This window comes from Argiope bruennichi, chromosome 9 (genome assembly GCF_947563725.1).
Source record: "Argiope bruennichi chromosome 9, qqArgBrue1.1, whole genome shotgun sequence".
NCBI classification, from domain to species: Eukaryota; Metazoa; Arthropoda; class Arachnida; order Araneae; family Araneidae; genus Argiope; species Argiope bruennichi.
Genome location: NC_079159.1, coordinates 54,477,812 through 54,549,900, shown reverse-complemented (window position 1 = coordinate 54,549,900; position 72,089 = coordinate 54,477,812). Strand labels below are relative to the sequence as shown.

Sequence of the window (72,089 nt, the reverse complement as noted above, 5' to 3'; positions counted from 1 at the left end):
TATTCAAACATTGATGGCAAATCTAGAAAGTTCGATGAAATCCGAAGAAGATGAAGAAAGAAGAGAAGGCAATGAGAATGAAGTTTGTCATTCTTCCCAAACTCTTCAATTAGAAAATCTCCATAAAGCTCTTTCTTCAGCAGAAAATAGAGTCAGAGAAATTTTGCCAGACTGCAAAAGTACTGCATCATCTGATTGCTTATCTCCAAATAAATGGGATAGAACTTTTTCGATCTCCAAGGATCAGAAAAACAATTCTCCAAATCCTAAAAACAAGAAAAAGACAAAATTAGAAACTTGTATTGAAGAATTCAGATCAAAAGAAGTTTCAGAAGCATTCAGGAAAATGGAATTTAAAAGTAAGAAAACCTCTAAAACCTTAAAATCTTACCAGCCCAATGAATATTTCTCGGCAAAACGTGAACAAACTTCTTCCTCAACTATCGAAGAATTTAGAGAGCTTTATTCACTTTCCAAATATTCAGAAACTCCATTCTTAAGTATAAAAGATTTCTTTCCTGATATAAATAAACTAAGTTTTGATCGCATTGAAGATATAAAACAAAATTTCTTATCAAATACTGCAAAAACCTTTTGGCCAACTGCCGAAAATGAGGAAATAACTGAACCACATATGAAAACTGAAGAAAAGATTTCTTTTCCATCAAATGACCAAAAGAACACCAATTTATCAGATTCCATTAAAGAAGAAAATATAGCAATTTTGAGCAGTGATTCTTCAACTAAAAACAAGAATCCCAATTATTCGAAAGAAACGACAAATATTCAAAAAAGTGGGTCTACAGCATCTAAAAATCAGAAGAATGATTTTCCAATATCGGTCTCCATAAAAGACGAAGTTAAATCTGATCTAATCAGTAAGGTTGAAGCTTTTGAATCTATACTGGCTGAAAACAAGGATTACACTTATTTGGCTGATACAGACGAAGATATCCCTTCATCTGCCTTAACTTATGTGGAAATTTCTTATCCATCCCGTGTTTCAAGATACACCGAAAATAAAATAGAGATATCAAGTGATTTTTCAATAAGTTCAACGACGCCCCAACAGGATCAGAACACAATTTCTAATCTCTCTAATAAATCTTCAACGATTTTGGATGAAACAATACAGCCACAAAATGCTTTATCTTCCTCAACATCGGAACAAAATGCAAACGATGAAAATTTAGATAATTTTATTATTTCAAAAGCAAGTGAAAGTGTAGATGCAAGTGAAAATAATGGTGACATGGTTAACACAAGCGATATCAATTCATCAAGTACAGAACCTCAATCTGAACAAATCATCTCAAATAGCAATGTTCAATGCATCGATAATGGCGTTTCTTCCTCAACAGAAACGGCACCTTTTGAAAATACTAACAAGTCAGAAAAATGTGACTATTTTCCACGAACACCGATGCAAAAAGAAAACTCGAATCTGGACCCAATATTACAGACAGTGGACGAGAAAACATTTCTTATCAATAACATTCTAACGTTGGGAATTAAAAACAAAAGAACTTATTTAACTTTATTGTTCGAGGATACCCAGTTATGAAGGCGGAAGCTTGTGTTTGAGAAATGATATTGCAAATTACTTTTTATATAAGCATCTATACTTTTTATCCTGGACAAAAATTGTTACAGATGGCTAGTTAGTCAATGAATTTAGGATGAATTTTGTTTTAAGTAGAATTGTTTTTAATCACTAGAATATGTATATGTGTATTTATGCTATTAAACAATTTTAGATTTTATGCATTTTCCTAATATTTTATGTACTTTTTTTACATTCAGATGATGATAATACAGCATTGGCTATAATTGAAAAACTTATTTATTCGATAACTTAAAAGAATTAAAATCAATAATTCCATTATGACTGAATTAAGTAATCAATTTGATTAGTTCGATAGTATCTTCATTTACGAAATCAAAACATAATTACATTAAAGCTGCTAAGATTAAAACTTATATTTAATATTTGCAGAAGCACAATTTTAATAGCAAAAACGTGGAAGAAAATCTTGAATAAAATATGTTTAAAGCCTTATTTACGCTTTCAGTTTTAATATTTAATTATTAATAGAATAAACTGTAAGATTAAGGACTTATTAAAGTAAAAGCTTTAGAATATGTCATAAAATTTCATTAAGCTGTTGTAATATGAATTTATTTAACATCCTACACATCCTATTTGAGTCATTTATTGTTATTTCAGTCCTATAATAACAGAAAAAACGAGATATTAAAATTTACAGATATAATATTCTAGCTTTAAATTACTTAAGATGTTAACTTGAATGCAGATTTAAAAATTCAAGAATTCTATGCACGTGTCAGACACGTCATTATAGTACAAGAGATTGAATAACTTTAAATATATGTATATAAACTTTTTACGAGAGTAAACTTTGCTAAAATCTGAAAATTTTTAATTTTGGAAGAATCTAAATTACCATTTTACACACGAAAATATCTGATTTGTGAATTGATTATCAAAAAAATCAACGAATTTTCATTCTATTTAAAACAAAATATGAAAAACTTCCCTATCATATAGGGATCGTAGCGTTCAAGGTTCAACTTTTAAATCGAGGAGTTCAAAGATCAGAACCTGATTCTAAAGATGTACTGTGTTTATGAACCCAGTCCGAACTTAATCTTATATTTAGGCTCAAACATCTTTCCGCTGGCATGGTTCGTAAGTTTGGAGGAAGAGCAATTCAAATGAGTACTCTCGTTATGACACTGTATTTCAAATAAGATAATTCTCATATTCTTTCAAATCAAATCAAATTAAATTCCATTGTAACTAATCTAAAAGTGTAAAAGTAATTGACGTCATGATATGAAATAATGCTATCTCGAAATGAATTCATACCGAAGTGTAGCCCTAGAAATTCTATCTAAAATTATTAATTTTTGCTGCATAATCAGATCTAGAATGTACATTCACAGAAACAAACTAAAAATTGTCAGAAAATGCTTATTTACTTTTAATTTTATAAAAATTTTAATATATTAAAATACGTTTAAAAAAGTGGAGTGGCAAGGATTACTTTTCAAATTCTGAATTCCAATTTTTGTTTTTCACGGTAAATAGAAACTATATTAATTACCCATATTCAAAATTTCAATTCAAAGAAATCTTAAATGATAATGAGTGGAAACACGAGACCAGTCTTCGACAAATGTGTCTGAAACAGAATATGATTTAGTATACCGGCATTAAGAAGTTGTTGTTTTCTTTCAAGACACAAACTGAAGCTAAATTTTTGATCAACAGGTCTTTAGTGACTTGAAGTGAAAGACACCTAATTATGAATGCTGTGATAAAATAAACATGATATAAATATAAAGCTAGGCTTAATATACTTTTAAATATATATTAAATGTATAAAATATATTATTCATGGTATTAAGTTATTCTCAATTAACTGGACAGTTAAAAAAAAGCTCATCAGTAGGAGATTTATTTATTATTATTATTATTTGGCGCGAACTTTCTAGAAAGCTTCTTTGTTCTCACTTCAGTCCTCTTGACATCTAAGCATTCTCATTATTCTTCTATGATTGCCGCGGAGTTTCCTAGCATTATGATTTAAGCTACTCAGCTGAAGCCAATAAAATTCGTTATGTAAATCTCCTTTTCCTCTTTTTTTCTAATCAATTTTTCAAGCCGCGGTGGCCTGGTGGTAAATTCTCGGCTTGTGAGCCGTAGGGTTTCAGGTTCGAGACCCGGTTCCACCGAAGAACCGTCGTGTAAGGGGGTCTGTTGCACGTTAAATCCGTCATGCCAAACGTCCTCCCGCTGGTATGGTGTGGATAGGGGGGTGCCAGCTCAGGTGTCGTCCTCGTCATCTGACCACGGTTCAAAATTACGAGGTTCGCCCCAAAATAGCCCTAATGTTGTTTTACAACGGGACGTTAATATAACTAAACTAACAAACAAACTAATCAATTTTTCACTTCTGAATCGTCAATTTATTGTTTGTTTGTTTGTTTCTTATGGCACTTGCCACTGACAAGCCCGCTGTTACGAAGACAGCGATTTAAGCCTGAGGGGGAACGTCTCTCTTATTTTTTATAGCAGCGCCAACTAGGGCCAAGAGTACGACTTTGCTACTCACGCATCACTCATTCGCTTGCACAACCCCTTTTTACAGGAGGGCACATTCACACATCTCACAGATAGAACAACAGAAGAACAACCATGCCCAAACCGGGACTCGAACCCGGGACGCCCAGATCACGGGGAAGACGCGCTACCCCTATGCCAGGACGCCGGCTCGTCAATTTATAATATTGCTGAAAACGAATCGTTTTCATCACTTCCTTCCGCTTCTTAACAAAAACACGCGCATCATAGGGATTAAATGTATGTCGAATCCACTTTGCCGGAAGTTTTGATGTTGGTCTATCGTTAGTCCAATTCTTAATTTCCCGCATACTTCTAAAGATTTTGAAGAATGCGGGAAAATAAATGCGTCTGTGGAGGAAACGGTATACTGCTTACCATTATTTAAAAGAATGCATAGAAATCTCGGAATTAAGAAAGAATCTGAAAGTTGAAAATGATGACTTACGTACAATAGTGATGGCACCAGTTAATCTTAAAACACTATAGGACATGATATTAAAAATTGTCAGATTTTTATCAACTATTTAAAAGTTTTTAGAGTGCTTGGATTTCTTTTGCTGAGGAACGAAAATTTGGAGGAATATTGGGAATTCCGACGAGATTTTCTTAAAGTGTTGGCTTGATCATTATTTAACAGAAAGACAGGTGTACAGGGAAGACAGGTGGAAAATCAATGATTGACCCCTTTGTGGTTGGGGGGCAACTGCCTCGAAGAGGGTGTCAGTTCGATATATCGTACAGTGTAATGGACGGGTTAAGTTAAAAACAGGAGTAGGCCACAATAAATATTTCAATATTGTTTCGGTAGCTAGGTGGGCAGCTGTACTTAAAAAAAAGAAGTCCGATTCTTAATTTCTAGTTCAGTAATTTCATATATTTTCTCTTTTGCTAAAATATAGTCACCATTTATGTCCAATGATTCTACACATAGTTTTAAAATGTGAAAAAGCAGATAATATTGATACACTCAAATAGAGCCAGAATTAGAATACACGTAAAATTGTTGGCGAAGTTAAGAATTAATTTTTCAAAATTACGTCTTGATATTAAAATAAAAGAAATAATTCGAAGCAATCAAGATTTTCATATAATTTCGCTACTAACATGCTAACTATTTTTCCACTTCGGTGAACATGAGACAATATATATGATTCACATATTTAGAATATTATAACAAATCACAAATCAAAATTCATGCACAATACTTGGCAACAGTACATCAAGTATTTATATATATAAACCTTCCACAAGAGCGTAAGTATTTTACAATCATCTTTACTAACGATTTAAAATACTTTGCTTGCTATAAATATACGTCTAAATTATGCCTGAAACGGGTGATATTCCAAAAGATCCTAACCGAGAAATTTCAGAATTCGGCGGAAAGGTGTTTTGCTACAGTTTGCAGAAATTCGGTATAATTTTCAAAGAGGTCGCGCATTCGTCACGTTTCACTGAAGACATCGGAAATGCTGTCGTGATCCTGCAGCTTCACATTCGGGATTTTCTCCGAGACCATCTTTTCCGAGGTGTCGAAAAAATGATGGGTGTGATTGATACTAATCAAAGGTTCCAAGCCATGCAGCATCTTCTGGACCTGCGTTCGGATCAAGCTCTGGAGAATTACTCCATCAACACACTATTCCTCGGTTATCTTGCATTGATTTCAGAATTGATCATTTTCATGGATTCTGCTGGTATTCCTACACAAATGGATTATTTTAAACGGATATGGACTGAAATATATGATGCGCGGTTAAAGCAAAAGTTTTCTGAGGGCTGGGAGGATTTGAAAAAGGAGGCAAAAAGGATATGCGACGAATGTCCCAGGAAAGAAGAGATTTTTAAAGAGTTAATTGGTATTGAGCATCCATATGCCGAAATAGATCCAAGGCTTGAAACTTCCTACACAGAACTGGATCCCATCTTTATGTTCTGTACTCTAGGAACTGGATTCGAATTTCCTAGGAAACCTGGTCTCTCTCGTGAAGCGATGAAGACATTTTTGCAAGAGCGTTCATTGGATAACCATTATATCTATGCTTAATTGGACTTTCCGATTTTGTTCATGTAACAAACTTAATTCAGAGGGGCCGATTCTAAACTATAAATAATTAATATCTCGATCTTCCCTTCATTGATGCTATAAAATGTTTTGTTATATACTTGAGACTATTTCTTAAATATTCATTAATTTTCAAGCTTCATTGTGTCTGTTTAATTTCTTTTTAGAGTTTTTGAAAATCTGTTTGTCTTGTCTCTTAGAATAAAAGTTTAATTCTCAATTGTAAATCAATTGGCCAGTGTTTTATTTAACTTGGTAATTAAGTCCTTGATTTCGAGTGAAGCTAATTTAACAATTCTTCGGATAGCAAATATTGCGATTTATATAAAAAATTAGTCATTTTAGGCTGGGTAGATTTGAAACTATTATACATTTTTAACATTCTTCAATTTTTATAGTTTTAAAACTTTAATTCGGGTATCGCTAATAATTTCTATACCATAAGGGATTATGAAGATTTTATGTTCTCATGTGCATAACAATTCATTTAAACAATTTCGTACAGCAAAAAGTTATTCTATTGGCTCATTCCGAGTGCATAAAATTTCCTTAAGAGGTATTTTCTTCTTTAATAGGGCACTTTTTCCCTTTTCCTATGAATAAAAATATTCCTTCTAAAATCTGTAATTAAACTACTTGCTATTTAAATTACAGCAATTTGTTACTATGACAGCTGAAACTTTTCCTCCAATTTTATAAATGGTGATGCTGAATCTGTATTGCTTTTTGTTTTGATCTCAAAACAAAAACATATTATCCAAAATAAACAACGGAAGAAACTTATTGGCTTTTAACATATTCTAATAAAATTGCATGAATTTTCCTACATCGACTTCTCTTGATAACCGCAGTAAGGCAAATTTTCAAATGACCCATCTTAATTAAACTAAAACATCAAAAGGTTTTTTTTTAAATCTAATATGAATAATTTGGCTTGAAATTATGAGCGCATTTGTATAATCTTTAGTAATAGTCTAAAGTATTTAAGATGATTAAATAAACAATCTTTCATATACGAGTTATACCAGTTTTATAGAAAGCGATTGTCGTATTTTATCGTAATTGCAGAATGCATCTGTCGCAAATCATAGTTAAATTATCTGTACCATTTCTGTACAATTCAAAAACAAATAACGTTGCCGGTAATTCCTACGAATTATATGAATATTATCTCAGTGTACGGGAGACGATTTTAAGTTCGTTTAAAGTACACCACTTATACTTAATTTCATGAGGAAAAGGTAAGATTCTCTCTGTCTGTCTGTCTGTCTGTCTAATGTGAGAGGAAGATAATCAAATTTCTTTGATTTTAGGTATTGTATATTATAAGTGACCCAGATTTATTTTAATATAAAGGATCTAAATAAAATTCAAGAAATAGTACACTTAGTTTGAAAATATTTAAGTCTTTTTATCAAATAAACTTCCAGAGGTTTTCCACTTCTCAGAATACTCGCCATATATATCACGTTAAGAATTTTGAAAAATTCAATTCGCCACGCATGTTTAAAATAGAAAAATGCGTATGGTGTTTATATATTGGTAAGAGATCACGGCACTTGAATTGTAGGATCGAAGTTGATGTGTTTATATTGTGAGGGAAATATCTTGAAGAGTTCTGTATTCAAGTTGGCAACTTTAACTGAGCATTTTAATAAATTTAATATATTTCTTTTTTTTAAAACGGGTTAAAAAATATAAAATGATCCCCCCCCCCCCTTGTCTAATATAGATTTATAGCCTCATGCAGATTGCCCTGAAAATTTGTGATTGTGAATTCTTAGGGAATCTGCAATAGGGTTATAAATCTCTATAAGGTTATATGAAATTTTATATTTTTCAATTCTTTTAAAACATGATATATTAAAATATATATATATATAAATAATTATCTTCTGCTTTTCAGTCTTTTGCGTGTGAAATTTTTCAGTCGATTTTAAAACTTCCCGATGACAAAATTTATACTAACCCAGACGAAAGACAGACAAGAAACCGAACTAAAAAACGTTTTAAAAATAAAATAATTAAATTTTCAAAATTAAAAATTTTTGATCAGAAATTCATGCAAAAATATAATATAAACGGGTTCTTACGAAGCAATCAAATTTGAAATAACGAATTTAGGACAACATACGCTGCAATCCTGTATTTCAAAATATCACAATTAATAATGGCAAACAACTTCAAACTGCCATATTCATAGGAGCCATTGTGACGTAATGATAAGGCCTTGGCTTTAAGGTTGGTAATATCTTTAACACCACACCACACCACACATCCATTTGGGCTCATGTGGCCCCTTTCCGGTTTGGTATCCAATCCCCATTCCACAAAAGATTCACCATATATGGGTCCCTAATAGACGTTAATTTTGACATATTTAGCCAAATTCCTTCTCATTGATGAGACGTGAAAGCTTCGTTACAAGTTTCCAATCCAGGCATCGTCCTCACCATCTGATCGGGATTCAAGATAATGAAATGCTCTCCCAAACTGCCTTAGAGCTATATCCAAAAGGGATGTTAATATAACAAAATTCAAGCAACCATTGCAATCGTATTCCAAGAATAACATATCATATTCAGACTATTCATTAAATAAATCCGTTTCTTAAAATTTAAAAATTTTAAGTTATTTGCGACCTAGTAACTGGGAATTTATTTGGAAACTGGAAATAACAACCTTTGATGTTATAAATTCCTAAACTCAAGGCTCCAAATTTCGAGAAATACTTATCAAATACAATAATTACTTCATAAAATTTATGATTATTTCGAAAATCATTAAAATCTTTACTAAAACATAAAATTTAGAAAAATTGGATTTTAAAACGGATTCGAAATGGAATTCCAATTTTAAAAAATGTTGTCTTGCTGTAAATACAACAAGATAACACGATGTTCTTAAATTTAAAATGGTAATAAAGATTTATTTTTAATATTTAATAATTTTGTACTAAATAATTGAAAGATAAATAGTAAGTATTTTATCAAGTTAAGTGATTAATTCACAGCCAATATATTGAATCAATCTCTTAACTTGATAAAACATAGTTACCTTAAATCTCTGGATTCATTAGTGAATTCAAGAATATTAAAAGTTATTCACTTAAGATTTTTTGATAGTATAAGATAGATCATATTTAAATACAGTATTAAAAAATCAAAACAATGTTTTACAATTTTTAACTTGAATTAACCAAAATGAATTAAAATTGTAGACGATATGCTAACATCATGTCAACAGAAAATTCAAGTAATCAGAGATAAATTCAAATAATCAACGAATTAGAATTAAAAACAATATAATCTAACCCGTTATATGCGCACCAAACTGCAAGATCAGAGAGTGGACACACTTCTGGAATACATACTTTCGTCTCAAATTATTGCCATGAATTTAAATTCTAACTACCGTCTATTACATGTCCTTTATCGAATTTTACAATCCTCTTCCATTAAGATGCTGATGACCCCCCTCAAGTCACGAGTCGGATGAATCATCTCCTAAAATTATTATCTCGGCTGTAATTAATTTCCGTGTGGACGAGTCTCCAGCGCGACGCGCTATATTCGATCTACACACTAAGTTTCCTTACAAGAGAGATTATAGCCAAGAATATCGAGTGGTTCCGACGTCGTCTTGTGCGATGGCTGTTGATAAATCAACAGCTGGTGGTGAGTTTAGAGAGTGAACTTTCACCTACAGAATCTCATTCTGAGAATATTAAAGTATGGAAATCAACAATGCTCGTGCAAGTGATTTAATAGAGAAGTTTTGTTGCATGGACCTTCGGGAAATGGGTTTTATTTCACTAATATGAATGCTTTAGATGAGTTAAAGAGAAAAAATGAAATTTAGGATCTTCACATTTTTTTCGAATATAAAAAAGTTTAACCCTTCCTTGCATGATTTTTTTCTTATTTTGTGATATGAAACAGGGTGATATATAATTCATGCTCTAGGTTAAAGAAAAAATGTCTAACAAAAATCATAGTATAAATATATAATATAAAGTAATTCAAAAACAGTATGATGTAAATAACCATCATCATGCAAATTTACATGTTAAGCTCAGTACAAAATCTTCAGTGTCTCTCTCTTCGAAATTTCTCCACATATTATCACTTTTATTAGCAAAAAAATCACAGATTAGTTATAAAAAAAATTCAAGAAATCACACGTTTCTCCCAACCACAACAAAAAGCGGAATGACAAATTCAAACCAGCTATAATGATTGTGACATTTGATTTTTTTTCTTTTTTTTTTTTTAAGTTACGTTCCTTATTACGCAATAGACGTGAAAAAAGTTGTCAACAACAACCAATTTACAGTACACCTGTTTTGAGTACAATTTTTTGTTCACTAAATGTTATGATGGAAATTTCCATCGTCATGCAAAGAAGGGTTAAAGATGGAAGTGGTGTCTTAATTGTCACTAAAATATTTTTGTAAGATTTTACAAATGAATTATTGTTTATGAAGATGTAGTGAATATTAGGCGTTTCCTTTACTATGTAGTAGATGTGGCATCTGCAGTCCGTTTTATTAATATTATATTTTTTAGAAGCTCGCATAATAACTGTAAATTGTGAGATGCGATGTGTTTGATCAAAAAATCATTCAAAACGTCCAATCGAAATTTAGAATTATCAAATTTATATTGTAATTTCCTCTTGAATAATGTTAAGCTAAGAAAAAGTTTTTCGTTTTTTTTTAGAACTTTAATAAAAAAGTAGTTAAAATTTTAATCCTTTTTTCTATAGGTTTAGTTATATTAACTTCTCGTTTGAAGCAACACTAGGGCTATTTTGGGACGGACCTCGTAATTTTGAACCACGGTCAGATGACGAGGACGACACCTGAGCTGGCACCCCCCTCTCCACACCGCACCACACCAGCGGGAGGACGTTTGGTCATGACAGATTTAAAGTGCAACAGACCCCCTTACACGACGGTTCTTCGGTGGAATTGGGTCTCGAACCTGAAGCCCTCCGGTTCCGAAGCCGAGACCTTATCACCAGGCCACCGCGACCCCCTTTTTTCTATAATTTTGGTGACTATTACTGCACACACACAAAAAAAAAACATTTTTATGTTTTTTGAAAGCTTTCAGTGGTAGAAATTTTATTTCCATATAATTTTTTCAGTGATTTTCAACACATTTTTGAAAATATTTTTCAATATATTTTATAACAATAACTTTCATCTGCTTTAGTTAATGGATTTACACTCATGTGCATTTCAATGATGTTAAATGTTTTTGTGTCCATGAGGTTGTTCATTCTATAACAAAAACTAGATTTTAAAAATAAAATAAATAAATTATTAATTATTAATAAATACCTCGGGGGTCTAAATGCAAACTTACATTATAAAATTCATTATTATTCAAGCTCCATTCATTATTCGCGAGCGCGCACACACACACACATATACACGCACGAACACACACACACGCGCACACACACACACACAAAAAAAAAAACAGATGTCAAAACATAAATTGGCTGCATACCAAAAGAGGATGACAGATATCGGTATGAACTTACATACGTTGATTGAAAGTATTTGTCTTAATAATTTGAGTAAAGAATGTAATTTACAAAGATAACACTAATATGTATAGAGATAACTAAGTTACCCAGTATTTACTAGTTTATAAGAAATTCGATTTATCACTATTCTAAAAAGAAAAGTAGCAAAGTCAACTCATTTTAATAATATTAACATTATAAGAGAATTTTAATGAAATAATTTCAGAAATTTAAATATTTTCCTTCCTCAACAATTAATCAAATTATCGCAGTTCCAAATTGAAATTCAAATTGTTTAAGTTAGCCCTTCCTCTGAATAAATTTACAAAGTGAAGTTAAGAAAAATATTGAAAATACTAATAATCATTCACAAATCCATTATAAATGAATATATATATATATATATATATATATATATATGTAATGATATTTTAAACTCTTAATTTAATCCAAATTAATTTCCAAGATTTTATCTTAATTTAGCCCATCGTAACTTCATTCTAAATATTCTCTTATTTCGTGATCCAATTCCACTTTCGGTTTAATTAATTAGTCTGTAAAAAATAATGCGCCATCAGAACGTTTCAAATGAAAGTGATATTTCGGTACCCTTGAAAAGGTGTCAAATGTCATCACGTGTATTTAAATTGGCGCCTGGCCAGAAATCCTATGTTATTAAGACTAGTGATCATTTGTTCGTCCCTTTTAGCCCTTTTTCTCTCTTCTTTACTTTTGCTTTGTGCCACGCTGCGTCTTCTTGTTAATAATTATGCTTTTCCGAAATGGATATTAAAACGAAATTAAAAATACCAAGTCTCTTCACTGCTTCGAAACTGCATTCAACTTAAACCAAAAATATCTTTACATATTATTTTATATATATATATATATATATATATATATATATATATATATATATATATATATATATATATATATATATATATATATATATATATATATATATGAAGTTGATAACCAACTTTCAGAATTATAAATCTCAAAACATTCAGAGAGGTTAAAAATCTTTCTTCGCTCTAATTCCTTTTATTAAACAGAATCAAGAAAGTTCAATAATTCCTTCAAATTATTCTACCATTCCATATCATACATTCCAAATATGCTAAGAATAATCAGTATACGAAAAAAAAATCACATCTCATTCTGAGAATATTTATCTACATCCCATAATCCTCTACGCAGACGAATATCACTCATAAGCGGTATAAAAGCAGAACTTTAAATCCCAAAAGTATTCTACGGAGACTTCATAGTAAGCTTGGTCCTTATCGAAACTTTGAAACTTTTAGTCGGAACAAAATCTTTAAGTTTTCCCAAGGTTTTCTTGTTCCATTTTCTGGATGCCTCCCGTCTCAGATTTCACGAAGATAAGCTATGATCCTGACTATACGCTAGAAGGATTTCGAATGCATCTATCATTCATGGTTAAAAACAACTCTTCTGGTTCTGACATTGCGATGTAGCCATTTTGAAATACAATTGAGGCATCGTTTAGCTAATTTGGGGAATTTTTATTTAAGGAGTTCGGCCTTTTAAAATTCCTTTGAGTTTGAAATTTTCTTTACTTTTTTAGTTAGATTTCAAAATAAACAATGAAAAGAATTATTTATATCTGAAACTGAAATAAAATACAATCATCGATAGTATGCTTAGATCAAAAATTAAGCTTTGAATAAAAATAGAGTTTCATAAATATGTTCTAAAAATCATTTCTATGTTCTAAAAATTCAAACTTCTTATTTGATCTTTGAAATGCTTTGTAATAAATGCAATGAAGCACTAAAAAGATTTCAGAGAAAATTTCATGACGATTAATTGAATAGCTTTTTTTATGATCTAAAAATCGTTTGCATAAAGAGGATATTTATTTTGTTGTTGTTATTTCTGTTACATATTTCTGTTGTTGTTCCTAATATTTTATTATTTATTTATAGAATTATACTTATATTTATTATTGAATATACCTATATTTTATTATTTTATATTTATCCTATTTATACCTATATTTTATTATTGAATATAAATATAGGTTTTTTTAATTTCTTTGCTGATTTGTTTTCACATTAAATATACAATCTGATATTATTCTTTTAAAATTTTTAGGAGGAAAAATTAGCTTTCAATGTTTTTAAAAACCTTTTGATAAGTTCTGCAATTTTTCAAAAAGGCAACAAGAGTTACAAATTGTTTGATGCAAATGATATTTTTATTTTTATATAAGAAATAATATTTCATTTTTCTTACCGATATTCAAAACTATACTCTGTTGTACTTCATTTCACACTGAGACAGAAATTAAGAGCTCTCCTACAAAATCGCTATAGAAATAACTTAAAAAAATAAATCGAGGCAAACATTTTTTTATATTGTGTCAATACATTGAATTGATATTTTTTGCTATATTAACAAAAGCTTGTTATTCAAAACTGCATGTTTTATACTTTATTTCTATAAATAGATTTTAAAAAGAAAATTGCTTTAAAAGGGTCTGTTACTATTTATAGTAATCTCCTTCAAAATATATTTTTACACAAAAGGTTCCTAGTGTTAAATATATAACAAGAAAATTTTTAGACATTAAGAATTTAAGAAAAAACTATTGACCATAAATTCCTTTTTCTCAAAAAACCATTAATAAGTTTATGAAAATATTTTTAAAAAATGTCACCATACATGAAATGCACTTTTAGAGCTCAAATAATATTATCGAAATGAATGTATAAGATCTATAATGGAGAAAAAAAAAGAAAACCATTAAATATATATATATATATATATATATATATATATATATATATATATATATATATATATATATATATATATATATATATATATATATATATTGCCTTACAGTGACTAAAATCGAAGCAAATATTTCTACACTATAATTTCACATATCACTCTGCTACTAATTTCCCTACGTTTCTTCTAACAAAAAAAATGTATTTGATGCATCAAATTATGCTACAACTAAATCTTTTCGTGTAATTCATTCTTTTTTTTATGCAAAAATATTTTAACATTTAAAAAATTCTTCACTTATTATACAGGGTGGTTATAATTAAACTTCCCCTATAAACAACATCCTACAACGCAAACGGGTGAACGGATTGCAACGAAATTTGGTATATGGACTATGCACGAAATGCGCTCACAGAATTTCGAAAAAAAAAAAAATTAATTCCAAAATGTCCACTAGATGGCGCCTAGAACTGAGAGATTTCTCAGGTTTTACATTTTATTACTCATAATTCTTGTTCTGGATTGTTAATATTGTTTCTGTATTCCGTTTTGGTCGTTTATTGTGTTAAATTTAATGTTTTTCCTGAAAATGCGGCACCCTCTGGTGGACATTTTAGAACTATTTTTTTCCCCCGAAATTCCATGAGCGCATCTCGCGTATAATTCGTTCTTTCAAATTTCGTTGCAATCCGTTCATCCGTTTGCATCGTAGGATGCTGTTTATAGGAGAAGTTTAATTATAACCACCCTGTATATTTGAAAAAATGCACAAGAATTTGCAAATTATTTATTATTTATAATGACAATGATAGCTGATAGACAATCTAGAAAAGAGAAGTACTGCAAAAGATATTCAAAACGTTTTACCTGAAAATTTTAAAATTCAGATTATAAAATTGCCTGCATTTGACAAAATTAATAAATATATTTCAATATCTTTTAGTCTGGTTCGTTCCCATTAAACACCTATCACTGAAGCATTCATTTAAAAATATGTTCCACAATACTTTTATATTTTTTTCTCTCTGTTTAAAAATAGTCTATCTATATCTATACTTATAATAAAGCTCAATGTGTGTGTGTGTTGGTGCTCTACAGGCCAGCCCGTTTGACCTACAGCTACCAAATTTGGTACATGTATACCTTGGAGGTTGGGAATGTGCACCTGGGGTTCTTGTTTCGAATTTTTAATTAGAATTTCAATTATTAATTAAAAACTAACTTCCCCGCCAAAAAAATCTTCCATTTTCCCCACCGCCAAATGAGTAAGGCTTCAGTTTTTTTTCTCCCAACAGTAATGAGGTTAGAGTTAATATTTTTCGGCGGATTATTTCAAACGATTCTGTTTATTTTCTTAATGTTTGATGCATTTAAAATTAAACATTGTTAATGAATCGATCTTTCAGATTCATTCTGAAGTACTTTTGAATTAAAATAAAACAGAATAAAGGAAATTAAAAATTTCTAATCCGCATAGCGTTACCCCAACTGGCTTAGAAAAAATCACGTATTTGCGTTACGTAACTGGCGTTGAAAATTCACGCATGCGCATTGTGTTGACAATTATTATCAACAGAGGCGGACTGGATTTGTAATTAAAATGTATTTATGTTAGTTATATATTTTTTGTATATGCTTATAGTTTTAAGTACATCGTTTTTTAAGTAATTTTTTTCAAAACCTGCTTTCAACCGTTTATTTTAAACGATTCTTTTTATTTTATTAGTGTTTGATGCATTTAAAATTAAACATTGTTAATGAATCGATCTGTTCATGATGAATCTAAGAAAATTTTGTTGACAAATTCTTGAGATATTACATAAATTAAAAAAGATATTCTTTAGTGCCCATAAAGTTTAAACGCTGAGTGACTCTATTTTCAGTAATCAAATTATAAAAAAAAATGCTTTGTTTCAGTAAAAAATATTATTATATTAATTGAAGATTAATTCTTTCCACTTTAATTTAAAGCATAAATTCTACGGGTGCTAACAGAAAATTAGAGAGATACCTATTACGTTATAACTGAAGGCCTTTATAATATTATGAATGAATTATATGACAATCAAAATTTGCAGTTTTAAAATATTTTGATGAAGAAGCTATTAAAGTAGGAGTTGCATAAAATATTTAATTATTAAAATTTTAACGAACATTAAGATTGGCGAACCGGCTAGTCGCCAAAGGCGGCTAGTAAATAATAAAAATTGCATGGGAATTAAAATGAAATGATTTAAAGAATAAACCATAATAACTTTTTTTAAAAAGAAGAAGAAGCAGTGAAAAATATACGGAAAAATAGTTATTTTCTGATTTTTCTCTATAATTAATTAAGAAGTATTTTTCAGATTTATGATTTCAATAAAACAGATTTTATGTTTAGTGGTTTGATTTTCTTACTTTTATGTCATTTAGACATGTACACTTACTCAATCTCTAACAATTCTGAGCTGGAATTGAAAAAACTCACTAACTTCTCTTTCGAGTAAGTTTTTTCTCACTCCAACTATTGTTAGAGTTGCAAATGTCTTCAATACTCTAAAATCATAGAAACAGCTGAAAGAGATTATCGACATAATATTGCCAAAAAATAAATATAATATAAATATTTGAAAAAAGTAATTACGATTCGGTAGCCTCAAAGAATAAACTACCACTAATTAAAATGTAAACTAGACATTTGTTTTCATTGTAACTATATCATATTTTGATTTAGGCTTCTAACAATACCCTTTATTAGTCTATTAATTCTTATAAAAATTAGTGGATGGCTACAATGTAAATTAAATAAAGGAATATATTCTGTATAACTAAGAACAAAAAGCAACTTTTATAATTACATTTAGAGAAAGGTTATAAGAATTTTATATGAAAGAAAACATACTTAATTTAATTGATTCGTATCAAAAAGATGTAACGATTCCAATTCTTTTCAGAACAATTCGTCTTTCTGCATTTTTAACTGTCATAGTTTCTGCTACATGAAATATTAAATCCCAATATTCTTATCTCTAATATTTTCGTTTTGTTACGTCTCAAGATAATAAAATTAATTAACTTACGTCCCATGAAAAATTAATGCTTTTCTTCGCTTTAATGACATACCAAAGATTCTTCCAATAATAATAATAAACATAATTTTCGAATAACTGGATTTCGGAAGAATTATTGGATGATTCAATGTAAATACAGTACATTTCGTTAAGAAGATAAATTAATCATAACTTTATACGAAGTCGTGAATATGTCTGAATGGATAAACAAAGGAGTACATTAATTGAATATAAAATAAGGCTATTTAAAAAAAAAAAATGTTTGCAAGAATATTCTGGTTAAGAACTCCAGCTCAGAATTATTTTATTTTTAACGATATCTTAACATTATATTCAAGAAACTTCTACAGTAATCAATCATTTCAGGAAGACTGTCAGTGTTAACATTTTAAGAATACTAATCTAATACTTAAATTTCTTAAAGAAAACTGTCAAAAGTTCATATAAAAAACAATTTATTCTATTTTTCTCCGCTGAATATTTTATTTCTTGAAACACATGAAGGGGAAAAGATAAACATCTCATCTCTACTTTTTTATAGTTCACAAAATATTTGCTTTTGAGATAAGGATTTTTGTAATCATATTTTCTGAAATAGAAGATCAGGATATCATGTTTCACGGTTTCATTTACTTTACCCTTAAAAAAAGAGCTTATTGAAGAGATTAATAAAATGCTATTTTTCATAATATACTTTTCTGGAATGGAATTTTATAACAAGTTCTTAATCAAAATACATAAATGGAAAAAAATGAAATAATAATCAATAAAAAGAATCGCCTCCTAACTTTGTGATATTCCAAATATTTTAATTGAAAAATGCAGTCTTGTTAAACTTCATGAATAAATTTGACATTTTGAAAATATTTCTCTTGAAACTTACAAAAAAAAGAAAATATTAATAGAAAATGTGTTTGCATCCACGTTTAGTTTAATAAGTCGTTATAATAATGTCGAGCTAAATTTTCAATAAAGGCTGATTCAATAATTTCAATCTAATTTCCATGTTTTCATTAATTTTATCAAGTAAAGGGGGATATATTCCCAAAAGGAAAATTTACTCAAATTCAGGAATTCATAAAGGAACAGCAAATATATGATTTCCCTAGAATTTATACCAAATTATGGTTGTAAATAACAAAATAATTATAATATTAAATAACAAAATAATAATCCTAATAATAACAAAATAATGATCTAATTAAAATTGCCAAAATAAGGAAACTATTATGATCATTGCATATTTTGTGATTCCATCTAATGTAAATAAATATACAGCCATGTTTCTGTATTTAAAATATAAAGCAAAGAATATACAGGGTGTTCCGAAAAAACGTGGACAAAATGACATGGCAGATCAGTCATACAACAAGGATCAAAAATCGCATAGGAACATGGGGTCGCAAAAGCCTGTAGAGGGCGCGAGAAGCACGAGAGGGCGTTGCGGTGTAGACACGAGCCGAGCAAAAGGAGACTAAATTCACGTGGATGCGTTGTGGCGTGGATGCGTGGGGCGTAACATGGCTAGTTACACGCACCGCGAATTGGCTGACATGCATTTAGTTTACGGCATGGCCAACTGCAATAGACGAGAAGCCTTGCGAATATATCGTCAAAAAATATCCTAATAGAAAGATGCCTAGCCGCTCATTCTTTGCCACTATTCACCGAAGATTGTGTGAAACCGGCTCGTTAGACGTGCACAAGCCAGATTCAGGTCGCCAACGAATATCTCGGACAGTTGATGCTGAAGAAAGAGTTGTCCAAGCACTTCAGCGTAATCCTTCAACAAGTATACGAGTTGTATCCCGAGAGACCCATATTCCCCAAACTATCGTCTGGCGCATTGTACACGACGAAGGACTTTACCCATATCATTTACAACGCGTCCAGGCACTTCAACCGGGAGACTACAGCAGTCGTATTGATTTTGCGCGGTGGTATGTGCAAGAAAAAGCTGCCGACCGACATTTCGCTGCAAGTGTTCTGTTCACGGATGAGGCTCATTCTCATTAGAGGGTGTGATGAATTGCCACAACTTACATAGGTGGGCAGATGAAAACCCGCATGCCACACGTCCGCAAGCCGCACAACGAAGATTTTCCGTGAACTTGTGGGCTGACATTGTATTAGACTGTTTACTTGGTCCGTACATTCTACCAGACAGACTGAACGGTTCCACGTATCTAACATTCTTGCAAGAGGTTCTTCCAAACATGCTGAATAATGTTCTGATGCCTATTCGTCGACGCATTCAATTTCAACACGATGGCGCTCCCGCACATTTCAGTACACACGTCAGAGCACATCTGCAGGCTACTTTTCCTGGCGGCTGGATTTGTCGCGGTGGACCAATTGCATGGCCACCACGATCACCAGACCTGTCTCCTGTGGATTTCTTCTTATGGGGCTTTTTAAAAGGACTTGTGTATGAAACACATGTTGAAACGCCAGAAGACTTGGTAGGAAGAATCGTTGAGGCAGCGGAATGTGTTCGAGATACACCTGGTATCTTTGAGAAGGTGTGCAATTCCATGCAACGTCGATGCCAGGCATGTCTCGATGCATCTGGTAAACACTTTGAGCACCTCCTGTAGGCGCAACGTTTGGTATGCATAAGTCGCATGTCAGTAGGTAATTATCAATAAAATGTTCTGTATTGATTTTGTTTCTCCTCTTTGTGTTATGTATTATTTTAGAAGCCCTTTAGCGGCTCCGCATCGCAGTTGCGACCCCATGTTCCTATGCAATTTTTGATCCTTGTTGTATGACTGATCTGCCATGTCATTTTGTCCACGTTTTTTCGGAACACCCTGTATTTGTCTTTCTATCATAAAAACTGTCCCAATGGGAAAAGAGCAATGACGTGCTTTTGAAGGTGTCATTAATTTTTCAACGGCTTTGCATTTTTCATCATTTTTCCCTTTGCAATAAATAATGGTTTTTTTAATTATAAAAATTCCAAATTTTGTTAGCAAATATTGAAATATGAAACTTTTTTATTGAATTATTGAAACGATCATGCAAAATTTAATTTTGCATTTTTCGAATAAAAGACTGGAATATAATTTCATTCAGAACAATACTAGGTATATCAGCTACTATAAAAGTAACTTCCACTTTCAAATTCAGTTTTATTTGCTACATGGCTTGGTATATTTATCAGTATTTTGATTTTTTTTTCTACGTAATATTTGTTCGTTTTCCGAGCCCATAATTAAGAACATCCCAATATGCACTACAGGTTCGCTGTTCTTATCTCATCCAAGGTAAAACAACACTTTCTCGCTCTTGAGTGAAAATTGCAGATAATTTACCAGCCTTAACCCAGATAAAATGGAACCCAACTTCACCAATCGACATGCTGAATGGATTTCTTTTTATGATTAAATTATATTCTTTTGTTAATGATGTTTTCGACAGACAATAGTTGGAAAAACAATTACTAATAAATAGTCAATCCCCAATATGAAGTGAAATGATTACGGTACATTGTAATCAATTACTACATACACTGAAACCTAATGCCTTATCGATTATTTCAAAATACCTCAAAGTCCCTATGCAATTTATCCAAAAGACGATTGCTTGAAATGAATGATCCAAATGAAAAATCGGTAGCAAGTTGAAGTATCAAATAATGACCCGTTTGTGGCTTCTTATAATATGGAAAGAGATAATTCTTGAATATATCTAGAATATATCTAAAATATATCTGAATATATCTTGAAGTATCTAGAATTAACTTTTGAATTTCAATAAATTCCTAGAGAATATTAAAGCAAGAAATATCTATATCATCATTCAATGACATATATGAAGCTTCCTGATATATATATAAATGTACAACTTATAATTACTTACTCTATATTAACGACTATATTTAATTATTATATTCAATTAAATTTGTTGTATATATGCATGAATTTTATTAAAAGACAATTAATAAATAAAGAATCGCTGCTAATAATATTGTTACTAAATTTCCCGGGGTTCGTTTGGATAGTGGGAGTTATATGGTGTGGAGAACGCTCAATCAGCAGCAGAAAATAAAACAACGACGTTTATTTACACGAAGACACACAGGACAGCACAAAGACGACAACTATATACAGCATAGAAGACGATTATCTTCAGCCGAGACGTGCAGCCTACAACAAGACTCTACTGCAGACAGTTGCGCACAGCTTAGTTCGGCACTAGCTTGACTCCGTCGCTGCTCTGCTAATCCCTGAAAGACCAGTTCTTCACCGTTGATTCCGACTACTATCCTCTGTCGCTTCCGACTACTCTTCTCTGTCGCTTCCGACTACGACTCCCGCACTACTCCGGCAGCTGCAGGCTGCTCCTTTTATAGGTCTCAGGAGGCGGGGCTAGAAGCCTCTCAACCAATCAGGAACGCTCGAGGCGTATCTTGGTTCCTACTGGACGGGTCGGGAAAATTCTCGATGTTTCGGGTATAATCTATTTTGGCGCCAAAATCGCCAAGTTTGTCGCCAAGCTCTGGTACCTCCTATGGAACCAACTATGCTGGGAAGCCGCATCACAGATTCGTAACAATATAATGAAGTTCTTCACCACTCTCATTATTATAAAATACTTCTCATAAAACAGTAATTTCTAGGACATTTTTGGTCTAAAAAAGTCGCCAAAAGTAATTACTTCACTTGCTGAATTCATTCAGATAAATTGGATAATCATAACGCTGCAGCAGCAATCCCTACCGTAGGTGGTACATCCCATCGGCAGGGATTAATCAACCTTGCACAATACCTCCAGAGTGGTAACAAACAAGTGGTGGCTATAACCTCCAGAGTGGTAACAATCAATGACCATACAGGAAGCTTCTCATCCCCAAACCTGAGGTGCCTCCAAAGATAGGGGGCCCTAAAAGAATATTTTCCTTATACTTGTGAAATAAATATAAATGTTTTCTTTGTTGCAGGGATCATTCATTATTTTCATTGCTTGTGAATAAAAAAAAAATCTTATAATCTTCAACTTGCAAATTGGCATTAAGGTGTTTTTTTAAGTAAATAAAGTGTTTGCTGATTGGTAAAAAGGATTATGACACAAATAGACATGAAATAAAGAGCGATGATATTGCCATTCAATAACTTATGCATGGTATATAGGGCATTTTGTAACTGTTTGTGCGAACTTTAAAGTTGGAAAGAACTCATCTAAATAAACGTAAATCGATATATAAAGGATGAAAAAATGTCATATCCTTAGGGCCTGTCTCTTACAGAGGTCGATGGGATAGTCTGATTTCTGAAACCTTCTCAAATCTACCAATGAGATTTTTAAAAACGAAAAAAAGCTTTATCTGTGCTAATAGTCTTATCTATGATCTCAAAGATCTTATAGCTAAAATGTTGTTTCTGTCAATTTACACCAATGATTTGAATTATATAGCTTCATCTGTGCCAATAGTCTTATCTATAATCTCATAGTTAAAATGTTGTTTCTGTCAATGTACACCAATGATTTGACTTATATAGCTTCATCTGTGCCAATAGTCTTATCTATGATCTCAAAGATCTTATAGCTAAAATGTTGTTTCTGTCAATTTACACCAATGATTTGACTTATATAGCTTCATCTGTGCCAATAGTCTTATCTATAATCTGATAGTTAAAATGTTGTTTCTGTCAATGTACACCAATGATTTGACTTATATAGCTTCATCTGTGCCAATAGTCTTATCTATGATCTCAAAGATCTTATAGCTAAAATGTTGTTTCTGTCAATTTACACCAATGATTTGAATTATATAGCTTCATCTGTGCCAATAGTCTTATCTATAATCTCATAGTTAAAATGTTGTTTCTGTCAATGTACACCAATGATTTGACTTATATAGCTTCATCTGTGCCAATAGTCTTATCTATGATCTCAAAGATCTTATAGCTAAAATGTTGTTTCTATCAACGTACACCAATGATTTGAATTATATATCATTTGCGGTAGCACTTGCAGACAGTTTTCACTTTCTTGTATACGAAGTATAGAAAAAATAATACTGAAGTCGTCAAAAAAAAAAAAAAAAAAAAAAAATCGAATTCGGAAGTTTGACAAATTTCCACGTCTCAAACCTTTTTTAGTAAATAAAAAAAAGATTTAGAGGAGATCATGCATGCTGGTTTTAATTTATTACATAAAACATGTTTCTTAAATTGGTCGGTTTTTCATTTCATTCTTTATTTGTTATTCTTTTACTGTCATGCATTACAGATTATTGCACTTGTCAAGATTTGTTTTATCATCATTAAAATTTGCATCTTAAGTTTTCCAAAATTCTGTATAGGAAAAGTGATGGTAAAATTTTTAGAAGACTTTCGGTAGTTGCAATTCTTTAAGATGCATCTCTTCCATTATAAGAATATACTGTCCATTTTAATGGTGGACCAATGCCTAATTTCCAAATAATCAGAGATAAGAATAAAAATGATTATACGACTTTTAAAAGCTCTATATTACTCTATATTTAAACTCTATACGACATGAAAATTATATTTTTTATCATTTGAATTAATAAATGTATTTAAAAAAAATTACGATATTAAAATAGCCCACCACCCCCGTCTTATTAGCCATATTTCATAAAATTTTCTTAACACATTAATATTTTAAACAAAAAAAAAAGAAACTTCATTCGTCTGCAACTAAAACTAACCGAATTATAAAGCCTTGAACACCCCCAATTTAGGCAGTCAACGATCTCCTCCAGTAAGAACAGCTCATTTATATGTTCATCTATTCTCAAGAGACCATTGAAACTGTCAAAAGTCGCCTAAAATATAAATTTTCTAAATTTCATAATCCGATCTTTTTTGTTGATGGTTCAGAAAAGTGAAACTTCTTTGATTAAAATATTGTAATATTTCAATATTCAATTACCCTAAATATGACTAATAAAAGCTGGAAAATGTATAAAAAATGAGTCCTTCTAATTTTTCAACAATAAATGTATTGAAATGAACAACTTAAAATATAAATTTTTTTCCTCATAGAAAGTCTTTATTCAATTAAAAATATTTACCTATTGCTAAAATTTTAAAAATATATGCTGATTTACGAATAAAATACGGTTCTATATTTGTTTACTCTACTTTAATGTAACGTTTCTTTTATTAAACTACACAATCTTTTACAAATTGGATAATTAAATAGCATGTAGGATGATGAAATTTTCAGAAATTTTATTTATTATTATCAGTATTAGTTTTTTTTTAATATTTATAAATACCACAAAAAAAAGATTTAATATATTTTTACAAGTAGTCTTGATGCAAAAAAATATACATGAATTGATTAACTTATATTTATATCATTGATGTATGTTTTTCTTTTCTTTAGAGCTGATTTAAACTCAAAAACTACTTTTTCCTTTCAAACATGTATCATAAAATCGCATCAATCATATTTTGTTACACATTCCATAAGTTATTTCAATGCTTCACCAAATTTAAGCGTCACTTTTCATACAATACAATACCAGGAAAAATCCAAAGGGACACGCTTTTATATTCCCATCGCCTATGGTTGAAAAAACATGTCATGGCAATTTTCTTCTCTTGTTACCAGTTTCCCCCTAGCAGGGCAACGACCTGCCTTTCAAATTCTTTTCTGGACGTGTCCATATTCTACGATGAACTTTGGTCCGATGGCATGATATTTTCTATCACCAAAAAATATGAAATAGTAGTAAAATATCTTTAAGCCTATAATAGAAAAGTTTTATTATACATATATATATATGTATATATTTACTTTAAATTTTAAATGATGTCACCAAATAATTTCGTAATTTTATTTTCTATAGTTACTTTATTTTATTACGATATTACAAATAATTTACTTATTTGTTTTTGTCATCTAAATTAATGGATTTATTGTATATTATTTATATGTTTATTTCTATCATATTAATTTACAAAGTTGTGAATGGAATCATTAATAATTTTGAAATATTGTGTCGCATATATTCCACAGATGTTATAGAAAAGTATTTGAAATTATTTCATTTTTAGGTTGGATTTTTTAAAAAAACTTTCTGTGTTCCTTTTTTTCTAAAACTGTCCTCTATCTTTTGTTTGTTTTTGTTAATTATTAAAAAGAATTAACAATAACTAAACATTTATAGCAGAAAACTTTATAGCACATACAGTGCTGGTTGATTTTACGATCCTTTGGCAAGAAAAAAGTTATCAATATTATATTTTTCAAACCATCCCGATGCTTATAAATATGTACGCAAATGTTAAAAAAAAAAAAAAAAAAAAAGATGTGTAGTGCAGAATTCGATGTTAAGTGTTAAACTGTTAACAGAAAATAAATTTTATATATTAAAAAGTTATAGTTTTTTTCTATAAACTGCTGCATTTATCTCTATATGCATATAATTTTTTTATGGATTAAAAAAGTTTCTAAGCATATTCACTGCAAATTATTTTCAACAATATACTTGCTATAATTAGGCTTGTAGCAAGTATAATTTTTCCAACTAATTACTACTAATTTTTAGTTTCTACTAATTTCTCCAAAATACATTCAATATATATTGCATTATATTTTTTGAAGGCCAAAAGCAATAATTAAGTCTTAAAACCATTAATTTTCCATTTCATATCATTAAAAACCATAATGGTTTAGTAAAATCAATTTTAATCAAAATCGCAATTAGTCAATGAATCAAATTTTAAAAAATTAGTCAATCATGCTACTTCAGAGGAACAGGGTGAATTCGATTTTAGTGGATAAACTCGATAGAGAACTTTCGATTGCATTCCTCTATTTTGGAGATTCACAATTAAATTCTATGAAAATTTCTCACTTTCTACGCTATTAGTTACGTTTTTACATGAACAAAATAAATATAGAGAGAGAAATCGAGGCATGACAGGACGAAACAACTACGCTCTTTCCTTATTGAGATCTTTGAGAGCCACAATATCATTAAAAGACACCAAAAGTTGCCATGGCTTCTTCTATCGGCAGATTTAGCTTCTGCTCATGGACTACTTGAAATCAAAAGTGCGTTAGTCACGATCGGAATCGAAAGATGTAATTCACCCAGAAGAATGCCCTCATGCCTGTAAAAACAGCTCTCTGCTTTCGCTTGTATTGTCACTCACCTTCAATGTGTTGCATCCTGTTGTAGAAGCAAAATTAAAAATTTATTCTTGTAATGAAAATATTAAATTTCCCTTCAGTTTATGTACAAATTCGTTAACTTATACTAGTGCTTTTTTGTTGCAATTTTTTCTCGTGTAAAAAAAAAATCTATATGCTTAGAATTTTTACACCAAGTTGTTTTTTAATTCGATAATATTTTATTTGTTTTTAAATATGAACCTTTTTCTCTCTCGGTGTATATCGATAACATTTCTATTGTTCATTTCCTACCATCAAAATAAATTTATCTTTGAAAAATGCTAGTAAAAATTAATGTAGTGTAGATGAGGTTTTTAGCCAAATTGTATACATTTGTAATTATCTCTGAATTTTCCTATATTTTATGATTTAAAAAGACTGGTGCTGATATTTCCGTTTGTGTATTGTAAGAAAATCTATTCAAATCATTGTGTTTATCTTTTTAACCATAAAAAAATCGAATACGTAGTAAAAATGATGCGAGATCATCCTTTTGTATATTGACTACGATTTTCTGATGATCTTTCAGAATCCCTGATATACACTATTCTATTCGGCAGAAGATAGAACATTCTGATTCAAACATTTTCTGGTTTTTCTCTCTAGACAAGTATAATCTCGAAAACCAGAGAATTTCATGCATGGATAAAAAAATATACAAAATATTCACCCTTTAATGCTTGCAACTGAATTTTTTTAAACCTGAATACATATCCTTCATATGAATACATATCTTAAAATATTTCCTTTTATATTTTTAAAAAAAAAAAATTATACTTTATATCGTACCGATAAAATCAGTCAATTCTGAATCCTGCAGAATAATTGCAAAGGAATTCTGTAGATGGCAGCACAAAAATGTAGTGTAATGCTGCATGAATGAAATCTAAACACAATATGAATGAATCAGTTTCTAAGAAGTACGTTATATGAAGTTGATTCATTCATGAATTCAAAATGGGGAATGAATGAATGGATTCTACTTCTTCCCCAAGTAAAAATTGTAGTAAGAACATTTTTCTTTGTTGAAGATATATATTCTCAGCGAATGAACGTGGGATTCAGTTCTTTTCTTTTGTTTTATATTTGTAAAGTAGGAATTTTGAAACTGAATTTTTCCATAATTTTTAATGTATTTAATTTTTTTTTAATTTTAAACAATAAAACTTTCTTGGTGACAATAGCTATTTTAGTATTTTCCGAACTTTACCATTAGCTAATTAAGGTATGTAACTTCGTTCAAGATTAATTTTTTTTGGAAAACGCTGGAAAACAGTTATATTTTTGAATATTTGCATAAAAAAAAGATTTAAAAAACATCTATAAAGCCAAAATATATAATTTAAGTGGCAAACGTTTTTTTAAGAATTAAAAAAAGTGTGTGGGGGGGGGTTCTCTGCAAAGTGTAAAACAAAATTCTAGTTAGAGGTTCGTCAAATGATTTTTTTTTTTTTTTTTTTTGAATTTTGAAGATAGTGCAAAATATATATTATTTAACTCCTGAACTTAAAAAAAAAGTTATATTTCTATCCATTCTTAAATAAATCGATAATAGCACGAAATCTTCATTTTTTTTTTCACTTTGTTACGCACTTAAACAACTATAAAAAAATTTCTAAATGATAAATTACTTATTCTCTAGTTCAGGAACTGCAGAGCAGATAGAGAAACTGTTATACCAAATTTGAACAAAAAATATGCTTTAGATTTTAACATAAGAGATTTTTCGTAAGAAAACTCTATCAAAGATTAGAATTTGAGAAAATAGCATCTGACGACGTAAAAATAGCATTAAAACGCATATAAATGCAAATATAAAAAATCAATGTAACTTCCCTAAAGTAGGCTTAGAAACAAAATTCTAACAGTTTTATATAAAAAAAACATGTCCAAACATTAAAATCATTAAATAAAAAAATTCACTATTTCGCAACATATTAACTTTTTGATGTAATCACCTAACAGTAAATTTATGAGCACTACATGGTAGTTCTAAGTTGATAAAAAAAAATTGACTACAGTCTCGACAATGCTTGTAACAATGAAATATAAATTAAGGAATGTGAATCAGAAAATAATAAAAATAAAATAGTTTCTTTTTAAAGCATGTTTTTATTAGTGTATAATTTTTGTCAAAATCTGAAGGTCAAAACAAAAATTTCAAAAACATGAAGTGCTAAAAACAATGAACTAAGGAAATTAATCAATGAATATCACAAAAGATCACAATTCTTAAATATTTTTTTTAATTTAAATATATTATGAATATGATTAAAATTCAAGGTTTACTATTTGACTTTAAAAGCATGCTCTTTAAAGACATTTTTATCGTTATTATTGTCAAGTATATATTATTATAAACACAAAATTTTAATAATCATTTCGCATTATCAATATTTGATTGACCTAAAATCTTTGGTGTATTGGATACATCGTTTCGATGTTAGTGGAAAATTAATATTCGTCAAAATCACACGATAAATGAAAGCTTGCAAGCTATTTAAACATACACCTGAACTATTTAGTTTCCATGTTTGCTACTAACAACTTACATTTCGTTTATGATTTGCCCAAGCTTCATCAGCCGGGGACAGGCATTATCGTTCAGCTTTCAACAGCGACACAATTTTTTTATCCTTATTATTTCTAATGGAGAATACTAAGTACGAAAAAAAAAACACATTACTAAAAATTACTAATCCGTGATTATGAAGGGGAAAAAAAGGCTGTTTAATTAATAAACAAGTTGTTAATAAATCATCTCATTAATTTATCTAAAAGCAACAACTTCCTATTTTTTATGGCTTTTGATAAAAAGGCAACAAAATATTCTGAACTCAAAGCCTTTATTCAAATAAAAGCAGCTTACTTGATGGAAGTATTAAATTTAATCTGTGTTTAACTATCATCACAGTGTTTGAGCTTGTATTTTTAATTCTAATGAAAACTTGATGATAAACCAATACAGATACATGAATTAAAAAAATCTCTTGCAGTATATTTCCCTCTAATAACTTCTTGATATTAATAAAATATTAATAAGATTTTTTTTTTTTTTTTGAAATGCAGCAACGACGAAAATTTTGAGAAAAATTTACCGGTTCTATTATGTGGATATTCGCTTTTTATACAATCCTAATTTGAAGATGAAATATTAATTTTCATTACGAACAAAAACAAGAAGGAAGTATTTTTTATTAATGCTCTTCAGTATTTTCATTTTCTTACATATAAATTATACAAAAAAAAAACATGTTATTATTCGCAATCCGGATTTTTTTTATAAATATATATAACTATAGGAATAATTATATATAACTATAAAAATAATTATTATGTATAAATAATTATTCTTTATGATGACTTTAAGAAGTAACCAACTTAATAATCGAAATTTCTATTAGAACCTCTTTGCTTAAACGGAACAGCGTTAATTTAATTAAACTGGCATTGAAAAAATTAGTATTTATCAATTAACTGTATTAAATGGATAAATAAAAATCAATAAATAATTAAAAATTGTAATATATTATTACAATTATATATTATAACAAAATATCAATATTAAATGCATAATAAATAATGTTTTGATGCCAGAATTTTTTAATTCCATTTGTGATTATATACAATAATATAATAACTATAATTACAATAGATGAATCTTACGAAATTTGAGGCTTGTGTAAGAAATATTGTGCGTTTAAACAAACATTAGTAAATTCAAACAATCACAAATGGCCCCTGTCTTGTTACAAAATATGTAGTCGCTTATCCATAAATTATTTAGAGAAATAATTCGTCGGAATGTTTGTAAAATTAACTAGTTAAATCCAACAAAGTATTTATTACGAAATAAAATTCCATTTTTCTGGAATTCATTATATTCTGTTAGTGGCATTACACTGAAGACCCAGAAAATTTGGTATAGCAGGTCGTATGCAAATAATGGAAGTATTCAACCAATCAGCGTAACGCAATGTGGTCGACAGTGCGTATATGTGACAACAGGTGCCTGAGGAGGCTATTCCATCGATTCTTGCTGTTACAATGGCAGGTTATCAAGATTTAAGTGATTTTCATCGAAAACTGATCGTCGATGCACGAGAGATGGAGCCACAGCATTTCCGAAGTAGCGATGAATTTTGGATTTTTGATCACGACTTTTTCAGCTTTACCGCGAATGTCAAGTTTTCGGTAAACTTCAAATCTCCGACAGCGGTGCGGCCAAAAAAAGACTTTGACAGAACGGGATCATCGATGGCTATAAAAAATCGTTACACGATATATACGCTTCACACTTTCTCAAATTGCTGCGGATTTGAATGCAGAGTCATCAACAAGTGTCAGCGTTTGAATGCAGAGTCGCCCTAATTGATATGGGCTTTCTCAGCCGCAGACCATCTCGTGTACCATTGTTGACTCAGTGGCACAAAGCTCTGCACCTTGCCTGGGCTTGCCAACACCGTCATTGGACTCTTAATGATTGTAAAAATGTTGTCTGGTCTGGTGAGTCACGGTTCCAATTGTATCGGGCGGATGGTCGTGTGCCGGTGTGGAGAAAACCCTATGAATCTCTCATGCCTACAAGGAACTGTTCAAGCTGGTGGAGGCTCTGTGATGATATGGGGCGTGTGCAATTGGCATGAAATAGGACCGTTGATACGTCTAGATTCGACCATGACAGATCAGAGGTACGTTAACATCCTTTCTGACCACTTGCATCCATTCATGTCCAGTGTGCATTTCGACGGACGTGGACAATTCCAATCATTCACCACCCCAATAGGACTACACTATCTGCCAAGTGGCTTGAGGAGCACTCTTCTGAAATTCGTTCTTTCTCTTACCCACTTTAATTCCCCTGATATGATTATCGAGCATATCTGGGATGTTTTGCAACGTGCTGTAATTAGGAGGTATCCACCACCTCGCACACCCATGGCTTTGAGGACCGCCCTGCAGGAATCGTGGTGTGAACTGTCTACAGAATTTCTTCACAAATTAGTTGAATCCATGCCATGCCATGTTGCGGTACTTCTGCGTGTTCGTAGGGCTACATGATATTTATTAGATTGGTGTACCAGTTTCTCTAGCACTTCAGTGTATATGAGTTAACGAGTAAATATTTTAGTTTATTCCAAGGACAGAGAATTTTCCCCACTTTCAAAAGTAGCGAATGTTAATAAAGTATTATGGCAATTGAGTTTTTTTTATTTTACTTGATATCATATTTTTTTTGCTACTGACGAATTTTTTTAATATACTTTCATATTACAACAATGTAGCAAACGATAATTATTTCAAGGAATGCATGATCAACAGCATTTCAATGCCAAATAAAAAAGCTGCCGAAAATTTGAAATTTGTGAATGCGCCCTTAAATGCATCGTTTTGGAAGCAATAGAGAAAACTTAATGTAAAGGGGAAATTATTCGTAGAAATGAGCTAAATTTTTGCATATCCCCCATAAAATTATCTTGCCCTTTCGAAATATGCCCAAATTTAAATATATTGCAATTTAAAAAATTTTTAACTCTAATTTTGTAATTTTTTTTACATATTAAGAATTATTTTTTCATTTTAAGTATGTAGAATACATTGTACTTTCATAGAAAAAACGGTTTAGATCAATAACTGTATTGATGTTTAAAATATGAGTAAAACTTCAAAATTTTAACATTAGAAAGTCAACATTTTGTTATCTCATAATTTCGGAATGAATGGACCTAAACTAATAAAACTTGGTTTCTGGAGATAATTTTTAATGTAATTTTAAAATTTGATGAAAAAAATGGCTGCTATCATAGGAAATTTTGAGGTTTGCTCCTATTTCAATATATAGAGGTACCTTACGAAATTTTTAATTCAAAATTTTTTGTTAGGCCTTTTGTAAATGACACCTATTTATTAAACGATGAACGATGCAAGAATAAAGCTGGGTGGCTCCTTTTTTTTTCCTCAACTGTATGAATGCACGCATATATGTATGTATGTATATGGAACAACTAATGAATATATAATGTAACCATTCCATCTATAATTCTCTCTCTTATATATATTTTATTGTAAATATATATTCACAATTCTTTCTGGCAGATAATTGAATAGTCCACAAGCAATGATTAAAAACATGATAAATATTTCACAGCACTGAAGTTTGATAAATATATATTTATTTAAATTCAGTTCAATTTTACAAAAAAGCAAAAAGCAGTTCTAGTGAAAATCAGAAAGCCACAACTCATAATTACAATTTCAACCAAAAATGTTAGTTAATTTTCAGAAAATGGATTTCAAGATGAAAATATTACAGAGCATTTAGATTCCTTTATACTAAATAAAACTACTGTCTCATTATACACTAAATTTTTAAAAATCTATTCGTTTTTGTTTTTTTTAAAGATCTGAAGAATGTATTAAATTACTTTTAATACTTACTTTGTATTAAATCACTTTAATACTTTCATCTTGAAAGAAAGTTCATTGTCTGAAAAGTGATTAGCATTTCTTGTTAAAATTATTCTTATGAAACCTGGATTATTTATTTTGATCAGAATTGCTTTCTATTTTGAAATATAAAATGCATTTCCTATTTTCTTTTAATGTTTAACCAGAATCTTTATTATAAATTCCATTTAATTTCTTCAAAAATTAAGACATCTCTAGCATTTCAAATATATTTAAATCTAATTTCAACTTCATTTTGAGAAAATTCATTAGGATGTATTATTTTTTTTTCTTACAGGCCTTTCAAAGTATTTTATGGAAGAATGTATCTTATAATACTATTTTAGTTGAATATAAACATATATTTTGATGATGAAATGAAGAAAATTTCATATTTTCATCCCTTTTTGCTTATTTCAAAGTTCACTATCTCCTTAAAAGACTTATGTAGAATGACTTTGGATAGAATTTCTTTATTATATTAGCACTTCAAATCAATTTGTGTTTAAAATAAAAACATTTTAGACGTAGCCTTTAAATTAACTGAAAAAATAGGACAAAGAACATTTGGTGGAAAAATTTTGAAATGAAGAGTTGCGAACATATGTTATCCGATAAATATAGAATGTGTGCCATGGCATATTTAAAGAAATTGAAAAATATAAGAGATGCAAAGGATTAAATCTCACACCTTTTAAAACTTTGATATTCATTAAATTCTTATCAGCATCTTGCTGGCAATTCCATTGGAAATTTCTTCTGAATATGATTCTTTTACATATTTAATACATGTTACTAGTGGAAAAAGGTTCGTAAATTAAAAAATTTACACAAATGAAAAAATTTCGATCAACAAATAAAATTCAAAGCTGAAACAAAACCTGTAAACGTTTATACAATCTAAGAGGTGTGAAATTCTTCAAGTTAAAATATTCAGGTAATGAAAGAGTTTAACAAATTTATATCAAATTGAAATAACAATCTCCTATGCAAAGAAATCATTATTAGGGCATGTAACTAATTACCTTTAGCCAGTTGTATTGCTTACGTTTTTCATAATCTGCAGAGCTTTTAATTAATCTAAAAATAATTTAAAGCTTTTAACAACTATAAAATAATCAGATAAATTCCACTGAATTTTAATATTAATTCTGCCAAATTTCTTCCTAAAATTTTTCAAATCCATAAAAACAGTATGACAGTGCTCTGAATAAATATTATGTATTTACCAATCACATATGTTTTACAATGTTCTTGAGATGCCAGGTTGATTAAAACGATTCATTTTATCACAGAAGTAAAAACTTATTTTAAGCTTGCACAGCAAATTTAGTTATGCTTGGGAAGTGATAAAATTGATCCAGTTGTTATGAAGGGGGGATTCTATCAAAATTGGAAAAAAGAGACAAGTAATCTTTGATAAAGTATTAAAGTATGTATCATTAACCTTCAAATAAAATAAAATGCATTTGGTGTTCAGCCAGTTGGGGTCTTATGTCACAAAGTTATTGATGAAATCACACAAAGAAATTTTACATCATATATATCATATATATATATATATATATATATATTGAAAATGGAGTTTAGTGGAAGGTAAGGGGATCATATCGACAATTGATGAAAGACAGCAGGAGCTTTTATCTCTACTAATAATAAAGATGACTGTGAGTATGCCTGTAGTTTATTGCTCTACTAAACTTGGTACTTATATTGTTTGGATGGGTAGAAATGTGCCCTTTTGATTTTTTTTTTAACTTCAATTACAATTATGATAAAAATTACAGGAAATTTCGACATTTGTTTAGCCATATCTTTGAAAAACATTACAGCTCAAAAATAATTTTTACATCATCAAATCAAAAACATTTATCTTTTCAATGATACCAGCTTTTTCGCCACATTTTATTTTAATTTTAATTTTTAAGTATACATTTAGAAAATTTTATATTTTATTGTTGAAGTGAAACTTAAATAGTTTTCATTGTTGCTACTAATATTTCATCCAGGCTTGTTTTCCCCCAATTATTGGGTTTGCAACTAAGTAATTGCGGATTTCACTCATAGATGGCTTCAGTTGAATTTTTAGGTTTGCAGACGTAGTACAAATGTAAAACACATTTTGTTATTTGATAGTTGGCAATTCAGCTGTCAATCAGTAAAAAAAGTTTTTTGATCGGTTGCCTAGTTTTCGTTTGGCGTTCGTTGAAAGAACGCATCGCACGCTCATAAAAAGTTATGTGCTGTTTATGATGACGAAGCATTAAAAGAACGGCAGTGTCAAAACTGGTTTGCCAAATTTCGTTCTGGTGATTTTTCACTCAAAGATGAAAAACGCTCCGGTCGTCCAGTTGAAGTTGATGACGACCTAATCAAAGCAATAATCGATTCGGATCGTCGCAGTGCAACACGTGAGATTGCAGAGAAGCTTCATGTATCACATACATGCATTGAAAATCACTTAAAACAACTTGGCTATGTTCAAAAACTCGATACATGGGTTGCTCACGAACTGAAAGAAACGCATTTAACGCAACGCATTAACAGCTGCGATTTGCTAAAGAAACGTAATGAAAATGATCCATTTTTAAAACGACTGATAACTGGCTATGAAAAAATGGGTTGTTTACAACAATATCAAGCGGAAAAGATCGTGGAGCAGGCCAGGTGAACCAACTCAAACAACATCAAAAGCTGATATTCATCAAAAGAAGGTTTTGTTATCAGTTTGGTGGGATTACCAAGGAATTGTCTACTTTGAACTCTTACCACCCAATCGAACGATCAATTCTGATGTCTACATTGAACAACTAACGAAATTAAATAATGCAGTTGAAGAAAAGCGGTCCGAATTGACAAATCGAAAAGGTGTATTCCATCATGACAATGCAAGGCCACACACATCTTTGGTCACTCGGCAAAAATTATTGGAGCTTGGTTGGGATGTTTTGCCACATCCAACATATAGTCCTGACCTTGCACCATCTGATTACTTTTTGTTTCGATCTTTACAAAACTCCTTGAATGGTAAAAATTTCAATAATTATGATGATGTCAAATCGTACCTGATTCAGTTTTTTGCTAATAAAAACCAGAAGTTTCATGAACGTGGGATTATGATGCTGCCTGAAAGATAGCAAAAGGTCATTGATCAAAATGGGCAATACATTACAGAATAAAGTTATTTAGTTCCATGAAAAAATTGTCTTTGATTTTCTAAAAAAAAAAATCTGCAATCACTTAGTTGCCAACCCAATAGAATATATTTGAACTTCCAATTTTGATAGCCGTATAACTCAGGCTACTTTCGAAGTATTACACTGTTTTATTTATTGTGCAATGTATTTCCTCAATTTTCTGTCTACATTTTTATATAATTTGTTATATCATAGTTAAAAGCAGAATTATTTCAAAGTACCCACACTTTAAAATTTCTTTACCAATACTGAAGTTAAACCTTAATCATAAGTACAAAAAAAATTACTAAAACTTACTCAACATTAAAAAATTGACATAAAATGTATCTTCAAAACTTAATCATAAACAATGGAAACAAAATCAAAAAGAATAATAAAAATGATTAAATACAATAATAAAAATGATTAAATACAATAATAAAAATGATTTGAGTTTCACTTCAACAATTAATAGCATTGTTGTAAAATACACTTAAAATATATTTTAAAAATAAAGAGAAAACTATACAACAAAAAATATTGGTTATCATTGAAAAGATAATTTTTTGAATTTCAATCTATGTAAAACTCTTTTTGAATGTGCGAAGTGCACATCCCAACCTCCAAAGTATATATGAGCGAAATTTGATACTCTGGTTCAGACAGTCTGGCCTGTAGATTTTCAACACACATATATTCACTTGTATTTTTAATAAAGAAGATATAAATAAAAAGATTAGAAAAATGCACAGTTAAATAGCAATTAAATATTTTGTGTCATGAACAGATTTTATATTCAATTTTATATTTAAATGAGATGAGATTTTATTTTAAAATGAGTAGATTGTTACAAGACTTCTAAAATAGTATGAATTATATACCAATCAAATTTTAAATAAAAATATTAAATATGGTTTTAATAATATTTAATTGAAATATTTAGTAGCCATTAATATTAGCAAATGAATTAATATATTCAAAGGCAACTAGTATAAAATAAAAATCAGGAAATCAATATAATTTGAATGGAATATTTATTCAGTTTTGCCAATCATTTTAAACATGAAAATACCTTTATTGATTTTTAACTTAAATATGTTTCAATAATTAGTGTTAGACAAGTTTAAAAAAACACACAGAAGCAATACAGTTGACATGATTTATTGAAGGACCATTCAAATGTATATGAGATGTACTGAAAATATTTCAGTATAAAAATGTAATTTTGTACTTGTAGAAAAGTATTAAAAAAATTAACTCTTTCCAAAAGTATTCAGCACCACCCTGAAAAAGGAAATATAAATAATCATTAAAAGCAAATAAATACACATCACTCGAAAGCACAATTTTAAACAATATAAAAATGAAGATTCATTTTTTTAAATTTGTGATTTCAAAGTAAAGAAATTAATTTATAGCACATATTTACAATTAAAGTTAATTTTTCTTTTCATTTGGAGCATGATGATATTTTAATCTTGTAATAATGTTATTTGTCTTGCTTGACATTTTTTCTAAATATGTTATTCATTTTATTTTCGTTTTTTTTTTTTTTTTCTTTCAGAAGTAATTAACAAAATTTATTTTCACTATACAGAGATACTGATATTAAATTGAAAATAGTTAATTATAGAAAATAATTAATTCTATATCTCCCTAAATTTGAGAAAATTTTGCCAATCATCTCAATGCATCATATTATATTACATATATTTCAAACAAAATGTTTGTATTATTCTTTTGAAATATTCTGAAAAATCATTTTATACAAGAAGAAGAAAAAAATGAAGCATAGAAAATATTTTATACTTACTTAGCTTCGTCTATTTGTGCCTGTAGACGATCCCTCATTGATGCATTTTTTGCATTCTTTTTTGCTTCTTCTAAGCCCAAGATTATGTTTTGGAATCCAGGAACATTGTGGAATATTCTGACATGTCTTCCTGCTGCCACAACTAAATACTGACCATCTGGAGAAAACTGTAAACACTGAACTGGATCTGCAAAAATATAAACCAAATTACAAAATTGAGATAAACTCCATACTCTTCCTCAAATTAGGATTCATTTAAATTCTTGAAAAATATTTCCTATATTCAAACTTTCAACAAATGTTTCATCTAAAAAAAAGTTGTATTTCATTCGTTAACATCTTGAGTATATGTGATGACCGATGATCTCGCATTTGTTGTATCTTACGGCCATATGAAGAGAACAAACTCTTATTTCAAATGAAATAATAACTAATATGTATATCTTGGAAAAAATGAATAGAAAAATTAAAGAAAATTACTGATTATAATATAACAAATACCCCTTTTATAATGCAATCCATTTTAAAAAATGCATAATAAAATAAATTATACAACCAAAACATAATATTTTCTTTAACTATTGATGAAGCAAGTGTTACTGCCAAATTATAAATATCCTTCAACTAACATTACACTACTTCATTAGAAGGAAAAAAATTAAAACTATTCAGTAAACTGAATTCAAATAATTCAAAGTCATAATTATCATCAGGGCAGTGCCCAGAGTGAAAAAGAAAGGATAATTTTTTTTTATTTCGAACACTATTTTTAAAATTTGAGAAATTACATTATACTAACAATATAATAACTTTTCAAGAAAAAATATCTCATTAGAAAAAAAAAAATTCTAATTATGTAAACAAATTATGTCAATGCTAATCTAAATGGTATCATCTCTCTCCCTCTCTCTGCTAAATTGCTAAAATTTTGGGGGAATCTACAGGAAATAGAAAAAAAGTGCCAAAAGTAGGGGTTCCCCCCCTATTTTCTAGTTTTCCTTGATTATCTCACAAACTATAGGTTCTAACATACTATAGGTTCTCATTTATGGACAAAATAAAATTACTTTAAAAATAGCTCTACGTTCTTATATAATCATTAGTTTAGAAAAAAAAATGATAAGAAAATGGTATTTCTAAAAATACATATTGCAATGGTTAATTCAATTCAATGTGTTGAGGCAACAACTTTAGAAAAATCTTGTGCTTCTTTCCATAATTCGAAAATTCTATGTATGTATTCTACATATTGAATAAAGTGGTGATTAAAAGCACAAACTAGGTAACTAAAAAACCTCCCTGCCATCACATAAGATCCTGCCTGCATAATAATGCTCTTTATTCTTCACATTACATAAATTTTAGTTTTTGTAATACTTCATAATGGCACCAAGAATCTAAATTTCAGAAAAAATTAAAGTCCGAGTTTGTTTTTTACTAAGCAGAACGAATCTATTGCAGTTTTGTGGAGGCAGCATTTTAATATGATTTCATCGATAAAAAAATAACTTATTGAAAAGTATTGTAATAATTAATATGGTCATCTGTCAGTGTGCAGAACACACCAGTCTTTATATACAAAATATATTTGTACTAGCAACTAAATGACCAAAGATGACTGAGCAGTTTGAAGGAAAGAGCCCATTTCATAATAAATACAAGTGGTTTAGTTGAGTCAGGAGTTTGGTCTCATATGATCAAACAGATGCTTATGTATCCATAAAAAATTCTAATAAATGAAAAATCATTGATTCTTTGTATACAAAATGCGAAGATAAATCATCTGTATTGTTACCATATGTTTGTTAATAGAAGAATTTGCATATAGGATCTTTACAAATGGAAAGCAGCATATTAATTGTCACATAATATGGAAAGTAAAAATGAACAAAACTAATTACAGATTTGTGAGTAGTTTCTTAACCATGCCCTTTTTCTTAATTGGCTTTGCTGATGTCAAGAGGCATCATAGGTAACTCCAAAACAAATATAAACCAAACTTTATAGGCCGGAGTTCAAAGAATAAAAAGTACATTTGGAAGTAATTTTGGCGATTTCAAACAAAAAAAAAAATTGTCATTGATCTTCTTAAATGAACTTAATCATTGACCCTGAGTCAATAATTATTGATCTTTAATTATTTTTAAAAGAAAACTATTACAAATATGAATGAGGATAAATCAATTTTTAAAAAATTTATCTCGATTTGCATCATCAGTCAACAGAGTAGAATACTGAAGTTAGCAGAGTCAGGGCTCTATGATGCATTTTCTAAAAAGTAATAAAGATAGTAATATAAAAAATAGTAACAGCAATGCAAATAGTAGTTTGTGCCTTCAATTAAAACAAATGGTGGCCTCTAATTTCCTTCTATTTGTTATCAGAATGGATTTTATCTGATTAACCATCATGAGAAAATTACATAGTGATTTTGGAAAACCACATGATGCTATATAAAGCTAGCAAAAGAAGGAAAACACAATAACTTCAGTTTTTATTTTGTTGAGAACTTGATTGATGTAGTTCATCAAGAACATTTTCTTGCAGATGGAAAAAATAATACAAGCCTATTCAATTACTATCGCAGAAATTGATTGCATAATGGATTGAAATAAGAGCTATTGCAGAAAATACTGATTCTACTATTGTGAAAAGTGGGCAAGAAAAAGCAATTCCTTATCTTTCAGATATTATATTAGCAAAGGACACATATTTAGAAATCTACTGTTTGCTTTGTCTGAAGGTAATATTTATGTAGAGAAACCATCCAAGGAAAATGTCGAAACTAAAGTAGTTTCTATCAAGAAATGACAGTAGGAACTTTCTTTTGTCAAAAGCATCTTACTTCTCTTCCATATCTCAAAGGAATGCAAAACAATCTCAGTAAATTTAAAAAAAAAAAAAAAAGAGTGAAGCAAAAGTTACTTTGTTCAAAATACAATTGAGACAGACGAGAGATACTACTGACATCTTTCAAAACCCCTCATTAAATCAGACATTACACAAGCTAGTAAGAAGATTATCCTTGATAAAGACAAGGTCCTTGCTAATAAACAATTTTTAAATAACCATTGACATGTATTATTTCTTAACTCATCAAACAGGCCAAATATAATCTTTTCTCATTTCCTTTCAATCATAGATGAAAGGGAAAGGCACAAATTTAGAGTGTAACTACAGCAGTTACAACAATGGCTTGATACCCATTTATCTCCTGACCAGTTAGGTTGAATCTGAGGTGAGGATGGATCGTTGAGAACAAATGACTAGTAGCTCTAGGCACAGTACTGAATACCATATTTTGCTGCTATACAATTGATTGTGGTAGTGGGCATGATTTTAGAAAACTGGACATTCAATTTGAGGCCTCTAAATGAATGAGGTACTTCTAGAAGAAAAGGAGATGATCACTTAGCAGAAGAAGCTGAAGAATTTTAATCATGAACAAGTATCAGTACAATTTCTATATAGTTTTATGTAATAAGTAAAATGTATTATAGCTGATGTAATAAATAATTAATAGCCAATTGAAGAAACATGATAAAGGCAAAAAATGAATCATTAAAGAATTCAGAATCTTATTTTAGGATAAATGTGTTTTCTCCAATGAGAGATACTTTGTGCAATCAACTTCATTTCAATGGTGGAAACTGTTCTTGATACTTAGCAAATAATTCAACTTGAATTTCCTATGAACCAAACAAGAAATTCTGAAATTTTGCACAAAATCAACTGCTTTTTCATGAAAATAACATCAAAATTTTCCTTCCAACTATTTTCAACTAAGGAATCTTTTAAAGTGAACCTTAAAAAATAATGCTTAAAGAAATAGAATTGTTGAAAAAAAACACTTTAAGATTTTTTTTCCTTATATATGCACAGCAAACAAACTTAATGGTTCCTCCATTTGTAGCTCAATTTGAACAGCCATTGTAAAAGCTGATATTAATTCAAGACTACTTGCAAAGCAATATGAAAGAGGCAAGACTGCCAAATTAGCTTTGTTCTCAGTTGAGAAAAATTGAAACAAATCAATCTAGATAAACTAATGAATTTACTTTCTTAACAGTTAGAAAATAGACTTTTTTAATCTAAGTATATACATTGAATATATTTTGCTGATAAAACTTTTGCCTTAATTACATCGTTTATGTTTCATATTACATGCTGCATGATGTTAAATAACTTTGGATAGCATCTCTTTTAATTAGAAGATATTAAAAATAATAAAGTACACATTCACAAGATGTTCCTAAAAAAACTCATTCAATATAAAGCTACTTTATTAAGAAAAATGATCAATTTTAAAAAATAAAATGTTAATATTGGAAGAAACAATAAAGAAAGAGGCACAATTGTTGCCCAATTCAACTTTAATCTATGGTCCTGAAAACAATACTCTTGTATCATATTTGTTACAAGCAACAAATTAGAAAAGAATAAAGAAAGTGCAAGACTAAAAGAAAAACAAAATTACTTACTTATGCAAATTACAAACATTCTTTGAAAAACACTACTCTTTAAAATTATGTTATTTTCATTTTTTATATATATCTTCTCAATGCCATGCATATCATTGACAAAATAATTCTTACAAAAATAATACTTCATGCATTAACAAATCAAATTTCTTCTGCATGCAGTTTAAGAAAATATATCATATGCTAAATAGTTAAGCTAAGAATGATGGTATCTATTCAAATCTTTCAACAATGGAAAAAAATTAATTTTCTTTTAAATTCTAGTTAAAAAATGAAATATCAATTATTATTAATTGAAAGTAAAATTACATATAGGGATAAATTTTAGAAAAAAACATGAAGTTCCAAACTTACAAATAATGGAAATTCATCTTAAGTTAATCATTAAAGGAAATATACCCAATATTTAATAACTTTAATTTCAAAGTTTCGATCAATAGATCTTAATAGCTAAAAAAGAAAATAAAAATAGTAATCATTAATTTGATAATATAAACTTAATCACTATTCAGATGCAACATTTGCAAACATATATACATATAGAGAGAGAGATAGCATATAAGTAGCAAAATACTCTTTATATACAGATAAACCAGATGATTAGCTATGCCGGCTATGTAGAATAATATTATTCTACAGATTAATAAAATCATGCAATTTATTTAAATTATCTAATGTAATTTCCAAAACTGTTGAAATAACTGAATAGCAATTTTTACATAGCCTGTTGTAAGGTGGTAGAAAACATTCACAAAATAGAACAAATAAAGCAACATTGAAATAGAACATTGAAAGCAACTATAAATTATTGCAAGACTATAAAGGCTTTCTCATTCCCTATTAGTTCTTAATTCTACACATCCTTTTAATCATAAGAAATAATTGTTTCCCGTCCAGCACAAAGGCCCTATATTTTAATTAATCACACTGTTTTTAATGATTTTTGAGTTTATTCATATTAGTGTTTCATGAAATATTTCTCAAATTGATTTTTCTTCTATATAATGAAATTATAAAAAATCTTAATGAAATATCTAAATAATGTGTGATATTTAATTACTATTAATAAAACATAATAAAATGTTTTAAAGAAGTTACTCATAAATGTAATTATTTTATTAAAATGCAATAATGGATTTTTCTATACCTACACAGAAGTTTAAAAACATTGGATAATGTTTGATCTTGTTATTAAAAACATAGTGAAAAATCAAGAGAAATGTCTATTAACTTAGATTGCTAGAAAATTGTTAAGCAATGCAGTAAACATAAAATTAAATGCAAATTTAACTATCATCTTGAAATGCTCAATAAGAATCTCTTTCTTTTTTCTTTTTTTTTTTCCATATTCTGAGAAAATTATTGTGGGGAGGTAATTATTTGATATTATTTTATTATATAGGGGAGGGGAAAAAGAAGATGTGCCAAGGAAAGGGTAAAAATTCAAATAGTTTCAAAAATAAGCAGTTAATAAAGCAGAATTATTCAATTCACAAAAGATTAAAAGAACCAGAAAAGGAAATGGAATTTTGTGAAATTAAGTGATAATATGAGTGATAGTGACCTATCACAAATATATAGTATATTATCTCAGTACTAAAAGTAACATTTTTAAATCCTAATATACTGTTATATATTACCAATATTAAGAGAGTAAGGGGGATTTCTAGATGAATGGATTGTTTTTAATTTTGATATAATTGATTCAGCTTTGCTATTTGATTAACATAAATCAAGATTGTGACTAAGCTAAATAGGAAGTACAAAATATCACTCATATTAAAAAAGAAAAAAGGATTTTTTTTATTAATTAATTTTAATCAATACAAATATGCTATATGTTACTGTAATAGGTAACCTTTCCATTCAATTGCAATGCTATACTTTGTCTGTTATAAGAAGAATCATGCAAATGTGCATTGAATTTTAGATAAGAGTAGATCTGAAAGCATTGTTATAGATATAGAATATGCTAGAATTAAGCCATCTAAATCCAAATTTATAAAATTGAAGTCATTAGAATTACATAAATTGCTCCAATTTATGTAATCCTATTGGCAACATTTTTTAAAAAAAAAGAATAAATAGAAAGTATATGTATACCTGGATGAATTTCTTTCAATTCAGCTTGAAGTTCACCGGTTATAGCAGAATACAGAAAAACATCTGATGCAGAAACAGATGCTATAGCAACAGTTCTGCCGTCAGGTGAAATAGCACAAACACATTTAGAATTGATTCCATGATTAACACTTTTCAATAAATATGGCTCTTGTCCTTTACTGTATTCAACTGCAGAGGAAAAAGATCAAAGAGTTTAAAAATTTGTAAGTCAAAAAAAAAAAAAAAAGAATTCATACATTGCAGAAATTAGTTTTATGAATTTTATTTATTTTATTACAAATAAAAATGACAGTAAAATGTTTTTTGATTAGTTTAAAACTGGAATAAATTTTATTATTAAATATTAATTTAAAAAATGAAGTATAATGTATATATAAAATATTTTGTTATTTTATCCAGAAATGTAAAATAATCAAAAATTTTCTAAAGTCATAATTCAGTATTTGAAAATGAAATAATTAAATCTCAGATGTGTGCCATTTAAGAAAAATTTAAATATCCATGTAAAATATATAGTTTCATGACCATGCATTTTAGCAGTAAATTATATATTTTCAACACCTTTAATACTAAATATATTATTAAAGAATTTAAAATAACCCACATATAATTTATTGTATTGAATATTTAAAAAAATATTTTTATTTGGTTGATATAATCAAATGTATATCAAATATAAAGAACTTTTATGAAAATACAAAAATTTAAACTATCAATTTCTCATAAATTTATTAAATTGGCGAACTCTTGTATGATAGAATTAAATTGTTTATATTATTTCACGATTCAGCAGTAAAAGAAGAATATGATTTTCGAAAGATTAAAATTATAAAATGTAGAAATACAATTATTGACATTTCTCCAATAATAATTCTCTGAAAACATTTATAAAGTAAAGGTCTTGGAAAACTTATGTATGCAAGATATCCGTTATCTAATACATATATGTGTGTTATTTATTATAAAATATAAACAGATATGTGTTGAATAATACATAATTTTAGAGCTCTTTGATCAAGTAAAAGAATAAATATTTTATATTTTAAAGTCTGGAAAAATAGAAAGATACAACTGTTCCTTGAAATTGAGAGAAATATTTGTCAATTAAATATATATCATGATGAAAATAACACAATGTTAAAAATATTCACAAATATTAATTGAAAAATATATTGGAGATTTATCAAAAACAATGAAAAAGCTTACTATTTGTGTCCCATAATTTCCATGTCCCGTCCTTGGATGTTGTAAGCATTCTGAAAAGGTAGTACAAAGTAAGCAAACAGAACTCCATAAACATAATATAAAATGCAACACATAACATTTTTTATAAAATATTAGAAAAAATAGTATTTTTAGCACAAACATATCATATGCATAAGGCTTTTTTAAAATTCATAATTTGTAATTAATTTCAAAATTATTTATTGTGTAAACAATAACATCAATTTAATTATACTAATAAATTTATTAACACTTTATTTTATTACATTTTTGTATGCATGCAAAGAGGATTTTTTTTAAAATTATTCATAGTAATATTATAACACATGCTTAAATGTCCCTGAATCTATTAGCACAGTTTGCACATGCTTTATTCCATATTTTGATAAAAAAAAAACATTTATTTGTATCAAAATTTAGTAAATTATGAGAAAATAATCTAAAATCTACCTATTTACAACCAAAGTCAGATTTGTATTAACAATAAAGATTCAATTTATAAATAAAATGGCATTTTAAAAGCAAATTAAAATTCCTATAGATAATGTGCTTTCCATGTATCATGAGAACATCTGATGATTATCTTTGTGACCAATCATCGCTCGCAACCAGCCAAAAAAAAAAAAAAAAAAAAAAAAAAAATTATGAGAATGAAATTCCAAATGTTCTTTATAAAATGAGTGTGGGTCTTCAACAAAATTAAACATATATTCATTTAAAACATTTTAAAATATAATAAATTATTTCAGTGGTTTAACTTTGACCACAAAAGCCATTACAAAAAATTCATCACATATGTTTGATATTTAGTGCTTGAAAAAAGACTAATCAATATATAATCTTCAAAAATATAATGATAATTCAGCTAAGAACCTAATTAAAATAATTTTTGATTTTTTACTACTTACCTAGAGGAATCATTCGAAAAAGCAAAATAATAAATGCCAGATGTATGTCCTTTTAGCTCAAATGCCCTTTTCACTTCTTTAAATTCTCCTGTTTTAGAGAAAATTACTTCCCAAACTCTAACATCTGGAGTAAATCCTTAAAAATAAATAAAAAGCTAAAAGTTAAAAAGAATGCATAAAAGAACAGTAAAATCTTGAAATCGACAACGCACAAATCAAAATTATCTTAAAACTGTAATACAAAATGTATGTATGATCATGCATTTTATAATCAGTATCTATTAATAATAGTATCTATTTTTATAAAAATATTTTTTGATCTGGCAAATCTTAACCAATTGAATGTGAAACTGCATATCAAAAAAAATTTTATTTTATTGTTCATTTTTTTTCACTAAGAAGTAAATATTTAAATTGGATAAGTAAATCTATAATTAAGAATTGAAGTTAGCATGAAATCATGATAAAAAAAATAAGTTCTAATCCTTAATTAATCAGTTATCAATACTGTATTTCATAGAATTAAATAGGAACTTTAAAGATATTGACTTCTAAACTGACAGTTCAGTGAAGTCTGAGTAAAACTAAATTTTGCATTTAAGTAATAAAATTCAGCTAAATATATATAATCATACTAAATTATATACAGCCATCATAATAAAATTCAAATGCATACAATTAATAATTGCAATAAGTAGTCAACTCTCTTTTTTTCAGCATTTATAATTTAAGAATATGATAGGGTGATATGTCTTCAACTTTGCTCTTTAATTATGCATCTCAAAGTAATCTGGTAAAAGGTTGTTTTCATATACAAAATAATAGGTATTTTGCAACATAAAGGTCATTCCATATCAAATCAACAACAAAAACATACAATTTGACTTCCATAATTCTAGACTTTGATAGAACTTGATATATGTTTCTTGATATTTTATTTTTTTAAATAAGGAAATAAAATACTTTTGCACTATCTCAAATTGTTTAGATCTTACACCCTGGTAAATTTTTCAAAATTTGAAGATTTTTTTTTAGGTTAGGACTATGAATCAAACTTGGTACTTTTAAAGAAAATGAATTATCTTCCATATTTATAAGCAAATTTGAATGAAAATTTTTGCAAATATATACTAATATATAAGAAACATGGGGAAAAAATTAAATTGGCAAGTATATACACATAGTTAGAAAGAAGAAAAAAAAAAAAACTAAATATCATTCCTGTAATTTTAAAATAAAATACAAAGTTCTCTATTAAATGGAATATCCTCCAAAGGGAAAAAGACAATTAAAAAAAGTTATTCTTGCTTTAATGGAGATGTTCCACAGATCAAAAGAGAAAATGAAAAGATATTTGAAAATAACTTTTTTTTACCACATAAGAAAACATTTTCAAATTCAAGTATTAATTTATAGTTATTAAATTCAAATTTCATTTGTTTTAAATTAAATATTTTGTCTTAAAAAATATAAAAAATAACCAATACCAAGTAATTTAATCAAGATAATAAGTTTGGCTTTGAAACAGGCTTTTAAAAGAAATTTTTTAATAATTAATGCCAAAGTTAAGCAACTATTTGCAATTAAGATATATTGTGAAAAAACATATTGCTACAAATATTTTATTATTCTAGGGCTATTGTTCTTTAATAATTTGTAACATGTTTCCAAGATCTGTTTGAACATGTAATACATAGTGTGAGAATTGGTAAGTTCTTGCAGACATTTTTTTGATGGGAAGGGGCAGAGCACATCAATGAAATGAGAAATAGATGGTGCAAATGTATCCTCCCATTTGAACCAGAAAAATGATACTGATAATTCATAAGAATGCAAAAACTTTAATAGTGACTTCTTTTGCCTTTAAAATATCATAATATAAATATTATTATAATTATATAAATATCATAATATAATTGCCTTTAAAATATCATATGTAACATCAAACTTGTCATATCAAAATTCTATAAGATGTTATAAATAAAATTAATAAAACAGCCAGGATATAAATCTTCCATTTTCACAAAATTTCCTAATTGTTTAACATTTTTCTGTATTCTTCATATATTAAAGTATACACTTGAAAATTTCTAAGTGTTGATAAATAAAATAGAATTTATTTTAAAAAAATTAATCAAAATTTGATTTTTAGGCCTAACTGATAAAAGCAGTGAAATTCTGAAAAACTTTCAAGCTATAAAATTTAATTACATGCCTGCTTCAGCTCATAAAAGAAACAAGCATACTACATTTAATTAAAATCTCTGAATATGAGTATCAGAATATGATTGAATTGATACAATGATCCAAAAACATTAAAATATACATGATGTACCATTAATAAGAATTAAAACACTTTTAAAAAAAATCTGGCAAAATACAAAATTATGTTGAAATATACCTGATGATGCAATAAACCTTCCACATGGAGACACACAAGCATAATAATTGTTGATATGTAAGGTATCAACAGTTGCAAGTACTTGCCCTACAAATGAGGAATAGAACTTGAATAAATAAATTAGAATGAAACTATTTTAATACACTAAGGTACTCCACAGAAAAACAAAAACACATTCATCATAAAATTTCATTTCATAACACTTTAAAATTATATATGTTTCAAATTTAAATACACTAAGGTAATCCACAGAAAAATATACATTCATCATAAAATTTCATTTCATAACACTTTAAAATTATATATATATATTTTTTATTTTAATCATTCTGAATCTATGAATGCATCTGCATATGATTTTTGATTGATGTCCCATTTTGCAGCTCCACAAAATAATTTGAAATCATTTTTAATTACAATTAAAATTTAGGTAGAAAGGATAACTTATCATATCTCAATCTCCACATCACAAATCAATCAGCACAGTTTTAAATATATATTAGTCATTAAAAAATGAGTGAAATCAAGATTCAGACTTCAGATATAAGCTATAAAATGGTATATTTCATTAATTTTCCTTCACATCCAGCCATAAGCTTGCAATTAAAATTTAAAATAAAAATGTACTATAATTAAAATACCCTTAAATGATATACTAAATAAAACTTCATAATAAGCTCTGGTTTCTAATTTTTAAAGAATATTGCAGTTGAGACGAGGGGGGACATTAAAACTGAATAATCACTGCTTCAAAACTGGTACCAATAAATAAAAACTGATAAATAAAAAAAAACCTGATATATAGAGATCACAAGCAAATGAGTTATAAAATCAAATATATCTTCTGAAGAAGGAGTCATACAGGAATACGAGTAGAATTTTAAAAGCATCACAACAAGAATAAATTTCTGCTTCTTTTATACAAAACATTGCCACTTAAAACATTACTATTTTCATTCCAGAATGTATTTGGAACACTTTGTATCAATTTTTTTATTGGAGTTAGTTAAAATCCTTAAAATATTCCTTAATATGAGAAGTTTTAATAATATATATATATATATATATATATATATATATATATATATATATATATGCTTTGCTTCTTTTAAAGATTATTGAAAGATGAAAAAGACATGATGGAGTAACTTTCTTGTTCCTCCTTTTAAATCTAGTCATCATATAGATACTGATGCAGTAAGAAAAGAGGGTAAATACTCAAAAATTACAAGTATAAAATTTGTAACTGCCTTCAAAGTGAAAAAATTTACTTCCACAAGCTAATAAACCATTTATGATAATGCTATTTTAATACTTTATCACATATAAAAGGAAATTAAAATAGAAAAGATCATATTTAAAGCTTACCTTTTAAATCCCAAACAATAATTGTAGTATCACAAGAACAACTCATGATAAAATGGCCATTGCAAGCAATTCCAATATTTATGATATTAGCTTTATGGGTACTTGGGAAAGTCAGTATCAATTCAAAGTTTCCAAGAGAACCATCACTTTTCTTTCCAACTTTGTAAACTTGGATGGTATTACCAATTTCAGTAGATATTATGAAAGCCTTTGAATCAGGACTCCATTTGATTTGAGTAGCATGGTCAAATTCAATATTGGCACGAACAGACCTAAAAATTTTAAAAAATGAAACATTCAAACAATATTTTTTAAGCATAAAATCAATCAATAAAAATATTTTTTCCAAAAGCTTACAGTTTTTATTTTTCTCAACTATTTAAAATAAAATTAAATTAAAAAAATATTTTATAGAAATATGCATTAGAAAGTATTTAATTGATACTTTGTTGATTATGATAAAAATTAAAATGAATTATGATAAAAAATTAAAATGTTAAAAGTGCAATCTTATTACATTATATAATACTAAAATACACAGCCCTGAAATTGCTCTTATTACTTACTGTCAAATGACAAGCAAATATTTTTTTAAAAAGTAGCATACACATTTTAGACTGTTTTATTAAACGTTTTTAGAATTATACTTATTTGTTGCTTTGTTAATTAGCAGAGAAGTGAAATATTATTAAAAATGCTTCGGAAAGAGCTTGCCATATCACCAAAAACTCCAATCTGTCAGAGGAAGGAAGATGCAAAAGAAATTACAAAATATGTATAAATAAACTGGCTAAACAGTCAGATGACTAATCACTATGACTTACATATGGAAATTAATGACAAAATCATCTAAAAAAATTATTTCGGAAAAATGGATTTTACATTATCTTAAGACTAAAAAAAATTCACCTTTTTAATGATATCAACACAGTCTACAACTATAATTTGATGTTACATTTTACAAACTTTGTTTGTTAAACAAGGCTTTGTCAGTGAACTTTTAAATAAAATATAAAATCTAGTTTTTGGTTTATTGGCCTATAATTATGCCATTTGAACAAAATGCCAAACATAACGACTGATAAAACACCATACATCTGTAACAATGTTTATATCTTTAATTATAATTTTAATATAACAAGTTATTTAAATTCATATAACATAACATTCAATCATAGGTTTTGCAAATGTTAAAATTAAGATTTTCAAAAAATGGCTTCTTTGCAAAATTAACTCCAAAATAGATTTTCACTTCCTTCTTTTATTCTAGAGTATATGCACTTTATGACTGCACACACAGTAACTAGCAGCACATTGATTCAAATATATTTTTTTTTCCCAGTGATATCAAATAACAAATAAATTTAAAAATAAATGCATTCTATATTCATGAATTAAAAACATAAAACATTGATGATCTGGGCAAACAAGCTGCCCCTAAATGTGACTATTATATAAGAAATTTCCAGATATAGCAGAGCAGTAAAAATCGATACAAACCTTCTCAGATAAATATTATAATTACCTATGATTTTTCTCAGTAAATGTTTTCACAGCCCATAACATCACAGCACGATCTAAAGTGATAAAGAAAATATCAGATATTTGTTGAGAAATACAGGAAAAAAACTATGACAAACACACAATAAAGTATAAAATGCATAAAACAGAATAACAACTTATAATTAAGATATTCATACAGATGTGCAACAATATATAAACTAAATAAATAAGGTCATATTCAGAGTGGGAGAGTATAATGATGTATGAATTATCCAAGAACTCTATCGAGATTTATTGCAACTTATCCCTAAATACTCTCAAATCCAAAATTACTCTATTTACTTCATGAACAAAACGAAATGAACAGAGGCATGAACAATATTAAATTTCTACTAATAATAAAAGAGAAAGAGTGTGTTGTTACTTATAGGACACTTAGTTTGTCAAAGAGTTGCCAAATTTGGTATAAATATACCTAGGAATGTGATAATATATACATTGAAGCATTTTTGTTTTTTAAAATTTTATTTAGATTTTTTAAAAATTAAATGATTTTGGCATTTTTGCTCAATCACTCCAAAAAATATATTATAGCACAAGGCTGTATTTTATGTCATATTAAAAATCTTTTCTTTTGAATAATACCAATTTAATTAACATGTATTTTTCCCCCCAGAAGTGTCACATTTTTTAATAATTTTATATGGTTTTTAATAATAAATTTCTTTATAATAATAAAATTCAAACTTGCTTTCATTGCTTCATCAAATATTTAATTGCATGATTTTATTTCATTATTAAAAGCTAAGAAAGGCTCTGCAAATTATTTGTGCTATAACAGGAATAAGAAAGTTAAATTATTATACATATTTTCAAAAAATATAAATGTGCAAATTAAAACAAATTACTCAGACATTCAGATTATTAATGATACTATGATGTAATGGAACTCGGTTCCATTAGTCAAATTCTTCCTTTTTTTAGAGAATCATAATATCAAGTTATGCATGGGAGATTTGACTGAAATAAAACAAATAATATTTCTGTCAAACCAAAAAGCAGATAAAATAACAGCTGTTACCAAAAGCAGCAAATATTAATGTATATATAACATAATAACAATTAAACAGAAAGTGATTATGGGTCTAGAATCCGCAATACTTTGACAAAATTTTCTAGATTTTGGTTCAAAAGAAAGTGTTGCAATAAGTAGACTTCTTATTATGATCTAACCTAAACTTACTCTTTCAAAACTAGAGAATTTTAATTTTAAGAATTGAAAGCAACAAAAATCTATTCAAAAGAATTATACAAAGCACAAATAATTTTTATAAGAAAACAGAAAAATATTTCTTCAGTAAATAAAATGGAAACAACTGTGCATGGTTTTAAAATATAAGCTTAAATACTTTCAAATATCATAGAGGAAAAGAAGAGCAGTAACAAAATAAATGACATAATATACTTTTTAAATTAAAATTTTGGTATTTTCATTAAGTTGGCAACAGAGGCCACCAAGAATAAATATTAACATGTAATGTCTTTTTTTTTGGATAAACACTAAACTGTGCACAATTGCACCAAATACAACAATACAAAAAGAAGAAAATAAGAAATTAAGCATTAATTACAGTTTATAAACTTGGTAAATTTTGGTTGCTGGTAGGCTAATGGACATTCATTTTACTAATACATATTTTTGATATAATTAATGCTGACAAAAACTGGTACAAAACAGAGAAATGTTAACATTTTGGAATACAAATGAATATATATATATATGGAGATAACATAAGAATTTCAATCCGTAAAACAAAACTTTCTTTGAATCAATATTTAATGGAAGTTTACACAAAAATAAATTTCTCCAATTCAAAAATCTTAACAAAAGTAATGAGCATAAATCTTAGTTAAAATCAGCTGATAACCAAAGTATAAGAAATTTCATTCATTATTAATATAAAATACAAAACAAAATGAAACTATCAAAATTCAAATCATTACTTAAAAAATTAAAAGTAAACTAATATGTACCATTATATGGATTTACAAAAAAAAAAAAAAAAAAAAAAAAAAAAGTATTATTTACCAGTAGCACAAGAACCCAATTGCTTCCCATTTGCACTAAAATCCAAATCCAAGATTTCTCCACTATGTCCTTTCAAATTAGTAAGTAACCAAGGATGGCTGTAAGTGTCCTTTACTTCTTTTTTCTTCACCACAGGAATCTTTTTAGGTTTTGATGAAACCTTTTGAGCTTGTTGTTCAGCTGCAGGTTTCTCGTCATTTACATCTACAAATTATAGCAATTAATGTAGAAATTGATATATACAGTTATGAAAATATTTCATTTCTATATATTAAATAATAAATTAATTAATTAAATCACATTTATATACCAACCAATTGCTGAAAAACAGAATATTTTATTTATATTAAAATATTCTGCCTTCAACAGTATAATTTATTTCAGTATGATCTTTTATGCATCGAGCTATGCTGTTCATAAATGAATCAACATTCTTAACAATAAATAACATTAAATATAAAAAGAATAAAGAAATATACAATAAATAACATCAGAGCATTTGCAATAGATTTATGCACCATTTAACCTGTCATAATTAGCCAAAAACACATTTCAACATTGATTTTCTGTATAGACAGCGAAGTTTCTAGACATAATAAGAGATATCTGATTATACTAATCAATTTTTGATTACATTTATAAAGTATAAAGCATTTTAGTTTAAACTTATTTTAAAGAGATTCTTCCTATCTGCTTTAAATCAATCATTAATATATATTTTATTAAATCTCTAAAAGAAGAAGAATACTTCTAAAATTTTCTCTCTAGAGTACAATTTTATTCCCTAGGAATGAAATAGCATGAAAAATTTATTTGTTTTTCATTAATAAATTAATATGAGCTTTGCATAGGATACTAATCCAAAAATTATTAGTTAAAATTATAAACTAATAATTTTTAAAGGCCACTTTAATCCTATAAGACATAAGGATCGAAATAAATTATAATAAATGTTATAATTTTGATGATAAATTATCACTTTTTAATTTACAATATAATAGAATAGTTTGATTTTAGTCTAAGGTCTTGAGCAATTATATCAGCTTAAATTTTTATGCAAAGCTAGAGGATTCCAAATTATTAAACACTACAACAATATTTTTTTCAGAATAGAATCCTTAGCACCTCATTCATTTTTTCGCTTAAGCGTACAAATCTGAAATAATATTGAAGAAGGAAATCCTATAATATTAGGGGGAAAAAATGTTAACTCACAATAAAGAAAAGGAAAGCTTTACCTGCATTTCTTTTCTCAGCGTTATGGTTCGAATCCGGTTTATTGGATGCATGAACATAATACAAATAGCAGAGAAGTACACATAATAACCCCAAAATAAAGGGAAGAGTTTCGTAAATAAAACTTTCCATGACTAGACTAACTAGCTCAAACTAGCACGGAATGCAAATAAAAAACTTTTAGCGTCAGCGGCAATTCAATCCATGTGATGACAGCGAACCACAAACAATAGAGTTGAGTTGCCGACCTTTTGCTTATATTGATAATTTTATGTGAGAAACGCCGACAGCCGAAACCGGATTGATGTAGAAAGGATAAATGGCGTTGGGGAGAGAGTGAATGGGTTTCTTTTTCTTAATTTTTTTTTCCAATCATCAAAGCGTAGTGGCTTTCCAAACTTCCTTCTCATTGAGAAAATCCATTCAAATTAGCATGAAATATAAAGAGAGACTAGCATTCGACCCATTCGAATTTCCAACATAATCGTGCTATTTGGATGGGCCGGATGGGGAATGCCGGAGGGGAGGGAGTGATTGAAATATCTGGAAGAGATGGGTGAAACTCTCTCCTCCATCAACAGAGAAAGTTGCAATTTCAACAACAAGAATTTGAAATGAAATGGCATTGAGCGCTCGTGAATGACTAGCTTGAAGAGTAAAATAAAGGCACTAATATTGGTCTTCGAGGAGCAGTCTTAAGATTGTTGCGGGAGGCTGATATAAGAGTAACATCAGAATCCGACAAAGCGTAGTCATGATATGTCCGACGGGGCGGAGAGATGTAATGATGATCTTTTCAAATTTTCACCAAATCTTTAATTATTTTCTAATTGAATAGTCCATTGTATGAACGAAGTATAAAAATGTTATCAAAATCCTTTCAGAAATTCTTTTGCTGTGTAGCCAATTATTCTGATTGTACATATTAAAAAAAAAATTAATCCCACATTTAAAAAAAAATTGTCTTTAATCCTGCAATTCTGTTTCTTCAATTAGAAATATTTTAAATTGAATGTCAGCTCAAGAAAAACATAGAAATGAGATCTGGCCATCAAATTATAAGATTTTGATTCCAATTAGAATAACGCTCTATTTCTTAGCAACTTTCTTTAAACGAAATTTCAACATTTTTCGTCATAAAAATTTTACATATAAGAATATTAGAGCATATACGATGTAATTAAACGTAAAAAAAAATATTTGCAAATATCTGGGACACTTTCCATTTCCGTTTTCCATTCCCTAAAACACATACATATTACATCTCACATTACAAATAAAAAGGACTTTTAAATTATCCTAAATAAAAACGATAGTACAAAGTAAGCATAACCATTATTGAGCAAGTTATCTTTTATTAGAAAAATGATAAACTAGTTTATAATGATAGCAGTTCCTAAAGATATTAGAGCAGTTTAACTCAATTTTTTCGTTGTATTTTATTAAGATGCTTTACTATATGATTTTCTCGACATGTTAATTTACACTACAAATTTCATGGTGCTTTGAATCCTATTCTGAACTATTGCAATAGAAATATAATTTTATAAATTCTAACTTTTTAAATAACTGAAAATTTTTCCGCGTGCACTTGTTGAGATTGGTAGAAGCATGCAATTTTTAGAAATCAAACTATTCATTTTGTAAAATGCATTAACAACTCGATAAATGCTATAGTTCTAATAATGTTTTCGATTTAGATGCTACTTGCTTTCTTGCAAAAGAGGTTGCCTCTTCTCCAGAACGATTTTTTTAAATCTTTTAATTCGCTGCAATATAATTGGCCAAAAGCAACATTATATTCTGTCTTCAAAAATGTCAACTGGACTAGTTAAAACTTTTATGCCTAACAGCGTCCAAGATCAGCTATTCATATTTACACAGTAAATCTCATAATGTGGTTCATGAAATAAAGAAAAGTTGACAATAAGAAGATCGTTAAAATTTCTTGTCAAAGAAAATTTACCTTCAAGATTCAAAAAACACCTTCAAGGTTTTTTTTTTTTTTTTCTTTTTTTTCTTTTTTTTTTCTGACCGGAGGGAGAGGCAGACCATTCTTGGACACTCCCTCGCATTAGCTTCGTTCCCGTTATTTATAATCTTTCTACTTCCTATCGTTACGTTGTTGCGTATGTATATGAGTGGGGTGGATGCACGTGCGAGAGAATGGGTGAGAAGTCTATTTTGTTGTCTATGTTGTAGAATTAATTATCAATTACAAAAGTATTATCATAATTCTGATAATTATAAAGGTTGCTTTTTTTTTTCTAAAGAGTTGTTTCCAAAATCTAGTATTTTTGATTGTTTGGAAATTGCAGCTCCTAATTTAAAACATTTTAAGAAATTTTCAACATCTCAAATAAATATTCTCTTTTGAATTCCATATATTTCAAAAAGATTTTTTAAAAATTAGTAAAATAGTTCACATATTTGTTTATTATACTGAAAAAGGTGTTTACATTAATATTAAAAATTTCAAGGCACTAAAAATAAATCGATATCAGAAAGCTGCATATTTTTTTAAAAAGATTACTGAATAAAATATTTTAGAATGTTTGAAGATCCTTTGAAAAAAAAAACTCATTAATAATTCTAGAATTCTTAAAAAGAATTTAAAAATGCTAAGATTAATTTTAAAATATAGGAATATCAAGAAATCAGAAGATAATCAATTAGAAATAAGCCTTTTAAAAATAATGTATTAAAATATGAGTAATGTCATTATTGCATCAATTATATTTTAACTGACATAAAATTCTGCAAACTTAAGTGTATATTTAATGACTTTCTCAGTTTTAACATTATTTGTGGTGGTAATTTAAACAAAATAGAGTAATCATCGAACTCATATTCTTTATCATATAAATTTGGATCCATTGTGCAAAAGAAATATTTTTAGAAAAATGGAATATTTCCTTCTTTTGTTTTGCGAAAGTCTGTGTAGTGATTTCGTTGAGATTAAATTTGAAAATAATTTATAAAATCATTGATAATTAACGGAAAATATTAAGAAAAAATTTTAGAAGAAAAAAATGCACGCAAATTATGGTGACTTTCCCTACCTTCACAAACTTATACCGAACTAAAGTATGCAATCCTCTCATATATAGAGTTGTATGAACCGCAATCAAGCGGCCGGTAAATAGTTTACACCTATTGAAATTCACAAATTTTCTGCCTACATCCTTCACGTCCCTATCATTGCAAGCTGTCTGTAAATATTAACATTCTCAGATACAATCATTACCTTTATATTTTCAGTGCATATAATTTTCTATTTCTTTCATCTAAAATATAAAATAATCATCCTTGTAATTTTATCTCATCCTATAATTATATTTTTGAATAATTTTGGAATTAAATTTTTAGTTTAATTCATATCCAATTTCTATAATTAAATCGAAAAATATGTTTTTAAAATGTTTCGCTTTCGGCAAAAGATTTAAAATCGAACAACGTTTGATTCATTCAATTTCCTACTGCATGTTTATCGAACATCAAAATTTCTAAAAGTAATTCCTTTATAAATATGGGCACATTTATGTAAATTTACTATCATGATTAAAATTCTTGAAAGTAATTAACAAGTTTTGAAACATGGAATCACCAAATTTAAGATATAATCATATTTTAAAATTACATAAAGCTAACCTTGTTCGATATATAATATAATAAAAAAATTTAACTTTATTTTAATTATTTAAACTCTTAATGATTCGAAATGGTCTTTATAGATTACTTAAGCAATAAGAAAACAATCGCCTAATCCTTAATACTTAGTTGAACATTGTTAAAATTACAGTAGATCTGTCTCTCTTAACCAGTAGCAATGGGATTTCGCAATTGACAGAAACGATATTTTTCTGGATACGCTTCTAGAATTTACTCTTTTATTCTTTATAAGACCATCTGTGAAAACAGTCGGATGATAAATCTGTTGATCATATTTTCAAATCTATGGTCTACAATTAAATAAATACTATCGAAGATCATACAAATTGATGACTATTAGATCACATAATTTTATATTTCAGCAAGACGAAAATTAAAATTTATTATTTTTGATATAAATTTATAATTATGTTTATAATTTTACATAGTAAGTTTTTATATAAAAAAAATTATCATATATTCCATAACATGACATTTATGCATTTCCCAGGGTGGTGACATAATCCAAATGTCTGCATGGAAATGGTTTTTTCAATGAATAAAAAATATTTTCAACGTACTTCATAACGTCACGTGCTCAAACAAACAAACATCGCTTGTTTGTTTCATCAAATTACATCAGCAATTTCTATTACCTTGTTTTTGAAGTTTTTCATTTGCTTTCTTTCCCGTAACTTTCTTTTCTGTATTATCTTCATCCTTTATTCTTCTAACCAATAATATCCCCTCTTTCAGTCAATGCAATTCACAATATCCAAAATCTATTTATTTCAAATATTGGATATGTATTTTTATTCAAATATGTTTCTGTTACATACCTGAGAATAGTTTCTCAAAATTGTATTATGCCTGTTTTCTGAATAAAAATTCAATGCCACTTCGATGTAAACATATTATTCCTTCCATTCAGATGATTCTATGAAAAGACAGACCAAATTTTAATCTTTTACCTTAGTTGCTATAGCAACAGACAATCCATTTATAAAATAAACGCAGTAGTTGAAAGATTAAAAAATAAAGTTTTGAAAAGCTCTTTCTGATACCGGATTATTTTTCCGAATACATTTTTATTGGCTCTTTCAGTTGCAAAACCATTAAAAATACAAGAACAGGCATTTTATTCGAAGAATAGAGGATTCCGCATATACTAATTTAAAGTGTTCGGTAAGGCATTAATTCATTGGCTAGTAGAATTCTCGTGTCTTTTTCTTTTGTTTTATTTTAGAATTGAAATCAAAAGCTAATATTAAGGAGCATTTTTCTCTGTTTTTAAAATACCATCAGATGGAACATAATTATCGCCAAATTAATTTCTTTTATATTGATGTCAAATAAGATGAATACAGAAATTGCTTAAGCAATGCAGTTTATGAATCATATCAAAACTGCATTAATAAAAATTAAATATAGGTAAGGTTATCTATTAAAGTATATTCACTTTGAAAAAAAATGAAAATTTCAACATCATTTTTATAAAATCGATTTATTCCTAAATATTCCTAAAAATATTTGGACATCGTAAAAATTCTTTATAATTTTAAAAATTTTTATTCGAAATTAACAAATATTTCAACAAGAATTTTTGACTGTGTACCAAATTTATTCTTTTGCAAATTTTTAAGTCTTTCTTCTTTATCTCTTTTAAACATGGTAAAATTAGTTTGTTTTTTATATGAAACCAAATAAATTGCTGAAAATTGATTAAGTTAAATAAACATATATCTAACAGGAAAAATCTTTCCTAAGCATAAGAGGTTAACGGTGATTAGATGAAATCAGTAATCTCGATCAAACAGCTGGTCGCCAAAGACAGCTAGTATCAAATAAAAAGACGATGGAGAATGAATGCTTACAAATAAAATTAGGGCATAATAGAAGAATAATTTCTTTGGTTTCTAAACAAATGAATGAATTTACCTAATGGTATCTGAATCTCGATAGATGGAATCGGATTATCTATTAGTTGAAATTCTTTCTATGTATATTAAAAAGTTAAAATGAATAACACTTCTACGAAATAAGGAATAAAATTTTTTAATATAAAATTAATTAAACACACTTGACCTAGCGTGAAAAGAAATAGTCAAATAAATAAAAATGAAGGAGCAGAAACTTTTACTGGCACCATCATGTAGAAATTGATCAGAAAATTCCGGAAATTTCACTTGCCTTACTTCTTTTCATTTGCTATTTGATATTTTTCTAGAAAGCAACATTGAGTTTTTCTTTTTTTCTCGTTCTTTTATTTTTAAAAATAAAAAGAATTATTTCGTTAAATTGCATTTTATTTATGACAATATGATATTTAAAATAAGCATGCGCTAATTGATGATCTAACACATTCTTAAAATTTATGTATTTTCATAAATGGCTTAAATGAAATTTTCCTATAACCTCACATTGTACCTGGGTGTGTGTGTTTAATCCAAGGAAAACTGCTTTGTTGTTTTTTTATTATTTATTTATTTTCGCTCACACACACATGTAACAACACACATAGATGTTGATCACATATATATAAGGTAACATATAATATACATTTAAATGAAGAACTTGACGCTAACAAAGAGCGAGGGCATTATTCCTTTTGTCGCTAATAAAAAGCGAGCGGCGCCTACTTGCACCAGTTTCACATCAACTCTATGGTTGAAGTGTTTATAACAAGAGCAGAAAAGCTTAAGTACGCTTCACTCACATTCCAAATATACATATGGTTTAGAGCATACTGCGCCATCTATGTTCAGTATTAATTAATATTTACTATATGAATAACTATACAAAGAATAAAAAATACAAATTAAACAATCAAATGAAATCAAAAATTACAAATAATAAAATTACATAAACACACATTCTTCTAATTGTTTCGCATATTTTTTAAATGCAAAGAAAAGTTTGTAAATGATCAGTTGTTTTATCAGTTATTATAAAAAAGTGTGATAGTGTTTAATGAAGATAAAAGAAAAAGCTACATGAAGTATTGTTTGACAACGAATTCTAAAACCCTCCGCCCTTTTGCGCATGCGTTAGGATAGGTTTAATTCGTCAAAATAGGGGTGAGAAGAAAGATGAAAAGAGGAGATGTTTACATCTAATAATAAAATAAACTCGGATTACTCGCGGATTGAATTAAAATAGTACAGTCAGATTCGTGACCTCCGAGACCGTCACGGTCAGATAGGATACGTTACTCACATATACGTGAAAAAAAATGAACAAAAAAGTATCTAATCGGATGCAAATCAAGGTCAAAGAATGATGGAAATGCGCTCATCATTCCGCGTCTCTCCCTTTAATGCGATAGAATCGTCGAATATATTTATCTTATTTCTGTAATTCATCAGGCTTTTCTGTTGTTTTGATTATAAACAAGTTGCCTTTGGCTAGTAGCTGGTTCGCCGGGGCTATTGATTATATTAAATTTTAACTGTATTGCTTAGGCGCAATTTTATGTCCACGATTCCATACATTCCATAATTGTTATATATTGAAGCTGTTATTTTAATCGCCTTGCATACGATCGGTTTATTGTATACATAAACTTTTCTAATGGAGACCAGTTCTATGATATCATAGCATAATCAAAAGTGCAAATATCACATTTATATATCTTCTGAATTAAGCGATACTTCGGTTTTTATTCGTTCTTAAAATTACATACATATTAAATAGAATCCTCCTTTAACTTTTAACAACGGAAGAAAATCATGTTATCGAATATTTGATGAAACTATCAAAAGATTTGGGTTCTATTCACAACAAGGAACATATTATCGTGAAATATACTTAAAAATATATTAAAAGTTAATTAAATCTTGATTAAAGAAATTTACAGCAGTTAAACTGACATATTCGAAAAGAAAATTCTCACACAAAATCATCTTTTGTGTGAAAATTTTTTCGGAAGCTATAGTGAAAAAAAAACACACACACACACACACATCGAAATCTATCTTCATATCTAATCAATTAAAATTTCAAAAAGTCGCAATGAGGTGTACATTCCCCCCCCCCTTCAAAGTATGCCAGCGCTAAATTTGGTAGTTCTAAGTCAAATGTCAATCTTTTACGTTAAGGTGTAGAACGCCAATATAGACACACACATTTTATTATAAGTAGACAAAAGTACAAATTTTCAACAAAGCAGTTGTTTATAAAACAAAGATAAGACAAAATGTGGTCATCTATCAAGATATTTATATCCACAAAACGGAAGTAATTCGTTTTTTTTTTTTTTTTCTTCTATGCTAAAAATACTTTAATGCATTTGAATATGCAATTCGCTGTTTACAGAGAATTTCATGATTTAATTCAGTGTACATTTTTTATTGTAAGTAGTAAATAAGAAATAATCATTTTTAAAAAGCACTTTATGCTAAAATAAATAAGAGGGAGAAAAAATTTATAATGAATGAAATGTATTGCAATTTCAAAGACAGGATTAAATCTTTTAAATACTTCGGCTAATATATAAATTTACATCTATACAATTCAATTATTCTTAAAGTACTTTTTTTACGATGCGTTAGAAAAAAAGATAAAATTAACCATTTAAAGGCAACGATATTTTTTAAAAAGTTTTAAAAGTCTAAATTTTGTTATTTCAAAATTTAGACAAATTTTTGAAATAAATAATTTGCAACATTCTATGTTAATATTTTAGCTTCTGTACTGAGTTAATCACAACATATTTCAAGTTCCCTACACTAGTGCAGTTACCATAACATTCATTAAAGTTTTAAATTTATATAAATTTTAAAAATTGCTGAAATAAGACAAAATGTTTAAAAAATAGTAAGTTTAAAAATATTTTTAAAAATTAAATTCCTTAGATTAAATGCCCATGAACACTTATAATTGAAAATTTTAAAGGAAACTTCGAAATAACATACCATGATAATGTTTTACACTTAATGTGCTTTTTTTTTTCTAAAATTTGGTCTCAATAAAGGAAACACACTCACATAAATTGCTTAATATTATCTCAATGAGCCCAATTAAATAATAGAACCCAATTAAAATATTTATTTAAAATTATATTTGAAATATTTCATAGAAGCAATGAATATATTTATTTTAAAATATATTTGAAATATTTTCAAAAATTTATTCAAATTATAAACAATTTTATGCAGAAATAAAATCAGCATCACTGAAAAGTTCATTTTTTAAAAGATCGATGAGTTAGAAATATAACAATAAATAACATGCTATCACCTCTAAAACAACTTTTTGACAATGAAGTTAAGATATATAGAGCTTTCACTATATTTGAAATATCAAAATTCATTGAAAAGTGTTGAAAAGAATCATCAAAAATCATTGTGAACAACTTATTTTAACTTGATTATGTATTCCTTAAAGTATCTGTCATATTTCAGAAATACTGTTAAGAAGCAACTACGTTAGATATACTGTAATATTTTTAATGAGTATATCGTTTGAAAATAAAAATTATCTGGTTTTTATCATAAACAGACAAATTTTACTTTTTTTTTCTCTCTCTCTTTCTTTCTTTCTTTCTTTTTTTTTTTTTTTTTTTTTTGAAAACAATAGTTATTGATTTAAAAAAAGAAATTTCTCCAAAACTTTTCACTCTACTTTTTTTTTTTTTTTTTTTTTTGCGATTCAATTTACTTATCCAACAATTTTTGTCTTTTTACGTTTGTTAGATATATTGGTAGCGAATTTGAAGTAAGCACAGATGCATCTCACGCATGTTTTCTGTTTATAGTAGTGACGTAGTCATAATGAAGACTCTATTTATTCACTTGTCTACATTCGTGGGCATATTTTTGCGTTCTTCCTATGTCATTACAGTTCTACATTTTATTTGCCGCAAGTCTCTAGCATTTTCGAAAATCGACTATAATAACATTTTTCATTTGAATGCATTTTGGTTTCTCTTATGCTTGCTAAGCTACTGCTCTGAAATTTTCATGACGGTTTTATTTCATTTAATTATTATATTTTATAAAACAAATTCCTTTAAAATTCATAATTTTTTTTTCTTTTTTTTTCTTGTGTGTGTGTGTGTGTGTGTGTGTGTGAGTGTGTCAGAAATGATTACATTTCATTAAAGATCGTAAATGTTCAAATTTGTATATACTCATGAAGATAGATATTTCAGATCTTTTAGATTACTTTTGTTCAGCATAAGATTTTATATGCTTAACGTCATAAAAATTATGCATAATTTTTGTTTTAAATCTATAATTGCTTGATTTTTTTTCTTTAAAAATTTCTAAGATTCATTGAAATAATAATGAACCAAATAGTTTTGACTAAAAAATAATATTCATAAATATTTATTTTGAGTCGATTCTTTCAATATAAGCTTACATCAAATAGCAGAAACGCTACATCTAAAATATAATGAGTTGTAAGTATTTTAAAAATGGATAAACTTATAAGACTTAGTAATTTGGAAAAAATGCTAAATTAATATCTGAATTACATAGCAATCCACAATATTGATTTTTAGAAAAGGCTTACATTTAGCATAAGAATTTGAGTTGAAATACAGATAAAATTCTTCTTTCAGATGATTATTGGAAATTTACAATAGAATTAGCAGGAGTGGTCTTTCCGAAACTTTCTCGCGTACTCTCTAATAAATGTGTTAACCACCCTCCCCCGCATATAGACGAGAACCTTGTATTAGCTGTGAACATCGCGTGTTGCCACGTTTTTATTTTGAGAGTTCCGTACATAAAACATTTGCGTTTTGTAGTATTGTTAAAAAGAAAAGTAATACTTTGGTCACGATTTTTCGGCTAATTCCAATTAAAATTTGACACATATCTACAATTGTAACCCCAAGATAATAAATTTTATTTATTTAAGTCTACACAGTCAGGCGTTTTCATAAATAGAATGATAGACGGTCAACCCTTTGATAGATTTATAAAAAAAAATTGATTAAGATATACATTTTCGTTGCTAAAAATGTGCATAAAATGTCCTTACTTGTTTCTGCACTTTTAAATTATTGGGTTTACATGTATATAGGAGCACAGACAGACAGACAGATGGTTAACCTTTTGACGAATTTACGAATGACGAACCTGAACTAAATTCATCAAAACGTCTATTTTTTAAAAGCTAAATCTGTGTATTAAATATCCTTCATGTAACATTCTCAGCTATCGTATTCATTTGTACTCGCATACCCAAACAGACACACTTGATCTTGGTAAATTTGGTTAAAAATTTGGTAGAAACCTATAAATTTGGCGAAAAGACCCTATACCAAATTTTACCTATCTAACTCAAAGTGTTTTTGATTTATCGCGTTCATAAATACAAGTATTTTTCGAACTCGGGGAACATTGAGAAAATTCCATCTCGAGATTTATCAAATTCGCGAAATGGATTTTTTTTTTGTTGTTGTTGTTGTTGATTACAATACTTTCTTTTTGATCACCACGTATATTTAAAAATCAAAAAAATCACAGTTGCAGTTAATTTTTCTCATCATACCACCATTTTTACCACAAACACAGAAAAACATGCAAATTTTTAACATAGATTATATTACTAGCAAACTATTATAAAAAACGAATGAAAGTTAAAAAAAAAATAATAAGAATGCGCTCATGCTGCTGTATAAAGTTAAATCATCTTAAACATGATCCGTGCAGTTGAAAATAAATAAATAAATTTGATCATTTTTAATTGTTAGTAGATGGAAAACGAGAAATTATATTTAAAAACTATTCTCTAAATTCAGTTACTTCTACCAGGAGACAATTAGTTGATTATTGGAAAATAGAAACCATACAACTCTGGACATGGAGATGTATGTGTTATTATATATTGGCTCGCTACGGTAAATAACATATTGATTTTTTTTATTTTGTTGAGGTGGAAACAAAATTTTCTCTATCAGTTATTTTTTTTTCAAACAAATGAACTACCTAGATATTGTGGATTAGAAAACTCTTGGGAAAAAGTTTAATAGAGAACATATCTATCAACATTAACGAGAAAAAAATGTAACCAACTGTAAAATTAAAGTTTTGAAATAAGGTAAAACATAATCAGGTATAAATTTTAACAATTAATGGCGGAGCTCTAAAATTCCCAATTATTGAAATTGATTGTCATGATAATCCACCATTAATAACAAAAAATTGACAAAAAAATATGCAATCTATTATTAGCAAAAAAGCGTTTTAAAATGTGTACTTTAAATGAAATCTCTAGAGAATTCCATACATAATTAGGGTCACTTCAAGTAGAGAAAAAAATTACCTAGCGCTCTTTAGAACAGCTTTTGATTCTGATGAAGAATATAAATAAAAAAATTCAATTAAATGTATTTTTAAAAAAACATGCTTCTATTAATGTTGCTTCGTATTATAAAAATATTTAATTGGCGTATGCGAATCATTTTTCCTTTTTTGCATCTTAATTCTGAAGAAGAAAGTATTTATTTTTTCCTACCAGACTGCAAACGATCATTTAAAAAAAAGTAAATGAATTCTGGTAAAATTGTAGATCAATTAAGAATTTTTTTTTTCCTTTTTGTGAAAGTGGTTTTAAATTCAAAGCTATTTTTTATGAGTAAATTGAATAATAATTATTTTTAAACAAATTGATTCGTATCCCATTTAACTGTAGAACATTCTAATAATTTGGATAAGTTTTAGTTTTCAGGGAATTTGTTTTTTGTTACTACAATGTTACTGCTAAACATCTATTTCAGTAAGAAAAAAAAAACTGATCTGAAATTATTTCTGTGTATCTGTTGAAATTTTGAATATTTAAAAACGGTAATTCAAAAATGCAATTAGTATTGAAACTATATCAGAATTTCATTTTATTCAATCGATTCTTTACTTAAAATACTTCATGATAAAGACTCAATAAAAAAAGGCAAAATAACAAATATTCGACTTCATTTATTTTTATTCCAAAAAAAAAAAATAGCATTTACGCTGTATTTGCAAAGTAAATGCTATCCCCCCCCCCCACAAAAAAAAATGAGCGAAACAATGATCTGATAATAACAAGCCTTATTGAATTAATAATTTTTTTTTTATTCTCTAAATTTTTCAATGGTATAGAATTCGTTTCCAATGAGTAAAATGAGTACAAATGTAATCATTATAACAAAATTAAAAAACAATGAAGAACTAGATTTTTCTTCACACTTGTTAAAACATTTGTTGACCACAAAAGACTATTTCACTCAGCAAGAAGTGAGTGAGATAGTTCAGATAATACAGATAAATCTGAATTATCTGAATACTAAAGTTAGAGCCATTGTAATATATATGAACTATGAGGGCCATCACCGGCCACGGCACAGCCTCTCTCATACGAGGCACATCTCGTCATCGGTAGGAAATAACCAACCTCACTTTATCTCTATGCCATATAGAATTGAGCACCAAGCTTCCCATATTTGAGGTGTCCTTTGGGAGTATAAAACATTTGTTTACTTCTCATGTACACATTATTTTATAACATTCTATTAATAACATAATCATACAACAGAAAAGAAAACCAAAAAATAGTGGAGAAAAATTTCGTCATTTTCAGACGGATTATTTTATATATATATATATAATCTTCTGATGAGAAGACAATTTTCTTTTTTAATTCAATCTGTCGCATTGAAGTTAAAACTCAATTCACCTCTCTGCTTCTCATAATCATTACTTTTTATTTCTAAAATTCTTATTTACAAATGGAAAATAATTGAGTTCAAACGCACTTACATTTGAAGAGTTTTTGTATGTATTTTTTCGCATTTTAGGCATTGAACCTTTTGTGACAGACTTCTCATGAAGAAAAATGTAACAAAAATATACATATATGTATATTTAAAAATACAAAAATATACATAAGCCGTCATATAATATAAAGTATACACTTTATATTATATAATATAATATATATTATATAATATTATATAATATATACTTTATATTATATAGTCTAAAAGAAAAAGAGAGAAATATGAACTACTTTATGCAAACGATTCTGAAAGTACGAAAAACAAGAAAAAGAACTAAAAATTATATTTTTTGTTAAAGAATTATTTTTGTGTTATTCATTTTAGACATTTTTTTTTAGCTAATATCGATTAGTAAACTTAAACCCTTTATATTAATTTAAAAAGTTGGACTTGTTCGTGAATAAGAAACGTCTTTTCCTATTGACGCTTACTTTTACAATAAAGTATCGTATATTGCTAAAGTATTTTTCCTTTCCTTTTAGTAATCAGGAAATTTCCTTGGAAAGTTTATCAGGGGTTCTTTTGCCGATTTGTTGATCGATGAAATAAAACAGTCCTTTAGTAACAAACGACGATGTTTATAGAACACAAAGACACTAATACAAATATACAGATGAGACGAACACAGGCAACACATAGCAGCACACTACAGCAAGCAGTAGCCCACAAGGTGTAATCGGTAGTAATAACAGCCACAGCACAGAAAGCTGCCAGACAGAATTCAGCAGAAGGAGGGAATCTATATAGTTTCACTCTGCGGTTTCTCCAAAGGTCTGCAATTCACCACTATCTCCTCGCATTAGCTGTATTCAACTGCCAATTCACTACTACACGACTGGCTATTCCTTACACGACTCGATGCTGCTTCTACAATAAACACCAGGACTCGGCACACAATTCAATTCAGCAATCGCTTGAACTCCACACAACGCTTGCTCTACGCTGGACTGATCCAATTATTACTCCGTCTCTTTCCACGATTCAATAGCGACTGACGCCGACTTCAGACTGCCGACCTTTTATAATTCCTGGGAGGGACGGAGAAGGTTCTGGATCAATCAGGCGTATCTCTGTTCCTATTGGCTCAATTGCTAAAATTCTGTAAGTTTCCAGTAATATCTATTTTGCTCGCCTCCAGTAATATCTATTTTGCTATAATGCTCGCCAAGTTTGTCACCAAGGTCTGAAATTACAAATGAGGCACCCGATCAGCATCCAGCAGAGCTAGCTGATCGTAAAAAGGTCTTCCCTGTGATAGAACTAACCGTGTTGGGAAGTAGCATTACAGGTTTGTAACATTATTATAGTTTTTAATGGGCTCGGTAAAAACAAACAAAACAGAATTTAGGCCAAATAAAAATGTGCAGAAATTTTTTTTTAGAATATAATAATTAGTTAGATGGAAAATCGATCATTACACATTTTATCGAATTGTAGAATTAAATTAGACACTGCTACTCTAATTTCTCTTTCCACATTGGCTTTTGTGCTCTTCTTTGATTTTATGCCAGCATCCACTGAAACTTGGGTTTTGGTGGATTGACTCAACTCAACTTGGAACAAATAACAAGGAACAAATGGAATTAAATCCCTTTGATCTTCGGCACTTAAGAGGGAAAATTCCCCTTTCAGAGTCAATTAAATCTATTTGATAATGAATAATGAAAGCATACCGTTTCTCCACTTAATTGCTTTTAAGCGAAAGAGCTGGAACAGCTTCTAGATCGCTGCTAGAAATCAATAACATTTGGTAACTAGCGGCATTTTGATAAATGATAAAATTTCCTAATTTTAAAAAAAGTTTTAAAAATTTCTTTCAAACACGTTTTTTTATTTGTTAGTTTTTAATGTATTTTACAATTGTATATCATAATTATTATGGATGATAATATTTTCTATTTTAAAAACTTCTTTTATTTGTTAGTCTTTATTGTGTGTTATAACTGATTATCATAAATATTATAAAAGATAATATTTTCTATTTTCAGAAAAATTTTAAAAACAGCCTTTTATTTATTAGTCTTTAATATATTTTATAATTAATATCATAAATATTATGAATGATAATATTTTTTATTTTCAACCATTTTTAAAAACATTTTTTATTTATTAGTCTTTAATGTGATTTATAATTGATTATCATAAATGATAAGATTTTCTATTTTCAGAATGGTTTTAAAAACTACTTTTTAAAATTATTTTTTTATTTGTTAGCCTTTAATGTACTTTATAATTGATTATTATTAATAATATAAAATCAAAAAACAAATTTATTAGAGAATAAAAATCAAAAAATCATTATTAGAGGGCGCCACCTATGTAGAATCAAAATGAATCTTTCATTTGATAATTTAATGTAGAAAAGACGTTATATTATAACTGGGAACTGATAGCTTTTAGAATTCTAAAGCATAAAGAAATGATAAAATTGAAAAGAGAAAAGAGAATGATAAACATAAATAGATGAAAATAGAAAAAAAGGAAGATAAACGTAAAGAAGTAAGCGAAAAATCAATTACAAATTTCATTTTTACAAAAATGAAATAAATGAATTGATATAAAAGAATATAACAATGGAATCGAAGGAGCTGAATTTGCCATTCTGTCATATTTAAATGGCAGAAAATTCAAATTATCCATTTGTAGCATTTTAATTACTAGATTATTATTTTTTTGTATGCTGCGGCTTTTGGGGGGGGGGGATTTTCATGTATTAATTTTATGATTTTCAGTCACTGTCAAATTATAATGTATGAACAGAAATTCCAAAATTCCAGTAAACATTTTCTTGCATACTAATGAATGGTTTTAAGATAAACATTTATATTCATAAAAATTCACATATTGTTCGGTAAATATCATAACCTAAATCTGTTAATAGACATTTAGCAGACGATTCCTTTTCGGACATTTTATAACTGCTATTATTTTTATTTTGTAAAACTATTATTAAAAAGTAAAAGCAAACGATTTTTTCTTTGATAAACATATTTTGTTAATATCATTTCGTTTATTTTTTGTATAATAGCTGATGATCAATTGTAAACCTTCTGGAATCTGGCAATGTTTGGAAGATACGCTGTTATGTTGAATGAATAAACAAGCCGATGGAATTCTAAATTGCTTGGAGTATTATTTTAGTTTTAAGAATTTAAGATGCTCTGCAAG

At 28.2% G+C, this 72,089-nt stretch overlaps 1 protein-coding gene across 1 annotated transcript; it reads right to left on the bottom strand.

The window, feature by feature from the left end:
- Positions 1 to 37,499: 37,499 nt before the first annotated feature.
- LOC129985341 (transducin beta-like protein 2) lies at positions 37,500 to 55,747 on the bottom strand. Its single transcript, XM_056095329.1, has 10 exons — positions 55,504 to 55,747; positions 54,266 to 54,469; positions 52,199 to 52,250; positions 50,674 to 50,945; positions 49,306 to 49,392; positions 46,905 to 47,040; positions 45,979 to 46,028; positions 44,752 to 44,940; positions 38,168 to 38,354; positions 37,500 to 37,638 (listed from the first exon to the last, which is right to left on the bottom strand). The coding sequence occupies exons 1-10, from the start codon at positions 55,631 to 55,633 to the stop codon at positions 37,608 to 37,610; spliced, it is 1,338 nt and encodes a 445-aa protein (XP_055951304.1). The 5' UTR covers positions 55,634 to 55,747; the 3' UTR covers positions 37,500 to 37,607.
- Between the last annotated feature and the right edge of the window lie 16,342 nt (positions 55,748 to 72,089).

Coding starts and splice junctions, on each gene's coding strand:
- LOC129985341 (XM_056095329.1), bottom strand. CDS start 55,633: ATGGAAAGTTTTATTTACGAAACTCTTCCCTTTATTTTGGGGTTATTA. Junction 52,251..54,265: donor ATTGGGTTCTTGTGCTACTG/GTAAATAATACT, acceptor TTATCACTTTAG/ATCGTGCTGTGATGTTATGG. Junction 37,639..38,167: donor GCACAAATAGACGAAGCTAA/GTAAGTATAAAA, acceptor TTCCTTTTTCAG/GGTGGTGCTGAATACTTTTG.